Below are 72089 nucleotides of genomic sequence, written 5' to 3'. Positions count from 1 at the left end.
CACTTAGGAGAAAGAAAACCTGACTTTCCCGGCCTGAAAACCCAAGGTGCTCATTCTGGGTGAGAATTAATTGTTTACTTGGGAATTCTTGCCCTGCATCTGTCTAAGCAGTTTCTAACAGGCCTTTATCATTTTTACCTCATTCTTTTTAAAAAATACAGTCGAATACCAAATAACTTAACCTACTAGAATATTGTGTGGAATTCTGAGATTTAATGAAGCCACAATGGTGGCTTAAATGTAATGTCGTTAGGGTCGTGGGCCAGTGAGTTGGCTCAATGGGTTAAGTTGCTTACTGTGACCTGAGTTCTGTATCTGGGACCCACGTGGTGGAAGGAAAGACTCAATTCCTGAACGTTGTCCTCAGACCTCCACACACAAGCACAGAGACATACACACAAAATAAGCAAATATAAAAGAGAGTGAAGTCTTGCATTCTTTTAATGTTGAGAATATTTTAGTTAATTCCAGAGTTCTTACAACTCTTCTTGTTTAATTGCATTGTCTGAAGAATCTATTATGACTGAATTGTACATTAGCTACAGAATTTTCCAGGTGTTTTCATCTAAATATTTGGATATTTTTGTAAACTATTCTGTGCTTTTCTCCTTTTTTTTGAATGAAATGATTTTTTTTTGATAGTTTTGTTTGTTTAAATTAGAAACAAGCTTGTTTACATGCCAGTCCCAGTTCCTGCTCCCTCCCATCCTCCCCTGTCCCCCTCCCCCAGCTTTTCTCCTTTAGGTAACAACAAGGGGACAATTCTGAATCCTGGTTTCAAGTTCTTTCTGCCTGTTGAGTATTTTGGTAGGTAAATGTAGCCTTATGTTCTTTAGAATTACTGAACCAAATACAATCTTCTTGCTTGCATTTGCTAGGCTTACATTAAAAAAAATAGGGTCGTCCTTCACTAGCGTTTCTTTCAGATGTCAGCTGTCCATCAGTGTCACCTGTTACCTGCACCCGAGGCACTCACGTTCTTTGGCCACGATTGATTGCTTCGGTACACTGAGGTTTAGCTCTGCAGACTCGGATGGGTTGGGGAGCTAGGGATGAAAACGCCTGCCTTTTTGTTTTCCTCTCTAAGTAGTTTTAATGTTTTGTCTTCAAATACTTTAAAAATATGGCTTTCTTTGGGAGAGGAATAAGGAGATTTCCAGACACAAGGAAAGTTCAATTTTTGTTTTTCACTCCTATTCCATTCAGAGGCTGGGGTGAGGTGGGTTACAGGCAGAGAAGGCATTTTGGTAATCTTGGAGAAAGCAGGCCATGTTACTCCTCTCTAGAGATGCTTGTTCTTTATTTTGGAAGGGCTCAGGCTTAATATAGCACAGCTGTTGAACTCTGCCCTTCGGAGTTTTAAGAAGAAAGTGTCTTATCCTTTATAACGGGAATGTGCTTTTTAGGGAGGTGGTCTTTGGCTGGATATAGTTTTTAAGGAAGTTCCTTGCTTTTCTAGAATTCTTTTGTTTCAGTGGTTTCTTAGAATTGTTTCAGCTGAGGGAAGTGTGCTCTTACTTCTTTTGTATATGTATTGCTGTGTCCTTAACAAAGCCAGGTGAAGAATTACTTCTTGCTGTTTTCTAAGGTCCTTGCTTGACAGAGACCTGGTTCTAGATGACTCTCCCCAACCCCATGCCCCTCCTGGGAATGCCTCTGTGTGATGAGCTTTCACGTGGGTGCTGTGCTCGGAGTCTTTCAGGGCACTGCTCTTTGAATGGAAGGAGGACTCACTTTTCAAGGGATTTCTTCACTGTACTTAAAGGTGAAGTTTATACCCTTTGTTTTAATAGTTTGAAATTCATTTCAATATCCTTATTACACATAAGGTTTTCAGAAATAAAATATATCTCAATATACTGAATTGATTAAGATCTTGTATTTGTTGAAACTTTAAAAATATGAAACTTATTTGGGTAGTGAAAAGTATGAGTTTTTAATTGAAAGAGCAGCATCTACCTTCATAGGTTAACGTTAGTATAGTTCATAGATCTTGTCACACTTGAGCTGGAAGAAGATTCTTCTGTTGTCAGCACCTACCCTGGAACTTCTGCTGGCTCTGGAAAAGTTTTCTTCACTGTGACGAAAATCGCCCTCTAGAAATACCAAGGTGGGGGGGGGGAGAGTGTGTTGAACGGTTTCAGTTCATGATGTGCTTCCTCTCGTCTCATGGACCTATGATGAGGCAGAGTATCTTAGCTGCAGAAGGGTGAGGCAGGACACTTGCTCACCTCATGGCAGGCAGGACTCACAGCCTGGAAGGGGCCCTAGCTAGATCCAGTCCCTGAGGGCATCTCCTCTCCCAGCTACACCCTACCTCCCAAGTTACTAGTACTTTCCAAAATCCTGCCATTAGCTGGAAACCAAGCCCTCAAGACATTAGGGGTGTGGGACACATTTCATCTTTAAACCACAACACACACACACACTGTTCTTTTATTCTCATCGACAGAGTAACTCTTTCCCCTGTGTGCTTGCCATCCCTTCCCATGACCAGGCTTAGCGTGTTCAGTTTGTTTATTCTGTTAAGATGGCCAGACTTCTTGAGGCTTTCCTGCCTCTATGTACTCCTTAGGATGCTGTAATGTTAATTTTGATGAGCAGCTTGGTGCCTACATGATTAGTGAAGCACAGTTTTTGGTATGTCTGTGAGAGCGATGGGCTTGGATGATTAGAGCATTAGGATTCTGGCAGGAAGCATGGATTAATCCTTGGATGGATTCGTCTTATTAATGCATGACTAGACGTGTTGAAAGGAGGAGGTGTGGGCCTTAGGGGAAGTAAGTCTGGGGTCTGTCCTGGGGTCTGTACCTCAGTTAGCACCTTCTTTCTGTACTACCTCTTTGTCTGCTTCCGGAAGTGCTGCAAAGGAAGCGGACAGCTCTGCCACATACTAAACTCATGGGGCTATGTGACTCGAGACTCTGGGTCGAAACAGTTCTGCTTTTAACCTGCTCTTAGGCAGTTTGGTCATAGCTAGGCAAAAGAAATGACAATAGAGGTTTTCTATTTTGCTAGTGCCTGTGTTTGAACTATGTGTTATAGTTCTGATTAAATGTGAGTATCAGAGGTTACGTTCAGTGAGCTAATCCGTCCTCTTTGCCCTCCCTTCCTCCCTCCTTCCCTCCCTCCCTTCCTCACAGAAACCAGGCTTATTTAGTGGTATACCACAAAGAATTTTCTTTTAATTTGGTTTTAGATTTTTTAAATTTCATATGTATGAAGGGTTTTGGTTGCATAGATATGTGTACCACATTCGTGCCTGATGCCCACGCAGGCCAGAAGAGGGAGTTTGATTCCCTAGACTATCCCCAGCTGCTGTGTGGGTGCTGGGCTGCACCTGAGTCCTCAGCCAGAGACACAAGTGTTCTTTAGCACCAGGCCAGTTCTCCAGGCCACTCTTCATTTTTGTTTGTTGGTTCGTTTTTTTTTTTTTTTCCGAGACAGGGCTTCTCTGTGTAGCCCTGGTAGTCCTGGAACTCACTTTATAGACCAGGCTAGCCCACCTGCTCTCTTCATTTCTTAACTGTACCTTATACAAAATGAAAGTTCTTATAAGTTTACCCCACCTCGTGCTTGCCAGTCTTAGTTCAGCTTGACACAAACCAGAGTTATCTGAGTGGATGGAACCTTAATTGAGAAAATGCCTCCTTAAGATTCAGCTGTAAGGCATTTTCTTAGTGATTGATGGAGGAGCACCCAGCCCATTATGGGTGGGGCCATCCTTGGGCTTGTAGTCTTGAGGTCTTTAAGAAAATAGGTTGAGCAAGCCATGAGGAGTGAGCTAGTAAGCAAGCAAGCAAGGCCTCTGCTTCAGCTCCTGCCTCCAGGATCCTGCCCTGCTTGAGTTCCTGTCCAGACTCCTTCAATGACGAACAGTGATGTGAAAGGGTAAGCGGAATAAACCCTTTCCTCCCCAAGTGTATTTTTGGTCACGGAGTTTGGTCACAGCAATAGAAACCCTGAGGTAAGGTACCCTCCTGTGTGGATGTGTATCTGCTGCATCTGAGAGCCCCTTCTCACCCACAGGCCCCTTTTCTATAGCCCTAGTGCCTGGGAGGGAACCCAGGGCCTCAGAATGCCAGAAACACTTTCTGCTGAGCCACCCACCCAGCCCAGGTTTCCTTTCTGTGACGACTTTTGTTTGGTTAGACTTGTATCACGATCATTCTAAACTCGAAAGAGCTAGGCGTTGTTTCTCTTCCTTTTTCTTTTGAGTTACTGTAATTTTATTTCACAGACATTTATATGCTGTATTTTATTTTGCTTAAAATACCATTTAATTTTATTTTTCGAGTTTCATGCCTGAGTGCTGTCCTTACATATTTCCATCTCTTCCTCAAACTTCTTATTTCCCCTGAGACTCTCTTGACCCTTGGATTACTGAGTGTGTTGGGCTGAGCATGAAGCATGCAGAGCATTTGCTGCCAGGTGTGTGAGTCCCTGGCCTCCACCCCCAGCACTGCAACACAAACGCAAGCAAGTAAAGTAGAAGTGAGAAGTTCCCTACAACTCCCTTCTTCAGTGTCTGTCCGTCCTAAAACTTGTGGCTCTGCGGGCCTGGCTTTTGATTCCCTCCCACTGCTGACTGGAATCAGTCAGGGCTAAGGATCCTAGAACAAAAAGGAGCAAACTAAAAGAGGGGGTGGTGCATGAGCCCACTTCCTTAGAACCATCACTCTACTGAGTGCAGATAAAGAATGTTTTGCTGGATGGTGGTGGTGCATGCCTTATTCTCAGCACACAGGAGACAGAGCCACATGGATCTCTGAGTTCGAGACCAGCCTGGTTTATAGAGAGTTCCAGGATGGTCAGGTCTACACAGAGAAGCCCTGCCTCAAAAGAGAAAACAAAACAAGAAAACCACACTCTTTCCCCAGTTTTTGCTCTTTCAGATCTTCATTGTTTTCCCTCTAGTGTGGTTACAGGGTTGTCCAAGATTGGTGCCAGGCATATGAAAGGTAAACGGTGACTTCTGCAACTCCTTAGCATTGTTTTTTCTTGTTGTTCCTCGGGGCAAATGTCTACAGAAGTGCTTATTTCTGTTTTTAGCAATGTTAAGTTCAGGGTTGGGGCACTGGGGAGGAGAGTGCAGTGGATTCCGATTCCCAGCGTGTTAAATGGGTTCTTCTTGTTGCCTGCTGTATGTTATGCACCCTGTCCAGATTTTATTTATTACTGTTGCATTCAGTGGGGTGTGCTTGCTAGATGTTGCCTAGGACCAGCCATCCTAGGATGGACTTTTCTTAAAATCTAATTATAGTATTTCTTGTATTTTTAGAATATCTGAGTAGACTTAAGTGATCTAAATCAGCATAAAAAGTCATTATACCTTCAGATTCTACCAGCTTTTTCTCAACTCTAGTGGGCACATAGGGAAAAGTCACACATCAGAGTCTGGGAAGTGAAACGAAGTATTTCAGAGTACATGCTCCTGATTGGGAATGTGGACAGTTACTATAATGGCGGCTTTAAGTGGTATAGAGGCAGACAGATGCATTGACTTTAAACTATCTAGCAGCAATCTTGGATCAAAGACGTTGTGTTTGTTAGTTTGTCACATCAACACAACCTAGAAGCACCTGAGTTTGTCTCGCAGAGACATTGTTTAGACAGTTTGGTCTGTGGTCTCTCTGGGGCATTGCTTTCATTGACTTAGTTGATGCGGGGACGAAGCCTTAAAGTAGACAGGACCGTTCTCTGGTTTTGGACTCTGGACTGTGCACAAGCATATGCTTTGGCCTTCAGATAAGGGCTTCTCAGCCCTGCCCATTTGACGAGGGAAGTACTGATCATTCACCCACAGGTGCTTGTTCCCCTGGACTGGAGAGTGTACTCCAGCCCTGGCTGAAATGATAAACTGGCCAATGCTATCAGTTAGGTTTCTTTGTAACCTGGGAGACTCTTAACTTCCTGCTTTTATGTGGTAATGGGGGTTCTAATAGCTATCATTTTTGAGTACTTAGACACTAAGGTAATTGTATCTTATTTCATCTCAGTAAAGTAAATGATCTTATTTTAGATGAGATGATGCGTTGGCAATTAACATTATAGTTTTATATATTCCTAGGATTATAAACTATCTTATATGCCTTAGAATTTATTTGCCTTTCGTCTAGGACATGACAAAGGATCTAGAAGTTGAGATCTTATAATGTATTTAACTATAAATCATAGTAGAAGTTTGCTTTTAAAAATTTGCTTTTAATCTGTGTGGGAAGGTGGGGGTTATGGGCACATGGGAGCAGGTGCTCTCAAGGTCAGAGACATCAGATCTCGCTGGAGTGTGAGTTAGAGGCAGGTGTGAGCCACCTGACCTGGGGCTGGTGATTGAACTAGGGGCCTACGAGAGCAGTTAGCGATCTTAACCAAGGGGCCATCTCTCCAGGCTTAACTTTGTTTTTTAAGACATAACTGCCTATGGTGGCCTTGAATTCCTAATCTTTCTGCCTCTGCCCCTCCCCGCTCCAGTGCTGGGATTGCAGGTGTGTGTCATATCCAGCTATGTTTTGCAGGTTTTTAAAAGAAAACTGACTAACATTTTGTGCTTGTGTAAGTGTTGGTATGCACTTGGCCACAGAGTACATATTCCAGGAGTGGGTCAGTTTTTTCTCTCCACCTTGCTGAGGCATGGAAAGGTCCAGATGCCCGAGGCTTCATGCCCTAGGTTTGGCCCTCGAGCTTCTGCCATCTTGTCAGGCCTGCCCCTCTCATCTGCACAGGCGTGCTGCCACACTGCATATGCTGTGTGTTGTCTGTTGGGTTTCTGAGACAGTGTCTCAGTGTGTAACCCTGGCTGGCCTGGAGCTCACGGAGATCTGCCGGTCTCTTCCTCCCAAGTGCTGGAATCACAGGTGTACACCACCATCCATACTTACAAATGAGTGGTTTTGTTTTCATTGTTTGCTTGTTTTAAGACAGCTCTGAGGAGTTTGATTAAAGAAAAACCATTGGGTTTACTCTTCAGCCGTCTTCTGGCATGCTTGTAATGATATTAAAATCACTGGGGTCAATTCGAGTACTCCCTAGTATTGAATGCTGATTTCCATTTCATGTCATTGCCACTGTAGGGATGGACATCAGTTTTGGTCAGTGTGGCATAAATTTCATTCAGCTTTTCTCAAAACTGGCAGCTGTTGGTGAGGGTAACCAGGTTTTCTGTGCTGCCTGACCATGTCCTGTGCTGCCTGACCGATTTCCCACTTCCCATCGCAAGTCACCTTCTGTGTGGGCACCACCTCCCCCGTCTCAGGTGTAGGACAGCCTCCAACCAGCAGCAGTAAGAGAAGACAAATGTGGGTTGGGATTGAATTCAGCCCATCAGGCTTACTCCTAACCCCAGTGTATTTCATCACGTGGATATTTGTCAACGTGACTAAGGTTTTTTGTTTTTGTTTTGTTTTTTTTTTTTTTAACGGTATTTATTACGTTTACAGTGTTCTGCCTGTATGTATGCCTGCAGGCCAGAAGAGGGCACCAGATCTCATTATAGGTGGTTGTGAGCCACCTTGTGGTTGCTGGGAATCAAACTCAGGACCTCTGGAAGAGCAGTCAGGGCTGTTGTATCTCTGAGCCATCTCTCCAGCCCCAGCTTAAAAGTTTAAAAACAGCCTTTTAAAGTAAACATTTTTTTTAAAAAAATGATATAATATGAAAAATCAATGGAAAAAGAACTGTTTTTATGTTAAGAATGATTTGTATTATACAGTTCTGGCTGTTCTTATTAAAAAGTTATTGGCTTAGGCTTTTAGTGAAGTAGCTTACTGAGCAAGTCAGTGGGCGTTTTAATGACTCCATTCAAGTCTTTTGGTGTGTGGTTTATGGCCTGGATATGGATGTATCTTACTGTGATTACAGGCACTAAAGCCTGTAAAACTGTAAATTGAATAATAGGCAGGTGATTTTCTTCATTAAGCTAACCACTATGAACTTTTGTAGTTTGTATTGTAATTTATTTTTATATGGCCATTAGTTTTTTATGCATATATATTTGGTTGTCTTACATTACTGAGGCCATAAAGTATAGATTACATTGTGTACTTCTTGTTTTAAGATTCTATTGACTTACCTGGCATTGGTGATGCACACCTTTAGTTCCAGCACTCGGGAGGCAGAGGCAGGTGGAACTCTGAGTCCAGCCTGGTCTATAGAGCTAGTTCCAGGACAGGCTCCAAAGCAATACAGAGAAACCCTGTCTCAAAAAAAACAAAACAACAACAACAAAAAGATTCTGTTGACTTTTAAGTTTAACACACTGTATTCCACCGAGTTTATCAACTGCATTACTAAAATACAATTCCAAAATGGAGCTGCTTTGCCACTTAGTACAGAATATTATCAGTGTTTATCACCTGCTTACCTCTAGTTATATAAATTATTTCTTAGTCCTTGATTTTTTAATATGAACTTACAAAAATGAACTCATGACTTAGAGTTAGCATTAACTTTGGGGGTTAAGGTCATAAAACATTTAAACCTCTTAAGTGGAATTTGTCAGTCTGTCAGCTTTTGTTTTTCAAATAGTCATAAAATAATTATTGCTTGTGATTTTGGTTAGAATATGTCAACAATTGTTCTAATTTCTTGTTACTTACATTACCTTCTCGGTGGCTCAAGGGCTCTGTGATACTGTGGCTCAGGACGGTAGCACTCTGATGACCTGATGACCGGAGTGGTGGCCCAGCCATGTGAGGTGGGAGAGACCCTAGTGAGGTGGCTAAGAAGGCAGGTCAGGGACTGATAGAACCGTGTCTTCCCCAAAGGAGAACCTAAGCATTGCCAGACATAGGCTGTGGAGCTTGCTAAATTGTAAAACTTTGCTTATACACCTGGGTTAGTTTTTCTAGTCAACAATATGTATTTCAAGTCTTGATTTACACCAGTGAAAAAAACCTTCTAGTGTGTTTTGATGAATGGTATTTAAAGTTCATAGCTATGGATAGTTACTTCTGAAGATGGTAAATATCCATTGTTAGAGTATAGTTTAAAATTAACTTGTATTAGATGGCACTGTTAATACTAAAGAATTTTGTGTGTGTGTGTGTGTGTGTGTGTGTGTGTGTGTGTGTGCTACAGCTGAACTAGCTAACACACACATACACACACACACCACTTAGTAAGGGTTTATGAACATGGTCTCATTTAATTCTCTTGGTAGGTAAAAACACAGCCAATACTGTTTTTTTTCTATCCCAGTTCCCCCTCCCTCCCTCCCCCCTCCCTCCCTCCCCAGTAGTCTTTTCAGTGAAATATTGTAAATGGGTAACAGAGTTCTATATTGTAAAACAAATTCTGTACAATTCCCTCATACCTGTGCGCCCCCCCCCCCGTTCTAATTTACTATTGCTGTTTGTATCGTTTAACTGTCAAGTCACTGTTAGTAGTTGCTTTAAATTCTTTTTTTTTTTTTTTTAAGTTTTTGTTTTATGTGTAAGAGTGCTTTGTGTGGACTTATGTCCATGCATGTAAGCCTGATGCCCATGGAGGCCAGAAGGGGCCATCAGATCCCTTGAAACTAAGTTGAGTTCCAGATATGAGCCACTATATGGATGCTGAGAATTGCCCTGAGTCCTCTGAAGAGGCAGCCAGTGCTCTTAATCAATGAGTCATCTCTCCAGGTCCTGTTAGGAATTTCTTAATGCTTGGAGCTTACTTACACATTTTAAAGAAAGTACTTTATTCTTTCCCCTTTTTCTGAAGATGAGGCATATAATTCTAATTTTCATTTTGCTTTCAGTGTTACTGCTATTAAAATTTTATACAAGTTTTGATAAAATGTATCTACAAATACTCTATATTTAAATTTAATAACATTAATATTTTGCTATTGTCTCCCCTACCCCATCTTTTTTTTCCTTTTGAGACAGGGTTTCCCACATTTAGCCCTGAAACCCAACTTCTGTAGACCAGGCTTTCCTGGAACTCACAGACTCTGCCTTGAGTCCTGGGATTAAGGCAGAGCCACCATACCTGCCCCTTCCACCCTTCCTTATTTTACCCACATGCATATATGTAAGCAGTAAGGTTTTTCTGCCCGCTGCTGGTCTTGTCCCGCTGCCGCGCCAGCCCCAATTAATACACCGAGACTCTGTATTTGATATAATTCTGTTGGCAAGTTATTTGTTTCTTATCGGCTAGCTCTGTCTTAAGTATTAGCCCATTTCTGTTGATCTATGTATTTCCACGTGGTTTCTTCTTACCGGGGAGTGAGGCAGTCATCTGGTCTCCCCGGTCTCTCCATGCTGACTCCTCCCTACCACTTCCTCTTTCCTCCTCATCTCCTAGTCCCTCCTGTCTTGCTTTCCTATTGGCCAACAGTGCTTTATTCATTAACCAGTATGAGAAACATATTTACAGAATGACCTCTCCCATCATCTCCTCTTTTCTGTCTAAATAAAAAGAAAGGTTTTAACTTTAACATAGCAAAATATATCACTCAACAGTTATCGAATAAGATTCACAGTTAACAGTATTTAGTTCATTAATATTTAGCAAGATTTGAAGAAACTATTTTATCATCTATCCTATATTTGTGAGTCTAAAGTCCTATATGTAACTTATCTTTAAACTTAAATAAGGAAAACTATAACCATAACTATCTGTCTTCAACTCCCTCAAAGACCACAGAAGGATAATATATAAACTCTAGAAATGACAGAGACATCTTGCCTTGTCAGGCACCTGAAGTTCTTCTGTAATCTTCCATCTTCAGCCCATTAGGCCATAGTGTGTCTGACAGACTCTTCAGCAGACTGTCTGGCAGACTCTTTCTTGAAGCAGGAACTCTGTAGCAATGTCCGTCTTGTATCAGAAGTCACTTTTCTGTGGGTCCTGCATGTCCAGTTTATACAGCATAAAGTCAAACAGTCCAGACAAGAGCAGTATCTTGTCCATATGGCTAGTCTTGCCATATTGGAAGTAAATTCCATAACGAGTTTCTTCAATGTCCATCTTTCTTTCTGATGCAGGTGGTGTTGCCAGGAGCAATTGTGCCTCATAGTCAACAAAAACCCTAAACCATTTTAAATGCCATATTCTGTAGGTCTTTGAAAGGTTTGAAGAATACCTATCCATCTCAAGTACATCTTGAAAACTTAACTAACTTAATTCTAAGTTTTGACTATCATAGGTAACTATCTATAATCAGTACTAAATTATGCATTACATTCCTAAAAATGAGCTATATAAACGTAATACCTAAACAAGAGAAATATAGACATCACAAAATTTACCTTAAATTGTATCAATAAATGAAAATCCATTCCAAAACAAAGTATTCATATCTATACCACAATCCCCTTTTTTAACCTTTAAAAAGAGATTGGTTGTGGTCGTTAACCATTTATAACCAACCCCATTTAAATGAAAACAAACATTTATAAACAATATTTGGGAATTGGGGCGTCGTTCTTTCCAAACTATTTCCTGCTGACAGGGGGCGCTGTCATGGGGGAATCCTAAGAAGACGCAGATATCCTGGCTGTAGTCTGCAAGGCTGCGTTGTTCAAGCTGTTTTGAATGTAGGATCACCTGGTACTCTGTTTCAGGGGGTCTGGCTTGATCAAACCACATTAGTCCGGAAAGAATCCACAGCTTTTCGTTTTCTGTGGAAACAAAAATAGAAATCCTTTTCCCCAGTAACTTATCCTTAGACTTAAATTTTGGAGTCAAAGCATTTTTAAAATATATAAATTGATTTAATCCAACATTATTTCCTTTAACAGTTGTTTCCTCAGCAGTCAAACGGTATAAAGACAATATAATGCCATACAGTATACAGATTTTCTCTGAGCTTTTCATTTTTACATGGCTTTATTAGTACTCTGTTTATTTTGTTTTTCATTTTTTGAGACAGAGTTTCTCTGTGTAACTTTTATCTGTCCTTGAATTCACTCTGCATACCAGGTTTACTTTAAAATCACAAGAGATCTGCTTGCCTCTGTCTCTGGAGTGCTGGGATTAAAGGCTTGTGCCACCATATGATGGGAGATGCCATTATGTAGATATGTTTCTCATACTAGTTAATGAATAAAGCACTGTTGGCCAATAGGAAAGCAAGATAGGAGGGACTAGGCGACAAGGAGGAAAGAGGAAGGAGGAAGGAGATGGATGGAGAGCCTGGAGAGAACAGAACCGCCATTCCTCCGCTCTAGGTAAGACCACGTGGAAATACATAGAAATGGGTTAATAATTAAGACAGAGCTAGCGGATAAGAAACAAGTAACCGGGCCAACAACCATACCCAACTCCTAACTGTATTTTTAAAACCATTTTATTCCTTTTCTCTCCCAAGCCTACATACATTTTAGAACACACTGTAAACCTTTACCGATTATTATTATTTTTTTTAATGTGAATCTATCTTTACTGTAAATCTTTATCTTTTTCTGGCCACGAGTCTTTTATCTGGTAAACAACAACATTGGTAAAATGAAAGTCATAGCTGTGTCAGCCACGGTTTATCAAAGGTGGAGGCGGGTACTTTTACCGCCAGCACTGAAAGCTGTGCTCACTGCCTTGGTCTATGCTGCCATCTAGCAGCATGCTTCCGGCTTGGAGAGGTGGTCACTGCCATTGCCAGCTCTCATACACACCAATAAATTGTTAGCAGTGCTTTTTAAAAACCCTGCGGTTTTTTGCCGCTTAATGCTGAGTCAGGAAACTTTTCTTAAAGGAGCTGCGCAATTATTTGCTTTTCTCTCGCAGAGTCCAACCAAGAAAAATGCTGCTACCAAGAAACCTTGCTTGTCTCTGTTCTTTTGTTTCTAAAACCCTTTTTTAAGCTTTTGTTAAATTTTAAGTGGAAGTTCTTATTAGCCACGTGGGCGCCATTTGTAAGGAGTAAGGTTTTACCGCCAGCTGCTGGTCTTGTCCTGCTGCCGCACCAGCCCCAAATAACACACTGAAATATAATGCTGTTGGCCAGTTACTTGTTTCTCATTGGCTAGCTCTGTCTTAAGTATTAGCCCATTTCTGTTAATCTAATATTTCCACATGCTTTCATCTTACCGGGGAATGGGCAGTCGTCTGTTCTCTCCCGACTCTCCATCTTGACTCCTCCCTACTACTTCCTCTCTCCTCCTCATCTCCTAGTCCCTCCTATCTTGCTTTCCTGTTGGCCAACAGTGCTTTAATCATTAACCAGTATGAGAAACATATACAGAATGACATCTCCCATCAAAACGTTTATAAACTAAACCAGTGGTGGCAACACACATGTGTGCTCTAGCTGTGAGAAGGGAAGGGATAAAGGCTGTAAGTTTGAGCTTAGCCAGGCTCCATATCCACTTAGCAAGACTGTGTCAAACAATCCAGCAGCCTCCCCACTCTTACTCAACCCTTTGAAGTCATTAGGAATGTCTTGCTACTCCTTCTCTACTTAAATTAAAAAAAAAAAAAAAAAAAAAAAAAGGACAAATTATAAGCCTGAGGCCCTGGCTCACTTGGTTCAGAGCTTGCTAGGATGCAGGGTTCTGGGCTTCATCCCCAGCAACACTGCATATAATTGGCTGCACCACTGTAATCCCATGGAGTGGGGGGTGTACTGGTAGGAGGGGGGAATGGTAAATTAGTGATGTAATTGAGTATAATTGCTTGGTTAGAAGGGAAGATGCTTTGACAGGTTAGAGAGGAGAGGTGGACCTGAGAGATTGTTGTGGAAGGAAGAAGGCCAGGGCAGTGGACTTGGTCATACTAGCCGCTGGCCGCTGACGGAGGACGCACAGAAAAGTGTCGTCCTCATTTATTTAAGCAGAGTCAGGAGAAGATACTTGCTGTGTAGGGGTCGCTATCCTTTTTGGTTGGTCCTGCTTGTTTCTAGAAAGAAAGGAAGGAGTATTTGTTTCTCTCTACCTGGCATTACACGCATTATTTAAAATGCTTTTTAATTCTGAAAGTGACTCTGAGCTCTTATTAACCTATTTTTACAGAGGAGAAAACGGAAGTAATCTTTTTCAGGATCAATTGTTGCTAAGTAGCAGATCAGGGACTCTAGCCCGGGTCTGACTAATTCTTAGCTCATAGTTACCACAAGATTGTTTTCCAGTTTGTTTGACAAAGAGGAAAATTAATGGTGTTTTTTTAAAAAATAAATTAATTTTAATTGTGATCATCAAATTTTAAAAAATGGTTTGTTCAAAATGCAAGATTTGCTGATCAACAGAACTTTATCTTTGATCTGAAGAGTAAATAAACAGCACCTACTAACTAGCTTTATCTTTGATGTAATACTGCTGATAATGTAATGTTGCCCCAAAAGATAATGTAATGTGTTCAAAAAATATTTCTTGTCATTCAGCATATTGGCTGTGGTCTGTTTGCTGTAAATATATTTATGGTCCCCATGGTTTTTATTGCAGATGGAGAGATGTTATAAAGATTTACTAACTGAAGAAGGAAAAATGCAGCAAGTGGGAATATTTAAATGCAGATAAATGCATAGGCTTAGGTAGCTCTTCACTTAGCTGGTAAATTCTGCAAGCTGTAACAGTAGCTTTAGAGATTTCCTGAAGCAACATGAATGGCTTTTGGTGTCTTTGAGCCTGAGAAAATTGTGTGCTAGGCAACCCAGCACTTGTGAGGCAGAGGCAGGTGGATCTCAGTGAGTTCAAGGCCAGCTTGGTATACAGAGCGAGTTCCACGACAGCCAGGACTGTTACACAGAGAAACCCTGTCTCAAAGAAAAAAGAAAAAGAAGAAAGAAAAAATAAATTATGCTGCCCTTAAGACCAAAATGTAGTTTTGTAAAATGTGACATCTTGATTCACTTGAAAATAGTAAACTCTCAAAATACCACACTGAACTTCAAACAGTCAGTGTATCGCAGATACCATGCAACTTGAGTTTTCATGTGGAGTTCCTTAGAGAGGTTTATCAACAGACAATTGCTTATCAGCTAATAGGTGTCAGGATCTGTGACGTAAAATCAATAAAGATTCATTTCTTTTTCATGCTATGTGGCTCTTATGGGGTAGCTAGGGACTTTGTTCTGTATGTGTAACCACCTTTGATTACTGTGACAGGAAAATGAGCTGAGGTGTCATGGGTCTACTTAAACTCGTGGATATTATAACTTTCTCTTATATTCATTCCCCTGACTAACATAAGTCACATGCACTAACTAACGTTGAAGATGGTAAGATAGTACAATCTCACCAGATGCTTTGGAGAAATGTAGTATTATTGCACAGCTCTAAGGACTAAGCCTTTATGAGGAATACACAGAATCATTGAGAGTTGATTAGTGTATTTTGGTAAAAGATGTTAAGTAGCTCTTAAATAATCATGTTTAGACTGAATTAAAGGTATGCTCCCAACCCCCAACTTTTAGAGATCAAGTCCAGGGTGGTGTTCCAGCACCCATGTACAGCCCATCCCTTTTCACATGTGGCTGTAACCCAGGCTGAGGGTGGAGACAAGAAGACCCTGAGGCATTGCACAGTCTTCTATAACTGCTAAGCTGCAAGAGCCAAGCCAGGGACCCTGTCTCAAAATGTAACGTGAGAATAGCACCTGGCAATCTCTGTCTGGCCCTACACACACACACACACACACACACACACACACACACACACACACACACACACACACACACACAGGGCTAGCACACCTGCACACATACACACACACACACACACACACACAGGGCTAGCACAGCCATACACACACACACACACAAACACACACACACACACACAAACACACGGCTAGCGCACACACACACACACACACACACACACACACGCAGGGCTAGCACACTGGCACACATACACACACCCTTTCCCACACAAATAAAAAGTAGTGTCAAAGCTGTATCCGCTGTAATTCCCTGAAAAATCAGATTTTACTGCTTACAGCATGCAACCTTCATATGGGGAAGCTGAGGGTTTGATTATTGAACAAGGTGTCTATGTGATTATTGTAATATCAAAGACTGTTCCATTTACTGGATCCTGAAAGGGGTTGTAAAATGGGTTCTTTGGTATTAAAAAAAAAAGCACAAAAAGAATCTTAAGGTACTTTACAATAAAATTTAAGTTTGTAAAAATTCTTCATAAAAGCCCAAACTTCTTAGTATTTGAAGAGGAGAACTAAATAGTAATCTACTTGTGGTTGGAGGGTAAAAGAAAATTTCAGTTTTATGGCAAAGGAAGTTCATGAAATTTTACTTAGTCTTAAATACACATCTGTTTATCATAGCATTCAGACATGCTTTACCAAATTTATATCAGTTATGATATCAGTTTGTGGAGTCTGTTACCTGTTCTGTCTTTGTCACTGTAAACCTTTTCCCAGTGTCTCTGTCCTTGCAGAAAGTCTCCTGTGAAGTCTTGCTTTCCCTATTTTTGAAGTGTGTTTAGAGTATTTTAAAGTATACTGTTTCTCTATTTTTATGTGGCACTGAAAATACACAATTTGGTTAAATTGTTTCTGTTATGAATAAAATTTTTATGTTTAATAATAAAATCTTTATTTATTTTGATGCCGAAAAGTGAAGTAGGTGACTTCAAATGTCCAGTAGTTACTGATCTGACTGGAGGAGTCACTGTCTCCCCTAGGCCTACTTTCCTTTCTGTTTTGTTGATACAGTTTTTGGTAAGTGTATTGCAAGAATAATTGCTCTCATGTGTTTGCTTATGATATAAATCTATTAAGAAAGATGCAACATTAACAGCTATTTCTGTGCAAAATATGTGCTGAACAATGGTGCTAGCCCAAGGTCTAAAAAATAGTAAGGGTGGCAATTGGAGGGACATATGGTCACAAAAAGCATGACCATATTTTGTTACACAGACACTAGAAGTTTCTAAAATGTATATTTTTTTTCAAAAGTGTATAATTTTGGAAAATTTGCTACATAATGCAGTACAAATGAATAATTATTGTGAAGTTCAGCAGCTCAATCTGGACTACTAAGCTTTTAGAGCTGAGTGGTTAATATATACAGACATAGTATTTGTACATGCATATGTGAAGAGACTTTCACAAGGCAACATTACAAGTCTACAGCTTTGGAACCCTCTCGTGAGCCTTCCTCTTTCTTTATCAGGATAAGCTGGGGCTCAGCAGCTCTCACAGGCTGTACTTTCTTCTGGACTGGGTTTACCTATGCAGCTCCAGCTGCCTTTAATACACCATTCTCTTTCCTTAGCCTTCCAAGTGCTGGGGCTTCGGAAATATGCCACTGTGGCTAGTCTCTCAGGGTTCCATTGTGAAAAAAGGTTCATATATAAAACAAACATTTGTTTGTTTCAAGGTGTGAGTTAGCATCCTGTATGTTTACAGTATTTTGACAAAAGGCTACCCCTGGCAACACTATCCTCTTCTGAACTTTTCATTATCCCAGTAGAAACTGATCCATTATCTGATGTTTCTTCTGCCTCCCGGCCTCTGGCAGCCTCCCTATAGCCTATGGGCTTTGAGGCTTCTTGAAACATACCTGTTTCCTTTGCATCTGCATTATTTCATTTCCCACACTGTCTTCAAGGCTCATCAGTTTTGTGTTATGTGTCAGAATCAGCTTCCTTGGAGTAAATATTGTGTTGTGTGTGTATTCACCACATCATGTTTATCCCCTTCCCTGTGAATAGATTCTGGAATTGTCTCCACCTTTTGGTGATTTGTGATCAATGCTGTTACAATTATTGAGTGTGCAAGCATGTCCTTGAATTCCTGTTTTCAGTGTCGTCGGTCGGTTGTTGGGTACTGCAGAATCTTCCATTTTAACATTTTGAGGGGCGGCTGCACTCTTAAATAGTGCTACAGTGAACAAACGTCTCCACACCCTTTGCCAATCATGGCTGCTTTCTCTTTGTTTTGGTAATAACTTCTATAGTGGGCACAGAGTAGGAGTTTTTTGTTTTCTGTGGTTTTAATTGAGAGATGTGCTCTCACTGTTTAGCATACTTGTCTTGGCATTCGATGTGTAGACCTGCTGACCTCAAACTCGCTGAGATCTGCCTGCCTCTGCCTCCGGAATGCTGGGTTAAAGCTGTGCATCTCCAGACCCAGCCTTGACTGCCATATCTTATTTTTGTTTGTTTGCTTGTTTACTTTTGTTTTCCTGAATAGTTTTGCATGTATTTGTGTAGTCATTAAGCTTTAAGTCATAGTTGAAATTTAGCTGTTTTTTTTTTTTTTTTTGTTTTGTTTTGTATTGTTTTTTGTTTTTTTTTTTGAGACAGGATCTCTGTATATAGCCCTGAATGACTTGGAACTCATTATGTAGACCAGGTTGGTGAAACTTAGCTATTCTAGTAGATCTGTGGTTCCATCTGTCTCACTATTGTTTTAATTTTGATTTGTGACTGCCAAATGACACATGATGTGGGACACCTTTTCATATGTGTTGATTATCATTTGGTTGTTTTATTGTTTGAGACTATAGGATCCTACTGATCTGCAACTGGGTATACAGATCATCCTGGTTTGAACTCCTAGCATTGTTCCTGCCTCTGCCTCCTAAGATCTGGGGATTAGAACATGCACCACGTCTCTCCATTGTGTGTCTGCTTTGATGAGGGGTGATAACATCTTTTGCCTACTTCTTAATTAGGTTGTTTTCTTAGTGAAATTTATGAAATGCTTGTGTATGATAGATTTTTTTTCAGTTGAGATAGATGTTTTGCAAATGCAGTCTCTTAGTGTGTAGCTTTTCTTTTGATTTTTAAATCAGTATATTTTTATAGCATAATAGCTTTCATTTTTAATGAAATACACTTGACCAATTTTTGTATGTCATGGATCATATTTTTGGTAGCTACAAACTCAGTGCCTACAACAAGAGCACCTAGAATCTTGGAAGTTTTTGCTTCTTAATATTAGACCTTTAGTCTATTTTGGATAATTTTGTTGAATGGCTTGAGGTCAGTTTATGGAGCATAGGAAGAAGGCTCAGTGGGTACAGTACTTGCTGCACAAATACAAGGACCTGAGTTCATATCCCCAGGACTCATATGAAAAAGGTCAGAGATGACAGAATGAGCTTCTAACTGTGGTTCTGGGGAGGCACAGACAGCAGATTCCCCAGAGATTGCTGACCTGCTAGTCTCGCTGATTTGTGAACTTCAGGTTCAGGGCACTACCTTTCTCAAGGAATGGAGTGGGGAGTGATAGAGGAGGACGCCCAGGGCCCAGCCTCTGGCTGCTACTTGCCCACACAGACACGACAGACCAACAGATGCAGTATTAAAGTCATTATCTAATTTTCCCGTTTTATCACATTGCCTTGGCTCCTTCCCCAACCGTCAGTTGATTATATGTTAGTTGTATTATGTTGATTCACTTACTTCTTGTGTATCCGTTGCCACTTGCAGACATGTTTTTTAAGTTCCACAATCAGGAATTATCAGTCTTCTGATTTTGTTGATTTTCTTTCAGCATTGTATTGGCAGTTTGGATCTCTTGTCTTTGAATATGAAAGTCGGGGTTAGTTTACTAATGTCTGAAGTGACTTAGTAGGGTATGACTGTTACATCTATAGAATAATTTGGGAAGAATTGATGCTTTAACAATGCCATGTATCTTTGCTCATGAATATAAAACATATCTTCATTATTTAGATATCTTACATTTTCCTTCACTAGAGTTTTCTAGTTTTGCTTATAAAGATCTTTTACACAGTTAGGTCTTCATCTAAATATTTAAATTGTATATTACTTAACTGTGGGAATAAATTCTGAGAACTGCACTGGTGATTTCCTTATTAAACAAACATCATAGAATATACTTTGGTGAACTGAGATACCTGTGATGTTACTGGAGGCTGTGATCCTGTGGAAACTTCATGACTTGCTGATGAAATGCTATATTATAGCATGACTGTATTGTTGGGTTGACTTGTGCAATTGTGTTTTTAATATCACACCCCAGTTGCTTATTAATGGTAACTAGGAAAGCAGTTGTATTATGTAACATCACTCATAATCATTAACTACTTCTAGGAGATTGTTCATAGATTTCTTGTGTTTGGGCTCAGACTATGATGTGACTGGCAAACAAAGACCATTTATTCATGACTAATATACTTAGTTTTTTTTCCCTTCTTTCCCTCTTCTTTCTTGGTTGGTTGGTTGGTTGGTTGGTGGTTGGTTGGTTGGTTGGTTGTTGGTTGTTGGTTGGTTGGTTGGTGGTTGGCTGGTTGGTTGGTTGGTGGTTGGTTGGTTGGTTGTTGGTTGGTTGGTTGTTGGTTGGCTGGTTGGTTGGTTGGTGGTTGGTTGGCTGGTGGTTGGTTGGTTGGTTGGTGGTTGGTTGGTGGTTGTTTGGTGGTTGGTTGGTTGGTGGTTGGTTGGTTGGTGGTTGGTTGGTTGGTGGTTGGCTGGTTGGTTGGTTGGTGGTTGGTTGGTTGGTTGGTGGTTGGTGGTTGGTTGGTTGGTGGTTGGTTGGTTGGCTGGTGGTTGGTTGGCTGGTGGTTGGTTGGCTGGTGGTTGGCTGGTTGGTTGGTTGGCTGGTTGGTTGGCTGGTGGTTGGTTGGCTGGTGGTTGGTTGGCTGGTGGTTGGTTGGCTGGTGGTTGGTTGGCTGGTGGTTGGTTGGCTGGTGGTTGGTTGGCTGGTGGTTGGTTGGCTGGTGGTTGGTTGGCTGGTGGTTGGTTGGCTGGTGGTTGGTTGGCTGGTGGTTGGTTGGTGGTTGGTTGGTTGGTGGTTGGTTGGCTGGTGGTTGGTTGGCTGGTGGTTGGTTGGCTGGTGGTTGGCTGGTTGGTGGTTGGTTGGTGGTTGGTTGGCTGGTGGTTGGCTGGTGGTTGGTTGGCTGGTGGTTGGTTGGCTGGTGGTTGGTTGGCTGGTGGTTGGTTGGTTGGTGGTTGGCTGGTTGGTGGTTGGTTGGTGGTTGGCTGGTTGGTTGGTTGGTGGTTGGTTGGTTGGTTGGTGGTTAGTTGGTTGGTGGTTGGTTGGTGGTTGGTTGGTTGGTTGGTGGTTGGCTGGTTGGTTGGTTGGTGGTTGGTTGGTTGGTGGTTGGCTGGTTGGTTGGTTGGTTGGTGGTTGGTTGGTTGGTGGTTGGCTGGTTGGCTGGTTGGTTGGTGGTTGGTTGGCTGGTGGTTGGTTGGTTGGTTGATTGGTTAGTTGGTTGGTTGGTGGTTGGTTGGTGGTTGGTTGGTTGGTTGGTGGTTGGTTGGTTGGTGGTTGCTTGGTGGTTGGTGGTTGCTTGGTGGTTGGTTGGTTGGTTGGTTGGTTGCTTGGGGTGGATGGCCTGGAGTTCCCTGTGTAGATCAGACTGGCCTGGGTCTGCCTGCCTCTGCCTCCCAATTTGTGTAATTAAAGGTGTGTGCCACCAGTCTCAGTGATTTTCTTCTCCTGTATATCGTGCATTAGCTTGAACTTGCAGAGTGTTACTGATTACCTATGGCTAGAGAAAATAGTCTCATCTGTTCTTCTGGTTTTAGAGGGAAAGCGTGTAGTTACTTACCTTTAGGAGTGATCTGAGTTGTAGTACTTTTGTATTTGTTTTGCTAACTGATGTTCCAGGAAAAAAGCTATAACTGTGTTAAAGACTATACAAAGGGTAACATGTACTGCTTTTCCAAAGAACCATGTGGTTTTATTATCCCTGAGGGCAGAAGAGGAAGTCAGATGTCCTCAAACTAAGTTATAACCCTGTGAGTATTAGAACCACACCTGAGTCCCCTGAAAGAACAGCTCTTAACTGCGGAATCATCTCTCCACCCTGTTACCCCTTTTCTTTTTTTAATGTCAGGTTTATATGCTTTTTTTCCCCCCTCTGGTTTTCTCTGATAGATGCTTAGATTGTTGAATTTAGATCTTGTGATATCCTTTGTATTGTATTATATAATATCAGAGGAATATGAGAAAGGACACATGTGAGCAGAAGACATTTACATTTTATTGATTTGACCAGCTAACAGTTTTTAGTTAGTATTAAATACTCAACTATAGAAACTTTTGTAATCTGAGTTATAAAGGTAAATTAGTTTTGATGAAGAGATTACAAGTACTTGTAGGTTCTTTATTTTTCCTTTTATTTTCTGTATGTTTTCAAAGAATATTAAAATGTTCTCTTGATAATTTGACACAGACATACATGTACAAGCTAAGGCGGACAAATGAAGGTCAGGGGACAATTTGTGGTTTCTCTCCTTTTATGTGGGCCCCAGGGATTGAGCAGTTTTACCTATTGAGCCATTTTGCTGTCCTCTTTAATCCTATTATTCTGAATTTTCTCATGAACAATTAGTTATTGCTTCTTTCTAAAAAATATACTACACTGTAGACAATTTAAAACCTCTACATTGATTCAAATTCTTAAGGAAATTTAAGATCATTAATTGAGGGTGATTAACATATTTCAGGTCTAAGATAATTACCATGATGGGGAGAACATATATTATTACTTTATTACTTACATTAGAATCTCAGTAATATTTTTCCATGGTTTAACATAGAACCAAACACTTTTTGATTTAATATGAATTTGGGTTAATTCAATTTGTAAGAAGTTGGAAACAAACACAATGGGTTCTAATAAATAGGCTAAGGATTAATTAATTCCCTAGACATTGTGTAAGATTAGGAATTTTATTCCATACACAATGGATTATTTCTGACCTTGAAATTACTAGCCTAGCTTTAAAGTGATACTCGTTATTTGCAGAAAAAATTTAAAAAGTGCTGAGGATTCCTCACCAAAGGTGATACATGCATGTGTGCAAACACACGAACACACAAGAGACAGGACATAGAGACTGTTATCTCTCAGATCCTGCCTTGGAAATACTCATAGCTGGAAATACTGGTAGCACCAAGCTCACTGAGGAGGGACATGACCTCCAGCAGCTAGTGGCAAAGTAGAACCACGTTTTTGAACTATCACAGCAGATAAGGGGATACTGACCAAATTATTTTTAGTTCGTAAGATTATTTAGTTGGTAAGGTTATTTGCTTCAAAGTAGGGGTATTATTTGTACTTTGGGTCAAGAAGTTTATTCTTATTCAGATTATTTTTTGGTACAATTTGAGCAAAATTGTTTTAGTCATTTAAAACATTTAAAACAAGCACAATGGGTTCTAATCAAAAGGCTGAGGATTTTTTAAAGGTTCCTATAGGATTAGCAATTTTATTACATACACAAGACCAACAAACAAGTAAGTTCTGGTCTTGAAATTACTAGCTTAGTTTTAATGTTTATAAAGCTGTATTCAATTACTTGTCGAAATAAAAAAATATTGATAACTTACCAAAGGAGACACACACACACACAGAGTATATAGACCATTTCAGTATTAAGTTGTTTAGTTCTAGTGGTGCTCTTCTTTCTTTTTTCTCCCTCCCTCCCCTCCCCTCCCCTTTCCTTTTTTTTTCTGCTCACAAATCTGCAATTCGAGTAGATTTTGGAAGGGAAGTTTGTCTGCTCTGTTGTATATGCTCTGTGTGCTTTGAAACATTAAAATGAGTATTTGTAAGCTGGGTGTGTGGCATGTACCTGTATTCTCAACTACTTGAGAGCTTGAGGTAGGAAGATCAACTGAAATCAGGACTTGAGTTCTGCTCCAGTAAGTTGCTATGGCAAAACAATTGAGCAGCCCAGTATTTAGAAAATCTAAATGAAGAAAACTAAGAACCACAGATGAAGGAAGTCAAGTAGATCCACAAATATGTATGCATGGTATGCTATTAGGAAGGCACAAAACTCATGATCCACGAAAGAAAAGCATACAAGTTACACTTCATTGGTTTTGTACGCCTTTAATCCTAGCACTCCAGAGGCAGAGGCAGGTGGATCTCTGTGAGTTCAAGTAAGACCTACATAGTGAGAGCTTGTCTTAAAAAGTAAAATAAGAAGTTTTTCGGTCTTGTGAAGTATACTCCAAAGAGAATGAAAAGCAAACTACAGTACAAAAGAAATGTTTTCAGTACACTCATCTTTGAAAGATAGCTGTCTGCAGTGCACAAAGAATTTGGAAGACAATGAGGTGTGGTGGCACAGGCCTCTAATCCCACCTCTAGGAAGGCTGAGACAGGAGCATGACAATTTTGAAGCCATCCTGGGTTGGTAACAAGACCCTGCCCTGAAGGAAGTGGTGGTGGTGGTGGAAAAGACACTTGTCCCATAAAGGTAGGAGATGGCCAAGTCCACAGAGCTGTCCTGACTTTATGTGTGCCTTGGTCCGTGCACTGTCCTACACATACACAGTAATACTACATTAAAAAGTAGAAATAGCTCATCTAGAATGTGGGGCAAGTGCTAATAGCTAGAACAATGACCATAGTCAAATACTAGCAAGAATAGAAAAAAAAAAGGGCCTCACTTATTGTTGGTGGGAATAAATGGTGGTCCAGCCATGTTAGAAAGCAGTGTGGAATTTTATTAAAAAGCAGTATAATCATAAGATTAGCAAGTCTTTACATAGGTATTTTCCCAAGTGAACTAAAATTCTATGTCCGCACAAAAGCATTTATATTCGTGCTTTTTTTTTTATTAATAATGCAAGGTTCATCCATGAAGATATGAATTAGGAAATTTATAGTTGTAACTGTAGATTTTTTAAAGAAAATGTTATTTCGTGATTTATTTATTCGAGACTTACACAGAGAATTCTTAAAGCAAAGTAGAAGTATACACATTTGTACTTATTGGAATCATAGACTGTCATTATTAGTGGTGTTAAAGAAGTCAACTTCTCAGCTTAAAAACAGAAAGAATGGCATCTGGAAATGGAAGAGTTGAATGCTTTGCTCACAGGGAGCTAGTAAAATGTAAAGCGAGGGTTAGAAATAGGTCCTCTCAATATCCAGTCTCTCTCACACACACATGAGTTGTATACTTTAATAATGGTAGCTGATAATTACAAACATAGCTGACGGAGGTTTATCCTTTGGGCAAAGAATTAAGATAAATACTTCAGATATCTGGAAATGTGATCAGTCCAATTACAAACAAGTGAGTGGTTATGATTCTCGATGCTGTCTGTTAGCTTTTGACCATGTAGCACTGTTGGAATCACTGCTGTGTAAAGATCTTCTCAAGACACCACTGTCATTCTTGGGGCATATACTTAGTCATGGGATGCCACATCAAATGATAATTCAGGGCTTAATTTTTTGAAGATCACATTACTTTGCACAGTTGTGTACCATCTTATATTCCACAGAGAGTCCACTTTCTCTATGTCCCTGTCAATGAGTATGGTCTGTTTGTACATAACTAATCTAGTGGATATGAAGTAGTATGTCACTGATTGTATTTTGACTTGTATTTTTCTAATTCTTAGTAACCTTGAACATTTTTCATTTACTAATTAGTCATTTATAACTAGATAAATGCTAACATGTTCCTTCCCTGCTTTTATTTTATTTTTTGCTGCTAAATCTGTGAAACCTTGGGAATTAATCCCTATTCAGTATATTAGTTTTGGCTATTTGGAAATTAAGAAAGAAAAAAAAAAAAAAACCCAGAAAAAGTTAGAAGCCTTTGATCTCATTACAATATAGCAAATCTTAAAAGTTTTTCTTATAAAAAAATTTGAATTGTGGGCCTGGGGTCTCTAGCTCAGTTGTCTGTAGGATGCCTGCCAAGTATGCAGAGACTCTGCTTCAGCCCCACCAGCATATAAACTGGCTTGGTGGCAAGAATGCCCAAAGGAAGTTGAAGGCTAGCTAGAGTATGTGAGACCTGTGTCAGAGGAAAAAGAAGTCATGAAAGGGATTGGGTTTTGTGCCTAACTTACTCCCAACTTAATGATTCTGTTTCAGTATTCAGGCCTTTTTTTCAGTTTTGTGAACAAGACAGTAGACGGTACTAACAACACTAAAGTAATACAGATAATTTCTATTTAATTGCTTCTACATTGAGAGTGAGATGAAGAAGCTTGTTCTAGCTGAGGACCCCCCTTCCCTGATGCCATCATTTAGGAATTGGCATTGCAGAATAGTTGATAGTGTTTTGCATGTTTTTGCCTAGTCGTGACAAACCAACCACTGTCCCTCACAGAGAGCAGTCCAGTACTTGTCATCGGTGGCCTCTTTGTGAGTGCTGTAGACTGACATAAAGTGCCGCCTGTTGTCAACTGTCAAGTGAGAGTTTGCCAAAAACTCAGCAGACAGAACTAATTGGGGAGAAAAAGGGCTTTTGTGCTGTCTTCTCTTTCTTTCCTTTTATGTTATTTTTAAGAAGAGAGATACTGTTAAAGTAGCATGTTTATGTAAGTCTGTCTGCTTCTCGCTCTCGATGGCAGAGATCATTCTTTAACTCCAAGTCTTGCCCTGCAGGTTGTTGAGCACATCCACATGGAAGCTGGCACAGGACCAAACTCAAGACACACAGCTTATAACAGTTGATGAAAAAGTGGTAAGGATTCCTACAACAGCCTGTTGTGAGTCTGCCATTGGGGTTGTTCTGTACAATAGATTATTCAGTATCGTGTTCTGAGTTCTCCTAGGAAAGTTCTATACAAACCTTAAGATTTTCACAACATAAAAAATTGACTATTAGATGCAAACTATCATATACAAATACTAAGAAATTAAAGGAAGGTTTCTATTTTTGAAATGCTTATGAATAGTAATTGGAAGCCTTATTTTGAAATAAGTACATTGTTTTTAAATTTTCTAAGTTACATTTCTATTTGAGTTATATGGTGTTTACAAGTGCTCTCCAAATTAGATATATTAGGTTTTTCTAGAACTGTGCAGTGTTAATGTCACTGTTTGTTTTTATGTGTGTCCATAAACATCATTTCTACATACTGATGAGTTAAATTACAGCTAACAACAAATGAATAACATTTTTAATGATTCCATCATCAGTCAATAAAATTTGGTAGCTGTCATTTTAAAATAGCCTCAAGTGTTTAGATGCAGCTTGACATAAAGGTTTATATTATACAACAGCACAACTTTTGTAAGGCTTTTGAGACACTGGCACAAATATGTAGTAGTAGAATAAGTATGCATTTCATTTATTATGTGGATTATGATTAAATTCAAGTGTCTTATAATTAACCTTCCTATGCAAGCTCTCAACACTGAGCTTTACCCCAGCACCACCAATCTCTTTCTAATAATATAATCTTTTATTAGTGACTTTGGACCTATAAGCATGATCCAAACAAGCCATTCTGAGATTCCTATTCATACTACTAAAGATAATAGATGGATAAATAAATAGAAATATTAGCAGACAGTTTGGAAAATTCCTGTCTTAGACCCCAGGCTAACTGGTTTTTATTCATATTGTCTGTCTGCTGACAGGGCCATCATCTTGTTCATAGACAGTGTCATGTAGATTACTTCAGTAATGTCATAATTGCCCATAACTGCCCCCCCCCAGTGTATTTTAATCTCCTATCTCCTTCTGACTCATTTTCTCCTCGGTAGTCAGAGTAGATTTTTGTTTTGTGTTTTTGAGACAGGGTTTTTTTTTTCTGTGTAACAGCATTGGCTGTCCTAGAACTCTTTGTAGACAGCGCTGGCCTTACAGGGCCTTACAGAGATCCTCCTGCCTCTGCTTCCTGAGTGCCAGAACATAAGTCATGCACTACCACACGCAGTGATTTTTTTTTTTTTTTAATGTTGGTTTTGCTACTTCTTGTGTATAAAATCCTGATGACCTTTAAGGCCTTACATGATTTAATTCCTTCTTTCTGTCTAGGTTTGTTTGTACCATTTGTTTATAGAGTAGTCTGTAGACGTGGGACTTGCTATTCTCCCCCCACCCCCATTCAGAGTTCTTGCTCTCCTATCCAGATGCTTTGTACTAACCCCAGGTCTTTATTCAGTCACCATCTATTCATTTTAGAAATATAATCAAATATACTTGTTAAGAACAAATAAGTCAGTTGTGTGTAAGAGGGACAAGTCTTTCCTGTGACATGTGTCCTAATCATTAATGATAGCTCTGGTGTTTTAATTTCTCTCTCATTGAAACACAGAGATTAGCTTATTGTTACAGTATTACTGTTTATTCAAATTTTACACTTTATTAATAGTATTTCGTGGTTGTTTCTTTTTTAAAGAATCAACCAATTTACATATTACTCTAAAGCAGCAGGTCTCAACCTGTGGGTCAAGACCCTTTGGGAGGGTTGAATAAGCCTTTTTCATAGGCATTGCATATTAGATATCCTGCATATCAGGTATTTCCATTATGATTCATAACAGTAGCAAAACTACAGTTATGAAATAGCAATGAAAGTCATTTTATGGCTGGAGGTCAGCACAACATGAGGAACTGTGTTAAAAGGTCTCAGCATTAGGAAGATTGAGAGCCACTGCTCTAAACAAACCTTTGAGATGTGTAGATGTTTAGTGTGATGCTTTTGAGTAACATGCCACAAAATCAGTTGTATATGCTGATGGATTTTGCTCTATGTACTTTCCTCCCCAGCACTGTTTCTTTTCTGGAAGTATGTCAGTCAGATGCCATGGCAGTGTCCTAGCAGACACCAGCTCAGTCCTTGGCACATAGTCACAGCTGGAATAATATTTAATATGGGAGACCGAACCCCTAAGTTAGACTTTTAGCTATTTTTCTGTTCAAGTTATAGCACTTAGCGATCTAATAGGTAAATAGGTAAATACTGCTAGAGTTTTATACTTTGTTCCTATACAGCTTTTGAAGAAGGGCTAAATATGTAGCATAATGAAATGATGAACTCCGAAGAGCATTTATAAACACAGAGAGGGTATTTGGAATCCGTTATGTTTTCATTTCAAGCAAAAGAAGATTGTGATACATATATACTATATGTATGTATCAACATTAATGATAAAAGTATTTCAGAATGTAAAGTCAACCCTGTGAATATTTTAAAAAAGACTGTGAAACTATCACTTTAATGTTGCTATTATAAATAATATAAAGTAATGTAAAGAATATAATTAATATAAAGTAATATAAAACAATTTATTATGCCAGGTGCAACCATTGCCTTTAATCCCAGCAGTCAGGAGCAGAGGTAGATGGGTCTCTGAATTAAAGTCAGCCTAGTGTACAAAGTGAGCCTCAGGACAACCAGGACTATACAGAAGAACCCTGTCTTGAAAAACCAAAAGCCAATTTATTAGATTGCTATACATTTTTCTCTGTCTGTTTAGTTATTAATTTTCTATGTGTGTACATGTGTGTACATGCTTGTACCATGTATGGGAGGGTATCCACAGAGGCCAGATCCAACGTGGGTACTGGGATCTGGACTAAGTCCTCTGCACAGGCAGCAAGCACCCTTCACTGCTGGGTCATCTCTCTCCAGCGCCTTGGCATCCTCTGGGCTGCTGTCATTAACCATCCCACTGGGCAACATAGCTACACTTGCACCTTAAGTTAAAGGAAAGCCAGAGTCTTAACTGAAATCAACACAGTTGGCCCTTATCATGGTTTATTTCCGTTATTCATTGTAATGTAAGGTTTAAAATAATACAGATGATGACTGAGAACTCAGGGCATGAACTTAGTTCAGATCCATTTTAGGGGGCTATTTCTAGTTTCTGAAAATGAATTCTAGGAATTCAACATCAGAGGATAACTTTAAATATCACCTACTGATTCTATAGAATCTGTTTATTTTTCAGTTTAAAAACATTTTTTTAACATCCCCTCCCCCGAAAGAAATCTTACAGGAAAATCCAGTAAGTAGAATAGACAGAAGCTGAACTGTCAGGGTCCAGGGTTGTAGGGCAGACCTGAAGGAGAGCTGCTGAGTCTCTGCACACGTCTTGGGAGTCTATTGGAGAGAACAGGGAGATAAGTCTGTCGTTTACCTTTCAGTGAACTAAGCAGTTGCTTCTCTGACTTAAAACGTTCCAGGTAATTGATCCTCATTTCCTTGTTAGCCTTCTGTTCATATGACTGATGAGCCATAGTTCTTAGAAAGTTGTCTCTTTAGTGGGTTGGTTGCACATGCCTACAGGTTCAGCGTTTAGGAGTGTGGAGTCAGGAGGATCTGGATTTCAAGATCATCCTTGACTATATAGTAAGATTGAGGCCAGACTGGGCTACGTGAGACCCTGCCTCAGGAATCAAACAAAAATTCAAGCCAACCAAAAAGCTCTTTCTTAAGCAGAAAGTACAGTCTTTTCTGATGAGAAAATTCTATCCTTCTATGCAAAATTAAAACAAACAAAACAAAAACCTCTTCATACCTATGCCATACCCAAGTGTAACTCCCAAGTTCTAAATGTAAACTTCTGGTCTTAAATTTCAAACAAAAGAATATAAAATTCCTAAAAGAAAATGAAGGAAGAGATCTTTGTAGCTTTGGGTAAGACAAATAATTTTTAGATGTAATAGCAATAGTGTTCAATTCATAGTTTTTAAAAGTTATAACACTATACTTTCTCACAACTAAAAAGACTAGTAAGATGCCTGCCACCAAGCCTCAACTTGATCCCCAGAACCTACATGTTGGAAGGAGACAAGCAATACCTACAAATTGTCCTATGAGCATCACCTGAGACTGTGGCCTGCCTGTATGTTCACAAACACATACAAACATACAAAAATACCCACAGAATAAATGAATTATAATGTAACAGAAATGTTTAAAGAGGTACGGGCTTTAAGGGAAAAAAGGAAAATGATAAGACACAGATAAAATGTATATGTTAAATGTATTTAATGGAAATTCTATCCAGAAAATATGTATATCACTTATGTGAGCCTCAAAGGCTGTATGCTATGTAATTCCACTTATTTGATAGCCTAGATATTGGAAAAAATCTAGGAATAAGAAATTAATTAATGGTTATCAGGGCTGGATGTGGATTAGAAAGAATTAAATCTAAAAGAAATGAGGAAATTTATGTTGTTTTCTTGATTGAGAGGATGATCCTCTTGTAAAAATTCATATTTCTATTGATTTCTGAAATAAATAAGAATCCACAGAACTGTACAATAACAGTAGCTCATTTTTCTGTTTCTAAACTATCAGTTTCCAAAAAGGGTATGAAGGTCACCTCTTAAGTTTTAAATAAAAAATAACATTGTGTCAGTAGTTCAGAGGTCTTTCCAAATCATATGTAGGGCATGCCATATTCTATAGGTCAGCCCTCTGTATACTGAATTCTGACAACTTTTGGGTCTGTTAAATTAAGAACTTCTTAAAGGATGGTTGTAGGTGTGCCTAAAACATCTTTAGGAGTGAATTATTTTCATAATTTTCACCACTTTTAATTGCCTTTCTCATTATGTTAACGGTCTACAAAAGGAAAAAGAAAATTATGGGGGTGGGTATCACTGGTCCTTAGAGTTTTCTGTTCTTTGCAGTCACTGAAATACAAGAACTAATTTACGTGAGGAAAAAGTGAAAAATTTGTAAGGATTTAAATTTTAACCCCATGTACACATCTTTTTATGCAATAGAGTAGCAGTTAAAGCTGTTGCTATAAATTGTTGCTATTTATGACACCAGCAGCAAGCTTAGCTGATGAGATTTTAATATTTCTGTTTTAGACGTGTGTAAGCAGCAACATAGCTGTAGAAACTTTTTGTTGCTGTGTTTTAGTTACTCTCATGACTTCAGCTTGGTCTAATAAATCTTAATTGCATAATCTTTTTGCAAACCTTCAAAAGTCAAACAAGTAGATAGGCTATACAAGTGTGTTGTGTTGTTTTTTTCCTCTTACATGCTGTAAGTTCGTGAGTGAAATTATAAACTTAGATGTAAATTGACCAGTAACGGTGACCTGCGCAGAGAGATAAAGCTCAGCTGAAGCTCCCCTCTCCTCGACTGTGTGCCCCCTTCCCCCAGCATGCTCAGTTGACTCTCCTTCGGAGATGGCGACACTATCTCCGCCAGATTGTAAGCAGTGTCTGCAGTGGGCTGTGCAGACTTCTCGCATCTCAAGTGTCTGCTTTGTCTGCACTTTAGCACACACATTCTTTTGCAACATTTCAAGGCTTTAGTCTTGAGCACTGGGTCAAAGGATGTGTCTCTTTGAAGGGTGGACAGGGTTTTGTTTTTTAATGTTTTATTCACGTTTAAAGAATAGCAGTCTCTGTGAGCCTACCATGGTGGCAGTTTAGCATGTGGGTTTTCTCTTTCTTTCAGTAAATTCAGATAATGTTACTTCAAGTAAATAGGACCGTTAAATTTAAAATGTAAAGAAAAGGCATTGGCTGACTGTAAATGTTACTTCGCAATATCATTTATATTTTAAAAAGAACGGTAGTATTTTAGACTGTATTTCCCTATGAACTGTTACCTTAGCTACGGAAATCAATAACGAGTAGCCATGATGACTGCAGAGGTAGTGATAATTCTACAGAAGTCAGGTAGCTACCCTCAGTCTGCTTCTAGTATTATAGATGTATGGCCATAGTTTGGAAGAATATCAAAGATGCAAGCAATGAGACATATTTTTAGGTTTAAACTAGAAGAAAAGTTTCTTTCTGTGTGGTTTGTATGGGTTAATTGGCGACGTAATAAATGTAGAATGTGATTGTTTATATGTTTATAAGATTATTGCATTTCATATTTGAATCATGATGTATGTACACACTTAAGCATAGGAATTAATATGAAAAGTTTTTCTGTTTGTAAAACATAGTGAAATTTATTGAAATTTTGTCTAGAGTTAAGTAGAAATATTTCTACAGTCTTAAAGCAAGTTCAGATAACATTTAACAATAATGATCATTAAGTCTGAATGCTTATATGTAATTTTTGTAGATATAATTCTGTATATAAATGCAGAACTTTATTTCCAAAATACATTTCCAAAAATGTTATTCTAACATATCATTAGGCTGTATGAAACTTACACTTTTAAAGGGTTACAAAGGAAATAAATGTTAAAAATACTAGATTTTATATATAGACAAGAACCATTAAAACTTAAGAGACTAACTCTATTAAATTGCTGGAAGAACAAAAGGTCTCTCGTCTACAGTATTCAGCCACCTCTATTATCTGTGATTCTTCAGCAATTAAAGCAGATTATTTTCTTCTTTGTTCCTACTTAGAACACTTGAACAGTACTGAAGAATTGAACTGACTGGAATGTTTTATCTTAACAAAAGCTTTAAAGTTCTATGCACCAATTAGCAAAATACAGTAAAGGTTGAAACTGTTAATAGCCACAACACCGTGAATGCATAGGGCTGGAGTGTGCGAGGCCTGTGCAATGGCTCCCATTGTGGCCTCTCCAGGAGAGTAACTGTGTCTGCTCATTTCTTACCTTACTACCTGCTGTGTGTGGAGATTGTGAATAGTACTGGACACTTGCTTTTAGGACTTTCAAATTCTTGCATGTTATTATATTGTCACTTTGGCTCTCATTAAAATAGAGTTGATAACATTTTATTTATTTGGATTTATTTTGAAGACAGTTCAATTGTGAAAATGTGTATCAGTCTGTTAGTAACAAATTCAAATTGTGCTGTGTATTATCTCCTTGCAGCAAACTGCTTACCCAGGAGTTTTCATTTAACTGAATATAGCCAGCCATTCTGTATTTGTACTATCTTTAAGTGTTTATTTTGGTTTGAGGTTTTTATTTTTGTTCTTGTCCATGGTAGGAAATATTTTGTTTTTAGTATAGCTTTTTTAGTTGGTCAACTTGCCAGATTGAAGAGTTTATCTAGATCGTCACTAACTTGTTAAACAATTTGTGCCCATCATTTTGTAGTGGTTTTCAGTAAAATTAGGGGTGGCAGGAGGTAAAACTTTGGTTGTATCACATTTTGGTTAAAATTTTTTCCTTTCCTATGTTATATAACCCAGGTATTAAAATGTAGAATTAGAGCAAAGTAAGAGGAATATAGACAGCCTCAGGGTTTGAGGCTGGCAAACTTGGTTTCTTTGTTTAGGGTTTGTAATTTTATATGATCTATTCTTTGCTTTAATTCTGCTCTCAAAAATAGTGCCTACAAGATTAGAGAGATTCATGTTTTTACTGTGGGTAAAATTTTAAAATTAGCAGTGATCTGGAAGCTACCTTCACTCTATGAAATGTGCTGTCTACACAACTCTGCCTCTTTCTAGAAATGTGTGAATGGGTTTGTTCAGTTGCTGTTTTATGTTAACACGTCCAAAGGCTTTCAGTTTATTGAATGTTCATTAATAAAGGCTTCAATATTTTTTTTCATTCTTCCTTAGACATAAATAATTTCAGATTTTTTTTTTTTTTTTAAAGCAACACATGGGATACAGATTTACTGAAATGCTAGGCTGTGATTACTAATTTAATATGAAAACCCAGGGGCCTGAATAGTGTGGTCATTCACATGTATTACATAGTGACCATTGAGTATACCTCATGTATATTAAAAAAAAATCTATCCATGGAAATAGTGTAACTCAATTGAACAGTACCTGTTATTTTCCATTTTTGATCCTTAGCCATTTTCTATATCTGAAATGCTCTTCTCAAAGTAGATTTCCTGACTGCCTATTTAAATAACCCTCACCCCTCCCAAACCCAGCTACTTTGGGGTTAAATCCCAGTTGAATTAATATTTGATTTCCAAAGAGTAAAAACCAAGTTTCTAGTTCAGTATATTGAGTAGCATAGACATATTAGTCTGACCTGTGCTAGGATATGCAGAGATTATGACTCCTGGTGTTTTCAAGAAACACAGTTCATAATTGTTTGCGAATATGCATTGAGCAGTTTCTAAGGAAATTAATCTCTCAGAAACATCATGTGTTTTTACATGCGTCTGTATGTACTCAAGTGATTGTAAACTTACTATATACCATACTCTAGGCCCTGAGGCTACAGTAAGAAAAGAACATCCCTCTGCCTTAGCGCTAATCTTCCCAGTTGTAAGCATACGACAACTTGGTAATAGTCAAGGTGAGTTTCATAGATTAAGCAATAACTGGATGGCAGGGTAGAAAGCAGCCTGGATTGGGAGCTGTAAGGTTTATTTAAATAGACAGTCAAGGAATATGCTTTGAGATTATTCCATAAAGAACCATCTAGAGAAGTTCTAAAGTAAGAGCATGTCAGATGTAAGAAATAGCCAGATAAGGGTCAGAATGTAAACCAGCTAGTACCAGTCAGAGAACAGAAGGAAAACTCATACACACACCTCCCACAAAAGGAAGTTGCTTAATAAAATTTTGTCAATAATGAGTCAAGGAAAATAAGCTGCTGTCTACCAAGGAGGCGCTGACAAGCCCTAATGCATTTTTTGAGACTTGCTCGGCCAGTGGCATGGCTGGTGAGTAGTTGTAGTTACTTTTTTCTCAACTGCACTTCTTTCTGTGTGTGTCTTGGGATTTGTCTCTCGATACCTGTCTGTGTGTGGCTGTCCCCCCCCCCCCTTTTGTTACTGTCCCTCTTGTGAAATTAATTGACAGCCATTTATCCCGTTTGGGCTGTTGTCTTTATTTTCTCCTCTCCTTCTCTCCTGTTGAGCAGCTGTAAGTCCAACTAGACAGCTGTTGGTTGTCCCCAAGATGTAAATGCCACTGTTGCACCCTTGGGGTATCACATACTGCCAGGCTGGTCGTTGCTGTTGCCTGCAGGCTCTACAGTGGAGCTGGTAGGTCTGTTGATGGCTTTTCTGCATGGCAGCTTGCATAGCACTTTGAGATACTATGAGAGCTAGTCCTCAGAGAGGGGCTTCCAGGTTAGTTAAGCGCAGTTCCTCCAAGTTCCATGTGCAAAGTATGTGGTATCGTCAGCAGTGGGGTGGCCTACCACCCAGCTCCCAAGTAAATCATACACAAGGCTTATTCTTAGTTATGAATGCCCGGCCTCAGCTTGGTTTGTTTCTTGCCAGCTTTTCTTAACTTTAATTATCCCAGCTACCTTTTCCTCTGGGCTTTTAGCTTTCTCCATTTCTGTTCACCTTACTTTCACTCTTACTCTGTGGCCGGGTGGCCGGATGGCCGGGTGGCCGGGCGGCGGGGCGGCGGGGCGGCGGGGCGGCGGGGCGGCGGGGCGGCCGGGTGGCCGGGTGGCCGGGTGGCCGGGTGGCCGGGTGGCCGGGTGGCCGGGTGGCCGGGTGGCCGGGTGGCCGGGTGGCCGGGTGGCGGGGTGGCGGGGTGGCGGGGTGGCGGGGTGGCGGGGTGGCTGGTCCCTGGTCCCTGGTGTCCTCCTCTCCTTATTCTTTTTCTTCCTTCTCGTTTCTCCTGTTTATTCTCTCTGCCTGCCATCCCTACCTATCCTTGCTCCTACCTAGCTATTGGCTGTTCAGCTCTTTATTAGGACCACAGGTGTTTTAGACAAAGTAACACAACTTCAGAGTTAAACAAATGCAGCATAAACAAAAGTCACACACCTGAAAGTAACATTCCCCAACAAGTTATACTATTCCCTTTAAGTTATGGGAGGCAACCAAGGGCAATGACAGTAGGCTGTGGTTTTGGGAGTCTTCTTGATTTTCCTGACCAACATCTCAAAAGGAGGTTTCTCATGCTGGGTGCAGGGGCTTTGTTAGATAACCTGTGGACATTTAATACCTATAATGGTTTGAGTAAGAATGACCTTCATTGGCTTATTTACATGAATGTTTGGTTCCCAGTTGATGAATTATTTAGGAAGGATTAAGAGACGTGTTCTTGTTGGAGGAGGTTTCATGTAGTCTAAGTCATCTTTGATGTTACTATGCTGCTGAGGTTAATCTTGTACTTTTGATCCTTCTAGTTCCCTCAGATTACAGGCATGAGGTCCCATGCTCAGTTTATCCATTGCTGGAGATTGAACCCTGGGCTTTCAGGCATTCTAGGCACACATTGGGTCTACTGAGGTGCATCCGGTACCTGGTGATGATTCCTTTTGATTTTAGTGCATTTTATCACCTGTCAGAATAGACCTGTATATGGCTGCTCTTCACTGATAAATGAACTTTCATCCTTTGACTCTTAGTCTATGGGTATCTATATCAATGTCTGTTTTTTTTTTTTTTTTTTTTGGAAACAACAGATAGTTGGATATAACTTTTTAGCACAGCCAGCAAGTCTTCATCTGTTTATTGATGTGTTGAATCCATTTATATTTAAGATTGTTAATTTCTGTCATTTTATTGGTCGATTTCTGGCTGGTTAGATTTTTTTTTTTTTTCACCTTAATATGCTGTTTCAGTGTATTGGGCATGATGGATTTCTTCCCAGCTATCCTTTGTTCGGCTATTTCTTTTATAAAATTCCTGTTTTTGAGAGTTGGGGCTAATTTGATTTATTTTTTACAATTATTAATGGGGGGGGGCGGGCATAGCTTGAGTGTCAGAATAGGTGGGGGACTTGATTCTCTCCTTCTACCCTGTGGGTCCTGGGATCAAACTCAGGTCCTGAGACATGGGAACACATGTTTTCTCCACTGAGCCATCTCATTACTTCTAGAAAATTCTTCCCTCAATTATCCTGATTGAGACTTGTCCTTTTTCTGTGTATAGTATTTCTTAACACTTGTCTTCAGTGTTGACTTGATGGTTATGAGTAGCTGTAATTTGCAGTTGTCTTGAAATGTCCTTATTTCTGTCAGTTTTAATAAGCTAAGTCTTTGGGATTTAGCAGTCTTGGTGGGCACTCACTTTCTTTCATGGTATGAAGTCATTATTTTGAGCCTCTCCTTCCTTTTAGGGTTTCTGATGAGAAATTACAGTGTTCACCTTTGTTATTGAGTTGGCATTTTTTTTTCCTTATAGCTTTTATTTTTTTTTCTTTCCTTGTATTTTTGACATCTTGATTATATCATTGATAAGTTTTCTAGTTGTGTCTGTTGGAATTGTTCAGTGCCTTTTGTACTTGGATGTCCATTTCTTCCCCTAGATTTGGGGAATGTTCTGCTCTAATTTCATTGAATTAGATGTTTATCTTAACTCTGCCTGGGCTATGGATCTTGTGATTGTATTCTAGAGTTCTTTGAGTGTCCCACTGAATGTAGTCTGTCTTCGGGGATCCTTCACGCTGATGCACGACCCTATGGCCATGCTTTCCACTGTTTGCATTTCACTCACTGAGTTTTCTGTTTCCAGGGTTTTGTTTTACAGTTTTTCTTAATCTGTCTTACTGTTGCAGGTGTTCTTTTTTTTTTTCTTTTTTGCTGATTTTCTCATCTGTTTTCCTGACTGTCTCATCTGTTGCTAGCTTTCCTTTCTTGACCCTGTATTGAACTCATCTGTTTGTTTGTACCCTTTGAGCTTTTTACTAGTGAACTTTTGAAATTTTTATCTCCTATTATGTCTGCTTCAATATCTTTGGGTTCATTAGTTGGTGAGTTAGTCTTATAGTAACTCTGTTGCTTTGCTATTTGGTATTCCCATCTTGTCATTTTGCTATCTTTTTGGATGTCTCTTCTATTTTTATTCTTGGTTCTTCTGATTGAACAGCCAACTCTTGTGGACTTAATCCCCAGCACATGTCAGAGAGTAGAAAACAAACTGCTACACTGCAGCATCCTATCAGCCGAGAAATGCTCTTACATTTGGTCAAAAGCCACCTAGTGGGTCATTAATGAACATAAAGCAGAAAATGGCAAAACTGATACAGAATGCTTTATGAAACAAAAGGTGTTTAGGGAAAGGAGGAGGCCAGCAAAGTGGGAAAACAGAAGCAAGATTAAATAAATGATAGGAAAAGGAAGGAAGGAGTCACAGGGAGTTCGAGAGAAAGGACCCAGTGAGTTATCAGTGAGGACATTTGAAAACAAAATTAGGTAACTGTAAGAAGTAGAATTAAAAAAAATAATACACAAGTTATAAAAATGCCACAAAAAGTAGAGAGGGAGAAGAAAGCGGGGGTGGGGGGGGTGGGGAATCCAGAAAACCAAAGGTTGTTGTATAATGTAAAAAAGAAAATGAACACATTTCAGGGAATATATGAAAAGAAAAAATGAAAACAACAGATTGAAAATAAATAAGTAATAAAGTCAGGTGAATGCTCCTAAAAGTATAGTAAAAAGGAAGAAGGGAGGCAAGGGGGATGGAAGGGAGGGAGGACTGGAGCAGCCTTCCCGTGCTCTGGGTGATGGAGACTGCTGCTTGTGTGTGCAGGCTAGCCTGGGGTTGCTTCAACTTGTAGCTCTTGGCTTTCCTGTGGTTGAGCTTGTGCGCCACAAGCGCCCGTTGTCCAACAGAGTTGTATTCACTGTAGTACGTAGTAGATACTTTTCCAGATGCTGTGGTCAAACACCTAACAAAGCAGTGTAAGGATGGAAAGGTTCATTTTGGCTCACAGTTGGAGGGTGTAGTCCATTGTTTCAGGAAGTCATGACAGCAGAGCTTGAGTCAGCTTGTCCCATTGCATGTGATGTCAGGAAGCAGAGGGACAGAGAGGGAGAGAGAGACGAGAGAGAGGGAGGAAGGGGGGGGGAGGGAGGAGAGGGGGAGAGATGAATTGCTGGTACTTAGCTAGCTGTCCCTTTTGTAGTTAGAGCCAAGTCCTAATGAACGGTGTCCCCTACTTTTAGAGTGGATCTTCATACCTCAACCTAATCAAGACATGAGTCACTTGATAGATTATCCAACCCTAAAAGGTCAGTCCTAAACACAGTTTCATAAAACAGTACTAAATAGATTTCAACGGGATGTTTTTATATTTTTAAAGGAAGATAATTCCTCACAGACATGGCCAGATTACTAACCTAATCTAACTAAATAATCACTTAATGCAATTCACGGAGGCTTCTAGGTGGTTCTCAGACTTGTCAAATTGATACTATTAAATACAAGTAACTTTCTTTCTTTGTATATTGGGAACCTCTGCTGGCCACACTTAGGTGGCCAGAGTGTGTGTGTGTGTGTGTGTGTGTGTGTGTATATATATATATATATATATGTATGTATGTATGTATGTATATGTTCTGGGCAGAATCTTTTGCTCATCCAAAACTCTCCAATGAAATGACTACTATTCTGGTTAGGAGTGACTCCCAAGTGTGTTGGTAGTATGGATAGCAGTTACAGCACTGATATCTGTACAAGCATATTTGTAAGGTCTCCAGTGTTTAACTGCTCTGCGGGAGGTGTGTTCTCCAGAGCTCTAGGGCTCCACAGCAGTAAGAGGCAGACTTGTTTCATTTGTAGTACTAGGGATTTAATTAAGGCCCTTGTGAATACTAAGCAAGTGCCCTACCACTGAGTTACATCCTCATCCATGCATTTATCTTGACTAATGTTTTATATACATTTCTAAAGAATGTGTTCTCCAGTGTGGGAGCAATCTATAAATTGACACAGTTCAGAGCTTAATGACCTGTTCTGATGGGACTTTGGAAGACCAGAACACCAAGAGACATTGGACAGTAGAGGCCCTACCTTAAGAGGTTTCAGAGGGGAGCAAGGATGTAGGAACTGGACTAGAAGCCATTCATGTTATAATTGGGCAAAGAATCTACTTTCAGTGGTTGGAGAGATGGCTCAATAGATAAGAGCAATTCCTGCTTTCCCAGGAGACCCAAGTTCAGTTCCCAGCATCCATGTTGGGTGCTGACAACCACATGTAACTCCAGCTCCAGCTCCAGGTGGTTCAGTGTCCTTTTGTTCTTCATGGACACCTACACACACACACACACACAGAGAGAGAGAGAGAGAGAGAGAGAGAGAGAGAGAGAGAGAGAGAGAGAGAGAGAGAGAGAGAGAGAGAGGAACAGAAAGATTGAAAATGTGTGGTTTGGTGAGGGAGGTTGTAGGAGTTTGAAGTTGCAAAGGGTCTGGAGAGTGGCTCAGAGGGAGGAGCTCTTGCAGAGGACCTGGGTTTAGTTCTTGGCACCCATTTGGTAGCTCATAATCTTCCTTAAAAGAGAAACATCATTAAAGAGAAAAAGTGTTTGGAAGGTACAACAGCTCCTCCTTCCCCCCAACGTTAAAGGGCATGAACTTGTGAAAATGTGAATTCATTTGTAAGGAGGATGTTCCTGAAAGAATCGCCTTGTTTTGTTTAATTTTCGTTTTTCAAGAAAAGGTTTCTCTGGGTAGCCCTGGCTGTTCTGGAACTAATTTTATAGACTTGAATGCACAGAATGCCTCTTCCTCCTGAGTGCTGGGATTAAAGGTGTGTGCCACCACCACTTGGCAAGGGTTGTCTTCTTCTAAACAAGTGCCTGGCATCATGATTTCTCAGGTCAAGTTGTACAGACATCATTACAGCTGTGAGAAAAGGAAGACAAACTACATCTTGAGCTAGCAGCAAAACTTGTCAGCATTGTCTACATGATACTGCGTCTGTAGGTTTGCAAAGCACAAGAGATGTTGGGTCATGGATGCATGCCAGTACAAGCTGCTGAGGCCAGGCTATCTTGGCCCATCAGATTCCCCCAAGAAACCTCTGGAAAGCGATTGCAAGAAGCTGTGAGGTTTAAGGCTGAACTGGAAAAGAGTTCACCTTATATTGGAGATGCCAGGACCATTCAGTATTTGCCAGGGAAGCTGCAGTCATGGAGTAGAACCAAGACACCAACAAGAGGGTGAATGCAGTAAATCATAGAGCTGGAGCAGGGCGGTTCAGGCCCGCGTGACTCTTCTGCCAGCCAAGATGTCAGGCACACATATGCAGGCCTTGCTGTTGATCCCTCCCACTAGCTGACAATCTTGCTTTGCTCTGGTCTTCCCTTGCTGTGCCTCATCCCTCCCTTTTAGAATAGAAATATTTATTGTCTATCATTGTTTATTGGAAACAAGTAACTTGTCTTTTGAGTTTATAGGTATTCACAGTTGTGTGTCTCAGAGCTAGAGAGATGGCCCAGTCATTAAAACCTCTTGGTATGTATGTTGTGATTCACAATGATGAGTTTGTTGTCTTTGTTTTAATCTAGTCGACCTACAGGATTATAGTCACCTGGAGGTGTGTGTGAGTGTGTGTGTGAGTGTGTGTGTGTGTGTGTGAGTGTGTGAGTGTGTGTGTGAGTGTGTGAGTGTGTGTGTGTGTGTGAGTGTGTGTGTGTGTGTGAGTGTGTGTGTGAGTGTGTGTGTGTGTGTGTGTGTGTGTGTGTGTGGAGGGCGGGGTTGTTCAGAGAGGGTTATCTGGGAGGAGAAAATGGACAGAGTGCCAGCATCTATCTCCGTGCGGTGTGTGTAGACACATGTGGCCTCCTCACACACTTGCCTCAACTCTTCCCTGCTGTAATGCACCACATGCCCTCCTAAACTGTGAGCCTGCAGAGACGCTTCCTCTAGTGAGGTGCCGTGTCACAGCGGCACGAAAAGTAATACACATACAAGATGAGGATCTTAAATTACTCTTCATATGTGTCTTCACATGTGTTACAAACCTTTAGTGCTGATTTGCTTTCAAGTCGCCTTCTAAGTTCATCAACACGGGAGAGAGGCAGGGATGGGCGACAGCTCAGTTGGCACAGTGCTCGCTTGCCAGCATTAGGGCTTGAGTCTGGTCTCTAAGATCCACATGGAAAAGCTGGGCAGCGCGTACATGCTTGTGGTCTCAGTTCTGGGGATACACTGACAGGACAGCCAGCTAACCCCTGTAAGGAGTAAGTTTTTCCTCCCGCCGCTGGTCTTGTCCTGCCGCCACGCCAGCCCCAAATAACGCACTGAGACTCTGTATTTGATATAATGCTGTCGGCCAGGTACTAGTTTCTTATCGGCTAGCTCTGTCTTAATAACCCATTTCTGTTAATCTATGTATTTGCACATGGTCTTATCTTACCGGAGAGCCGAATGTCGTCCTGCTCTCTACAGACTCTCCATCTTGACTCCTCCTTACTACTTCCTCTTTATTCCTTGTCTCCTAGTCCTGCCTATCTTGCTTTCCTATTGGCCAACAGTGCTTTATTCATTAACCAGTATGAGAAACATTTTTACAGAATGACATCTCCCATCAAACCCCAAATTTGGGTGGCCTCCCAAGTGCTGAGATTAAAGGCATGCACCACCACAGCTGGCCGTCATTGACATTTTGATGGAGTTTCATTGAATCTTTGATTACTTTGGGTAGCAATATCATTTTGATAGTACTAGGATTTTTATTAACATTCTATTTTACATCTTTAATTTCTTTAAAAATGTCATATTGAGTATGCAAACATTTCATCTTTTTTTGTTGTTAAAATTGGCGTTATTTTACTCATTAAGATATTATGATGAGGTTGTTTATATACTTTTCTTTTCAGATTGTTCATTGTTAGTGTATAAAACACAGCTGAGCCAGACTGAGGAGGCAGAGGCAGGTGGATCTCTGTGAGTTTGAGTCCAGCGTAGTCAGCAAAGCAAGTTCCAGCACAGCCAGAGCTGTTATATAGAGAAACTATGTCTGGGAAAAACAAACAAACAAACAAACAAACAAAAAAAACCAAAACAAAAAAACCCAAACAGCTGATTTTTGTGTGTTGATTTTGTACTCATCCAGTTTGCTAAGTGACAATCTTGTAAGGTTTTTTGCACAGTACATCATGTGATCTGGGAACAGAGATAAGTGTGCATTTTAAGTTACTTTTCTTGCCTCTGTTGAGAAGTAGCACATGTGGGCTCTGGTGTTTGCTTCTTCACCATAGAGGAAAACGTTTTCAGTTCAATCTTTGGTTGTTGTTTTCACACAGGTAATGTGCAAAGCCTTCCTAAGACCACAGTTAAGAGTAGACTCTTCACTTTTAAATTTTGGCAATTTGATTAAGCTATGCTCATGTGTAGCTGGGATTTTACTCAGGATTCATGGTTCTTTTGGTTGATAGTTTTCTTATTTAGAAATCTTCTAGTTTTTAAACTTGTGCCTCAGCTTTTCTTCGCTGTGTACGGGTGTGTTTGGTTTGCCCGTGTCTGTCTCAACGCTGCGTCTGTGCATTGTGTTTGCAGGAACCAGACTCTGCGAGACCGAAATTGGAGTTGTACGCAGTCATGCGCCTCCATGCTGCAGACTGAGCCCAGGCTCTCTGGAGGAAGAGTCAGCGCTCGCAACCCTGAGCCATCTCTCCAGCTGCTGTCTCAGCTCTTAAACCCTTATTATACACATTGCTTGGTATTTTTTCTTTCCAGTATTTTTCTGTCAGATCATCCAATGTGTTTCGTTTCTGTTGTTTTGTCTTTGATCTTCATGGGTTTGTCTTTAGTGACCAATTTTTGTTAATTTAGAATAGTAAATTTTAAATATTTCTGGGTACAATTTCTATCTGGTTCTTTTCTGTAGTTTTGTGACTGAAATTCCCTATCTGTTCAATCATTTTGTTCATTTTTCTTTTAAATCTTTAAACATACTATAGCAGCTAATTTCAGTAGGTAATTGTTGATTATTTCTAACAGCTTATAAGCCAGATTTTTCAATTTATGTGCAGGCTTAGTGATTTTTGAGTGTAATTGATGTCCTGACTGTTAAGGTTTGGAGAGTCTGGGTCTTGTTGTCTTCTTATGTACAAAGAACACTCACTTCATTGTTGCAGGCAGTTCCTGGCGATGAGTTGCCCTCAGTTCAACAGCATCTGAATGTGTTACTTCGCTGCGGCAACAGACTGACTGGCCCCGCGGAGTGATGGGTGGGGTAGGGTCGCCTCGCTTCTGCGTTCTCGTGGTGTCAGTTGGATTCTGAGTCTGGCAGCATGCCCTCACCTTGGCTTTCAGGACTGCACATTCCCGTCCTGTCAATCTTTATCTCTTCACAGTTGTCAGTTGCCTCATCAGCTCCAAACTCCAGGTTCCTAACCCGCCATGCTCAGGGAGACAGACCTCTGTACCCTGTCCTAGGTCTCCATCAACTCCCATGCCTACAGTCAGTATGCTGCTGAGCAGAGAGCTGAGAGAGACTAGGACTGTACTGTGCGTTTGTCTCTGCTCAGGGATCACTAATGGCCCATTACTGAGAGTGGCAGTTGTGTCTGGCGGGAGCAGGAGCCTGGCCCCATGGCCCCAGCCATTGCTAGTGCTGCTGCAGGGCTCCATGGCCACACACTGACCGCTCTGCGGTGATGCCTTTGTTCATGGATTTTTACCTTTTAAACAAACCGTTAGCAGTTTGCGCAGAGACTGGCGATGTCAACTGCCTATATGACATATTACATACACAGATTTATTTACGCCTCTTTTTCATATACTGCCAGACTCAGCTCAGTAATTGAGCCGTATGCTCTGCCAAGATTCGGTTGTGCTGTGTCCCTTATCTTTCTCTGCCCTTTACACCTAATTCTGTAACTGCACGGTTCAGTAGAATAGTATTTCATTTATGGGAGAAACGATATTTGGGGATTATCTCAGTTAGGCTTACTATTGTTGTGATAGAACACTTGACCAAAGCAACTTTGTGAGGAAAAGGTTTTTATCACTCACAGCTCCATATAACAGTTCATCTACAGAAGCAGTGAGGGCAGGAACTCAAGCAGGGCAGGAACCTGGAGTCTGGAGCTGATGGGGAGGACCATGGAGGGTGCTGTATGGCTTGCTCATCATGGCTTTCAGCCTGGTGTTTTCTTTTTAGAAAACTACTACTTCTTCTCCTTATTATTATTATTATCATCATTATTATTTTGGTTTTTCAAAACATGGTTTCTCTGTCCTGACTGTCTTGAAACTTGCTCTGTAGACCAGGCTGGCCTTCAACTCACAGTAATCCTCCTGCCTCTGCCTCCCGAGTGCCATGATTAAAGGCTTGTGCCACCATTGTCCAGCCAGTCTGTTTTCTTATAGAACTCAGGACCACCACCCCAGGGGCAACAGCACTCAAAATAGTTGGGCCCTCCCCCACTAAGCACTAATTAAGAAAATGCCCCATAGTCTTGCCTATTGGCTCATCTTATGGAGACAGTTTCTCAATTGAGGCTTCGTCTGCACCCTTTAGATTGTGTCAAGTTAACGTAAAACTAGTTAGCATAGGAATCAAATTACTGTCCTCAAAGAAAAGGCATTGTTCTTATCAGGTTATTAAAAATGTGCCTGTATACTTTCTGTGTTCTTTTCCCTTGCACACCTTGAAAAGACAAAGGTAATTTTTAAATGATGAGTGTAGTTGGTTCAGTCCCCAAATATGACAAGTGTATTTATTTATTGATTTATAAAAATGTCGGAAACAGGAAAGTCGCCCTGGTCTTCCTTCCATGACTCTTGGTAGGGTCGGAAAATAGAGATTTCCTAACCTTCACCCGATACAGATCTTAGGCCTTTTACGTGAGAGCTGCCTTCTGTTAGGCTTAGAGTACAGGGGCACCCTTGTTTCCAAAGATGAAGGGTCTTGGAGAAGAATCTGAATGGACAGCTGATTGCCAGATCGTATGCCCTTTGTTCTGTTACACTACTCCACAGCCATGAGAGGATTGTACGTGATTTACTTTATCTGTTGCCAAACCGCATTTTTTTTTCCTTACTAAAGGCCACGGCTCTCAGTAGAGGGAAAGATTTTTTTCTTCCATTGTAACAGTTCCTACACATAGTAGGTAAGGTCCAGACAATTGTGAAAGATTGAAATGTAAAAGAAAATTGTAAGATTATAGCCAGATTTTAGATTGATTATTTTGCAGATATCTTTATAATCTTACTTCACATTAAAAAAACAAAAAACAAAAACAAAAACAACAACAACAAAAAAAACAACCTCCCACCAAGTTGCAGAGGATGTATTTTTTGATAGTTTCAGAAGAAACAACACTTGGGAATTAAATTACTAACCTAAAAGAAGGCATTGTTCTGTATGAACAGGTTATGAAAAGAATGTCCCTGCACAATCTGTGTCATAATACAGTGTTTAGGGTGTGAGTGTGGGTGCATATGGACAGCTGCATAGTACTTCATGGTTCCCTGTTCCCACTAACTGGCTCAGTTAGCTGTCTAGATACAAGTTCTGATAACAGAACGGAATTCTTCTTAAGACAATTAGAAATGCAGCCTAGATTTTTAAAAAGTGACTTCCTGATACCTATTTTCAGTTGTATACTGTGTGTCATATGTGTTTGTGTACGGATGTATACATATCACATTTGCATATGTGTTCATCTGTGTGTGGAAGCCAGAAAGCTGTCTGAGATGTCATTGCGTGGTGTTAGCTCGTACTGACCTTGACCTTGTTAGCTGGCTAAGCTGGCCCCACAGTGAACCCCAGGGATCTACCTGTCTTTGCTTCCCCAACTCTAAAATTACAGTGTGTGCCACCATACCCTGCTTATTTCACATGAGTTCTGGGTTGTATTTGGGTTCTCATGGCTACATTCAAGCATTTAACCAACTGAGCTGTCTCCCCATCCCCAACCCGTGTGTGTGTGTGTGTGTGTGTGTGTGTGTGTGTGTGTGAGAGAGAGAGAGAGAGAGAGAGAGAGAGAGAGAGAGAGAAAGAGAAAGAGAGAGAGAGAGAGACAGACAGGCAGGCAGGCAGACATGTGAGACATTACTAAGCTGCCTGGGCTAACCTGTGAACTAATGGGCTCATGGGATCGTCCTGCCTCTGCCTGGCTGGACTCTTACTCAGTATTTATGTCATTTGTAGTTTTTTTTTTAACTGCCATTTCTGCTTTAATATCTCTTGGTATATATTGTGTACATGCCTGCGTCTTATTACCAGGGAATAGAAAACATACTATTAGACTAAGAAATAACAGATTGTTTTTTAACTGTAATGTTGTTATATAATTCCAAAGCTCTTGCAGCCAAATTTTAAATTTGCTATTATTATTATTATAATAGTTCTGAAAATATTACAAGGTACCTTGAGATAGTTGACTGACTTCCAGAACATTGAAATTAAAAACAGCAAATATAAAATTTTAGCTATTAAAATTTTATTGTTATTAAATGTTACCTCTTTGTGGGTATTAAAATCACATTTATGGGGCTAGGGGACTGTCTGAGTTCAGATCACTTGTTAATTTTGTAAAGTACCCAGGTTTGGTTGTCAGCACCTGCATGGTGGCTCACAACTGCCTGTGAGTTCAAAGGATCTACAAGCTGTCCTGGCCCCACAGGCTCTAGGATGCACACATACACACGCAGGCAAACCCACACATAAACAAAAAGAAGTTTTTTTTTGTAAAGAAAAGCTAAGCAAGATGGTATGTATCTTTAATCCCAGCATTTAGAAGGCAGAGGCAGGCACCTCTGCGAGTTTGAGGCTACCTTGGTCTGTGTAGCAAGTTCCAGGCCAAGGATACCCCCACTCCCCCAAAATAAAAATACCCACAAAACAAAAAAGATTTAAAAAAAAAAAAGAATCATATTCATTAATTTTAAAAGTAAGTTGTTACGCATTCTGATTTTCAATTATTTGTTAGTTTGTTTTTGTTTTTGTTTGTTTTGAGACATGGTCTCATTATGTAGACCAGGCTGCCCTCAAACTCAGATCTGCCTGCCTCCTGAGTGCTAGAATTAAAGGTGTGTGATTGGACCACCATACCTTGAAGCATGATATTTTTTAACAACTTTACTTTCCTTTTTTCCTAAATTAATAGAAAACAAATATTATTTTAAGTATATTTGAATCTTCTAGTAGATTTTTTTCTGATTTACAGGGGAAAAGCTTTTATATTGCAGCATTTGGTTATAAAATAACTTGTTGGTAGACTTAATTTGTGCTATGTCTAATTACTACTACAGAGAAAAAGCAGCAATTTGATTCATCATAAGGTTCATGGCTTACATCCAGTAACAAGACAGATGGACAAAGAGAAAAACATAGTACGTTATTTAGCCAGATTTTTACGTGACACAGGAGGCTTCAGAAATAACCAAAGATTGGGGTTTTTTTCTTAGGCTTCTCCTTTGGTCCCTAAATGTTCAGTTGTGTAGATGTGTGATTGGACAAAAAGGTAAGGATGTAACAAACATGCATTAGCTGAAGACAATCACCATTTGTTTGTATAGATCCTTCATAGTTTCTGGGTTGGTTTAGGACAGGGTGTCTGCAGTGAGAGTCTTGCATCTTAGATGAGGTAGGGCAGGAATTTCCCCAGGAGATTAGGAAATGGCTTCTAACTACTGTTATTTCCAGGTGCTATGTTCTGAGCCACGGCTTTATAATATGTGAGTCCACAAAGTAAAAATCTGTTCGTGATTCCCACAGCAAGGGAGCCATTGTATAGATGTATGAGACTCCAGAATTACAGTTTTCAGCAGCTCGGTAATTTCTAATGAGGTTTTTTTTTTTTTTTTGGCATTCATGCTTCTTATAGTATCTCTTTACAAAGGAATTTTCAGTTGGTGCTTGTATGTTTGTGACAGGGTCACACTCTGTGGCCCTGGCTGGCCCGGAATTCACTAAGTAGACCAGGCTGGTTGACCTTGAACTCCTCATAGAGCTCTGACTGCCTTTTGTTAATTTTTTCTTCTTGGGTATATCAATAATTAAACTCAGAGCTGGTCGTGTGGGACACGTTTGTGATTTCTGCACTCAGGGTTAAAGAAAGCACAACAGCATGTAAGCGTGAAGAAATCAAGCTCCTCTCTCCTAAGCAGATGTAGAAGAGCGCACTAATGCAAGCTAACTGATGTGCCGGTGTCTGCCTCACGAGTATAAAGGGCTGCAGGCATGGTTGGCCAATGTCCTTAATCCCAGCACTGCAAGGCGAGGCAGAAGATCTTCAAGCGAGTTTCAGACTCTCGGGGCTACATAGTGAGGCTGCCTTAGGCCAAAAAAAGTATAAATGAAAATTGATCTGCTTTTACATTGTTGACCAACAGTATGTGATTTTATCTCCTGTTTGCAAACTAATTAGACAATATGTCAGACTATAGACATTTTGATAGTTTTTGTTACAGCTAAATGTATTCTTTGTGGCCAACCTTACAGTTACTGCCAGGCAGTGGTGGCACTCGCCTTTAATCCCAGCACTTGGGAGGCAGAAGCATCCAGGGCTTCACAGAGAAGCCCTGTCTTGAAAAACCAAACCAAGTAAAACAAAGTCTGGAGAGATGGGCTGACAGTTAAGAAAGCACTTACTGCTTTTACACAAGACCCCAGGTTCAGGTCCCAGTGCCCATTTTGGTAGTTCACAACCATCTGTAACTGAGTTTTTCAGGGATAACTCTGATCCCTCTAGTCTCTCAGGGTACCCATACTCATTTGCACAGACACACACACACACACACACACACACACACAAATTAAAAATAAATCTTGGGGAAAATAAATTTGTTACTGAGATTTTCATTATGGTATAATGTAGCCTTAAAAGGCATAATCAACAACTTTTATTACATTAAGAAGTTATGCCATATCAACTGAATAAATTGCTTTGAGGATATTAAAACAGAAAGAATGAAGACTTAAGTATCTATGTGGAGAAATAATGCTATGTTACTTGGAAGTAATCGATGTAAAACTTTATTAGTAGTAAAATAAACAAACATATGGGTACTTATTGGTAGGTAACAAAAATAAAAAGGTAGTTGGTAGGGCTTTAGGCATATTGATACATTGTTTAAATTTTGTTTAATATTATTGATGTTTTGGTAATTTTATTTATTTGACAAGTCTCACTAAGTAGCTCTCGATGTTCTCCTTTAGCTCTGTAGACCAGGCTGGCCTCTGACTCACAGAGGGCCACCTGCTTCTGCCTCGCAAATGCAGGTATTAAAGGCGTGTGCCACTCAGCCCAGCTAGGAGTATCTTTTAAAAATGAATATCCCAAAAGAATTATCTCCTACCTTCTCCTTGGTCTGGCATTTTATGGCACCTTTCTACCTTTAAATTCAAGTAGGAGCTTACTTTTAGGTAGCTTGATCGGCTTAGCAGTTAAGAGCACTTGTTGCTCTTGTAGAGAATACGGATTTGATCTCCAGCACCCGGACGGTGACTCGCAGCCATCCCTAACTCCAGTTCTAAGTGCTCTCATTCCCTTCAAATCTCAAATGTTAGGGTTGGGTTCCTCTAAATTTGTCATTAAAATTCTTACTCTTAATAGCATTCTGAAGTATATTTATTTTATTGTCCCTACTCCTTGTCATCCTATGTGGTAGATAGATTTCTTACACTTAGGAATGAAGTCTTATTATATCCTTTGACGCCCTTAAGATAGTTAACTTTGCAGAGAAGCATCTTTGAGTTGAAATATAGGTAAAGTATACATTATTCCTTCATTTTAATGGATGTCATAGGCTTTTCCACATACTTAACTTTACTTAACATACATGGTATTCGGGTATTCGGAATTGTTTTCAGTTTTGTATGTGAGTGTGAGAGTGTGCAAGTGTGTGTGTGTGAGAGACAGAGAGAGAGAGAGAGAGAGAGAGAGAGAGAGAGAGAGGAAATGGCAATCAAATGCCCTGCTCTATCATTCTCTACCTATTCCTTGAGGCAGTCGCTCCCTCAACCTGGGACTCAAATTTTTCAGCTAGGCTGGCTGCCAGCAAGCCTCAGGTACCCCTCCTGGGTTGGAGCTGGGCCTCTGTGCACAGAGTATCTTGCTTGTTGTGTATATGCTGGTAACTAAACTCTTCTAACTGCTGAGATGATTTTCTGGGAGGGAGGAGGTGGGGAGAGGTAGGGAAAGAGAGGATACAGAGAGAGAATGAATATGAATTATTATATATCCCTGTTTTAGGGCCGGTCAGTTTGAAGAAAGACAGGGTGGCTGATTGGTTCAACTCTTACAAAGTCCAGTATCCAACCCTTACAAAGAGAAAGTATTTTGGCAAAAATCTAGGTATTTCTCTTTTTCAGACTTGAAGCAAAACTACTGACTAGATAAAGAATTACCAATTGTCAAGGAAGATTGGATATTTCTGTATCTTGACACCAGCTTCTCATTATATTGGTTCATCCTTCTCAAAAATGTCCAGTAGTTTCCTTGAGAATTGAGTTGATGTTTACTTTGGAGCATTGTGTCCAGTATGTAACATATAGGTGCTGAGCAGCAACTTTTGTTCTTGTTCAAGTTAAGCACAGTATGTAGTTTATAAGAATGTTGATTTATGGATATGCAACCAGAGGTTTGCCCATGGTTGAAAGTTGGGACTCAGACCAACTTTGGCATACCTTGTTACTATGGCAATAGCTCTTGATTCCTGGGAGGAATCTAAGAATAACAGCATTTTCAAAGCTTCTCTAGCTCTTGTTTTGCTCTGTTGTGATCTGTAGCATGGTTTGCCTCATGTCTCCCTGAAATTGTCATGACACTTGACAGGCAGCTGTAGCTTCAGTGCTGAGATAGCTTTGCCCAGCATGGGAAAGAGAGTGGTGTCGCATCCAGCATGTGATGGCCTGCGGGAATTCCTTCACCAGTCTGTTGGTGAGCAGGCAAACAAGAATGGCATTTACTTTCACAACTCATATTTACTTCAACACTGGTGTTCACTTCTGAATTCCTTTGACCATTGATTTTTTTTAAAAATTCTTCCAAAGTAACTATGTGGGAACTGAGTATCCTGTAGATTCTTATTTTGTAATTGCTCATTAAACCTGTAATGAGTTTTTTGGTCTAAGTATCTGTTGGTTACTTAAAAGCAAAGGGTTTTGGTCTGTCTATTTGTCTTTTGGAGACTTTCCTGCTCTGTGGCTCAATCTGGCCTAGAATTCACAATCCTCTTGCCTCTGCCTCCCTAGTGTTGAAATTACAGATGGGTATTATACAAGGCAGTTATTATTACAAATCTAAATTTTTTAATCTTTCATGATTGATGGAAAGTATTAAGAGTCATCAAAATTTAGATCAGTTTTAACTCTACTATAATTTAAACATAATTGGTCTTTAATATCCTGCAATAGAGCAAGTCTCTAGAAGTATTGTCACTGATGTTTTAATGGATACTCTTATTAAATTTCTAGCTTTAACCCATACTAATACTGTTAGTGAATCAATTACCAAAGAGCCCGGTAAACATTGTGACTTCTTTGGATGCAGCAAGATTTCTAGTAAAGCTTCATCCAGGACTGTAAAAGCAGTTAATTATTTCTCCACAATAAGTGTGAACTGATGAGGGTAAGTGGGTGGGGCAGCCGGAAGTAATTAGGAGGCTGGTGGCTTTTTCTTTTTCTTTCTTTTTTTTTTTTTTGTGGTTTAATAAAGCAGAAGCTAACTGTCCCTTTTTCATTTGAGTGAGAGCTGCCAGAAAGGCGGCTCCTGCAGAGCAGCTGCACTTCCTCAGGGCCACCCTAGTTTTCCAGACACAACTGTCACAAACACAACTTTTAAACGTGATATACAGCCACAGAAGTAAGGAGGCTTTTGTTTGGAGTGCATGCTGGAGAACTTCTTTATACAAATCAGCAGGCAGATGACGGACAATGATGAAAATTTGATTCTTTGAAGTCATAATAGTCATTGAAATGTGTGAAATTCTGGTATTGAAAGAGCTCAGCCAGCAAGACTCTAAATGCTGGGTGGTTGCAGGAAGCTTGCTGGGAGGTTTTTCTGCATTGTGACACCAACTTCCCATTGCTTGTTTCTTACTTCCTTTGTTAAAAAAGAAAAAAGTTGGATTCACATGAGATAAGCGGGGACAGACGATAACCGAATACGTTTTTATGGAAAACTAATATTTTATCATTTAATGTTATTAGGACAGTTACATTCTTTAATAATAGAAATAGATTTCAGTTTTTAACTCAACTGTTTAAAAGTAAGAAGCTTTAAAATTGAGCAAATCTGTGTATTGTCTATGTAATATGATTTATTAGAACTTAACAGATACTCTTAACTAGTGACTTGAGATTCTTTGGTGCCAACTTGATGGTTTCTTATACCTTACATGACTTTTTCCTGATTTCTACAAAATTTGAAAAAAGAAATTAATAAAATATTGACATATTTGGGTCATTTCTTATATAAAAATAGTATTTTAGAAAGAGCATAGGTGATCAATATTTTAGAAAAAAGTTCAGCATTTAATTTACAGGTGTTTTGTTTGTTTGCAAAATATGCATTACAGGTAGCTCAGTGTGAATTGAGAGAAAAAGGAAATCATTGAAGACATACAACATAGGGTTTATAGGTCTTTCCAAGGGTTACTGATTTGAACGGAATCTTGGAGTGGGAGCATTAGCCCATTGCAGTGCGTGCCTGAGAAGAGGCTCTTATTAATAGCTGACACTGTTTGCATTTTACTAGTGTGAGAAATAAGGTTGTCTACGCTGAGAGTGCATTTGCAGGGCCTTGGAAATACAGAGCTTCTATGACCATCAGGTATCTCAAGTATGTGAGCTGCCAAGTCTTTGTACTGTGTGTCCTGCAGCAGCTCACATCTTCTGCAGCATAAACAGTGAGTCTGCCAGGACGACTTGCAAGGGCTTCAAAATTCAGAAACTCCTTGCTTGGATATCAGATTAAAATTAGGGGCATGTGTTAATAAAAAAAAAGTGCCAGAATTTGAGGAGATATGAAATATCATTAGTTATGAGTTCAGATATAAAGTATAAGCTTTATTGAATTATTTTGTCAGGCATGCATCACAGGGTAGAAGTATGGAAAATAAATATTTCCTATAATCTCATTTTCTGGAGGTAAAAATCAATTGAACGTTCCCTTTCGTACAGTTGAGGAACAGCCATGTAGCATAGTTTCATTAGAAACTTGGTGCAGAATAGAGGCATTGATGTGGAATTTGGAGAAGATCCCTGCCCATTAATTTTATAGGATGCTTATAATGAGTGTTTATACCTGATCTTAATCTGGGGCTAGAAAGATGGCTCAGAAGAGTGAGACTATTCTTCCAGAGGAGCTGAGTTCACTTCCCAGCATCACATGTAGCTCACAACTTCCTGTAATTCCAGCTCCAGGAGACCTGACAGCTTCTTCTGCACTCTTGAGGCACCTGCCCTCATATCACACATGGTTATAAATATTTTTAGGAAACATATTAGCACAAAATAGAGAATATTAATAAAGTAAATGGCAGTTGCAAAGGGAGAAATAGACATTGAGAACCTCACATAGAGAGTCATGTCACTTCAAGCTCTAAGTAGGCGACTATGCTTTAGAAAGTCACTTCTCCATACATTATTAATACATGTTTTCTCTATACTAATTATAGTCATGTCATTTTCTTGTCTCCTAGATACAGAGCACTTTGTTGCTTTTTATACTAGCTGCAAGAAAACTTTGAAAACAAAATCTAATGTCAGTGTACACTAGATGTCCATATCTCTCTGGCTGAGGAAATGGCTTAAGCGATAAAGTGTTTGTAGCACAGATGAGAGAACCAGAGTTCAGATCCCTGCCACACACACAAAGCTCCCTGGGTGTGAGTGCTGGAGTATGATCCAGGGCTTGAGAGTGGGGACGCAAGACCCCAGAGCCCCCACAGCAAGCAAGCTAGCTTAAATAGCCAAGTCAGGGAGTTTCCGTTTTCGTGAGAGACCATCTCAGCAAATCCAGTGGAGAGCAACTGAGAAAGATAGCTAACATGCACACAGGCACTCCACACAGTGCCCACAAGGAAGTCTGTTACGATGCAAACATGTTTCTTCATAGAGATAACCATGCCTCATGGTACAGGAAGATAGACACTGTGCTAAGTAGAGAATTGGGTGCTCACTGAAGTAACAAGGAATTGTTCTTTTGATCTTGACACATACATGAGCTCAGTGTTTCCCTAGTACCTATTTTAGCGCTGTGGTTCAGAGCATTAAGAGACAAACTACAAGTCAGCAGCCTTCATTAGAAGCTGTATATGGCATTGAAACAAAAACTAACAAAACAGGCTGCGTTTTCTGGTCTTACAAGTTTGATATAACCATTTCATTCTCTTTCTCAATTTTAAGCAGTAATTCAAAAGTTTCTATGTCAACTTTCCCTTTCCTTTAGTAGTACTGGGAATGGAATTTAGAGCCTCCTACATGGGATGGATGCAAGTGTTCCATCCCTGTCCCTAATGATTCGAAATACTTTATTTTAAAAAGAATGCTCTATAATGGTTGAGGGATGGGATGCTAAGTTGGTAACACAAGCTCCTGAGCTGCTGGCACACATGCATGAGGACTTGAGTTCAGATCCCCAGGAGCCATAGAAAAGCCAGGCACAGCAGCATAACCCTATAATCCCAGCTCTGGGGATCTGGGGAGGCAGAGGAAGAAGGACCCTTGGGCTTGCTGGCTAGCCACTCTAGCCAACAGGTGAACTTCCAGTTCAGTGAGAGACCCTGTCTCAAAAATAAGATGAAGATGCAATTGAGAATGTCACATGAAATCATCTCTGACTTCCACATAACCACCCCACCCCCAAATAGGGGGTAGGAATTCTGGGAAGGAAAATCTACCCCCCTACTTCCCCAGGGATGGTCCCTTGACCATGAGATTAACTATTAAGGGAGGAGACAGTGGCACCTCTCCGCCTAGAGGCCGACTCTATTCTTTTGGCTAGGTGGTAACAACTTCCCTTAGTGGGCCTTTTATGTTTGTATAACATCAGCTGTCCCCTGTCACAGAGTAAGGACTACTGACTGCTGGCTCCAGAGCAGTCCGAGGTTGTCCTTAGCTATTGGATGCACTAGAGTCTCTGTAGAGACGACAGCGAGGGCGGGACAGCATGACGGACTGTTCGTAGCTCAGTGGTGGGCACGTGCTCGGCCTGCACAAGGCCTGGGGTTCGATCTCTACGAAGGAGAGCGGAATTTTGGTAGTCCCTCTTTCACTGTGCCCCAGTACCAGTTCTCAAATCCAGAATTTACAGGTGGTGCAATGGCAACTTCTAAAGTGAAGCATAGGGTAGCAGTGAGGTAAGCCAGAAGGATTATCCTAATTTATAAACAAGCACACAGAGACGGGGACTGGGACAGGCATGTCAGCTGACGTGCAAGCCATCCAAGATGTTTGTTCTTTTCTTCCTCAGGACATCACTACCTTAACTGGTGTTCCAGAAGAGCACACCAAAACCAGAAAGGTCAGGATCTTTGTTCCTGCTCGCAATAACATGCAGTCTGGAGTAAACAACACAAAGAAATGGAAGCTGGAGTTTGATACCAGAGAGAGATGGGAAAATCCTTTGATGGGTTGGGCATCAACGTGAGTACTTTGAATATTGTTTTCAGATTTTTTATTGAAAATAATTGATTTTTCCCCCTCTAAACACTTCCTTTTCTTAGAGCTAATATGATTGTTAAAAATCCCTTTTAGTACAGCTAGGTTTCACCACAACTGAAAAAAATGGAATTATATATATATTTCTTTATAAATTTACAGACATGTTCATGTGTGCTTGGCTCATAACAGTAAATTGCAGAAGAGCTATTTCTGGGTACTGTTGATGAGATAGCATTAGTAAATACCATGAATCTTAGTTAAAAATACTCTGGGAGTGGTATCAATAATTTAGTGACACTAGTTGTTTTTGGTTCAGTTTGGTTTTTAGTTTGTTGAAACAAGCTTTTACTGTGTAGCTCTGGCCAGCTCAGAACTTGCTGTATAGACCAGATGAGCCTCGGTGTTGTGGGCATCATACCCTACATTGCCTTGGTGCACCATCATGCCCAGCTTCAACTTACTTTAGATTCAAATAGCATGCCTATGTAACACTTACTTTGTTTGTTCAGAGTATGGGAACCTAAGATGTTACAGTTAAGATTATAAATAGTTATAAATTAAATTTAGAAAGACATCTGTTTTTGTTGATGGATCCAGGAGACCTTTGGTTAGATATTCTTCCATGTTGAAATTTCAATAGAAATAGTTTCTAAGAATTTTGATATCTTAAATCCTATTTCTTGTACTATATGGAGTCTTGTGTAAATCATATATTTCCAGAGACCTAAGGAAATGTCTTCGTCCATACCTAGTGTTTAGAATGTGATGATCATCCTTTTGTATTACATGAGATCTTAGTCTATCCATCTGTCCCTGGGTTTCACATAGCAATGCTTCACCAGCTGTAACAGACCCTTGCGTCAGTATTGATACCTCTTATATTCTAGCTTGTTTCTGGGGTAAACACTTTCGATAAGAATATAAGGTTAGTCAACATGGTAGCCAATACATATCATCAGTACATTTGAAGATGGAGCAAGAAGACAAGGAGTTGGGGTGAGGGAGGAAAATAAAATATTGAATAGTGAAGTTTGTACACCGATACACACACACACACACACACACACACACACACACACACACACACACACGTGGAATGTAGGAAAAGTGTGCAGATGTGGTACTGGGGTCAACTCTAGAGCTTTGTGAATGAATGCCAGGCAGATATTCTACATCTGATTCATGTCTTCAGCTTGCACTTTTCTTTTTAATGAGAGAACTTCTTTATTTAACAGGCAGAAGAAAATATCTGTTCAATTAATTTTTAATACTGACAGACCATTCTTGAATATATTCAAAATGAAATTGGTCTCATACCCAAAATACATCTTTTTTTTAAAGACCCTAAATTTCCTCTTGTAGGTGATCTAGACGTGATGATTTTTCCTCTAGTAGATTACCAGTAGTCTGAATCTACCTTATGGGCGTAGTAACATGGAAGATTTAGCAGAGACATAGACCCAATAGCAAAGAAGTTTCACTGTTAAAAGTGCAAGAAACATGACATACAGCACCTAGAAAGACAATCTTTATATGTGTTTGGGAGTTCTTTTCCTGACTTGTAATTAATACACAAATAGGAAAGACAATAATTCCCAGAACAGATCAGCGCCACATTGTTTATGCATGTTTCAGTGGAGGCAGATAAGGAGGTTGCTCTGTGGAAGTTCACTTTATGACCAATAAGTTTCATTTTAAATGTAGTGAATAAATTTCATTGTTACCTATTTGTACATTTAAAAATAATTTCTGAAAGGCCATTTTCTAAATATAAGCGTGCCTTTGTTTTTAAGATTTTAAAATTCACATTTTTAAATACTGTATTGACATTTTGTATCTCAAGTACAAGCTTCTTATGCTCTTTTAATTACCTGAGTCTTTTAAATGTTAGAGCTCAAAGGTAAAAGGTTTATCTTTATGTAAACTTGAAAAATATTATAAGATGCAAAAATCATCACAAGTTTGGCCCAAGGTATAAATCTCCTTAATCCAATAGGGTGGCACAGAGGTGCCAGAATAAAGCATTCCTGGTCGTTTATTAGTGCAGCTAGTTGGTTTCTCATCTACTTTTGTCTGTTTTGTTAAGAGTTTACAATCACTTTGCATGCATTTGTTAGTCAGGTACACTTCCTAAGATATAAATTTCTTTGGAACCTCAGTAGTTGAGAATTGAGCAAATACAAAGATAGAAAGTCATAGAGCTGGAGAGAATAGGGTATGAGAGATTTCATGGAATAGATTGGTACTCATAGTGAGCCATGAGAAATGACTGTGGTGGATCTCCATATGTAGAGATGAGAGGATTCTCAATGGGAGGAACAACTGAACCGATAGGAAAGTACAGGCTGTGTTTTCATGGAAGCAATTCTGACTTGCCTACTTCCAAGGGATAGTTAAAATGTCTGAAAAAGCATACTGACCATACTATACAAGAGCTCACACGGTAATGAAGTGGACAGTAGAAACTGCTAGAAGGTTTGGGAAATAAGTAATAGGAAGATAAATGTTGTGACATGATAAACTGGTGGAATAAAAATAAACAAATAAATAAAAATAAAAGGGAGACAGAAAGATTAAGACCTTGGCAGCAAGATTAAGACCTTGGCAGCAACATAACCTAGAAAGAATTATAAAATATAAGAGAGGAGAATGTCAAACCAACTGGAAGAATGATCACTTGTTAACAGTTTTTATATGTAACTCTTCATAAAGCAGATAATTAAAAAGCTCTATCACCTTTGCAGAAAATGGATCTGTTTTCTTGACTTTCTAGGTCTGTCTGTCTGTCTTGTCTCTCTCTCATACACACACACACTATTGTTGCTCTGAACTAATCAGCATGCCTGTCAAAATTCTTCATATTTATATTGGCACTTCTGATTATAACTAGTTTATTTAACTGTCAACTGAGTAACTATATGTGCCTTGAAAAAGAGCACTAATACAAAGTTATTTTTAGTTTTTGGTACTAATATAGCCAGTCAATAGAAGGGTTTTCTCTGGTCAGCGTGGGAATCTTCTGGATTCAAAACTTTGTCCTTTTTAATAGAGTTTAATAAACCTTAGTAAAGAGAACTTGAATGTTTTTGCCATTATGCTTTTTATTATTAGATAATGCATACTAGAAAGATCAGATTTAACATAAAGTACTGTTTTTCAGAGACTATTATAAATAAAATATTGTCATTTTTTTTGATATTATAATACCAGATGTTTATTTTCTAAACAGTGTATTTAGAATGTTGATTGTCTTGCAGTCAAAGCTTAATATTAAGTCATGGGCATTCTTTCTTCTAGGGCTGATCCCCTCTCCAACATGGTTCTAACCTTTAGTACGAAAGAAGACGCAGTTGCTTTCGCAGAAAAAAATGGTAGGATTGAGCTAACTTCCTTTCTCTCTAAATCAAGATAAGACTTTGTGTTCTTAACCTTGAAACCATCTAAGAATTTGGACTGATAACTTAGCTGGTCAGTCACTCATCACCAAGCCAGAGTTTGATCCTTGACACCCACAGGACACACAGCATGAATAAATGTGAAGAAAACATACTTTAAAGCATATGAAAAAAAAAATCTGTATCTAACCCAATGGTGTTTAGGTTTGTTTCTACATAAAAATTTCTTCCTGCCCCAACATAAAATCTAAAATGGAATGTCAAATGTTACATGGAAAACCAAACTTAAAATAGAGGCAGAGAGTTCACTGGCTCACATTTGCCTTGTTTGTGAATCTTCCTACAAAAGTTCCTAACATTTAGTTACTTAAGCTCTAATCGCATACCTCGTGAGGTGCTCTATTCCATTTTTGACGTTTCGCTGGGAAATTCTTTCTTCTTTTGACCTAAAATCTAAGGACTGTTATTCTACCTTTTAGTTACTTGAAAGGAGTTACCTTATTCACTCTAAACTTTCCTTTAAGCTTAAACATTACATTTGCTGCCTTAGTAGATGTGACAGGTCTAATAGTAAACAGAATCGCAATAGTACATTGCACTTATGCAAGCATAATATGTAGAAGTTTTTGTAACAGTAAACACATAACTAGTTTATGGTGATCTTGTAAATAATTTTCTGCTATTAAGCCAATATACTGTAGTGAAAAGGAGGCATTGGGGCCAGAGCAATTTATATACTACTCCATCTTTGAAATTATATGTTTAATTTCATAGTGGATTTAATGTTTTGCTTTGTTTTTTTCCCCCCACAATTAAGAATACTTGGAATGGGCTGGAGAGTGGCTTAGTGGTTAGGAATACTGACCGCTGTCCCAGAGAACCTAGCTTCAATTCCCAGCACCTACATGTTGACTCACAGGTGTTTGTAACTCATGTATGTAGTGTTCACACACAGACAGTAAACATAAAATAAATTTTAAAATAGTGCATATGGAATGGGAATGAATGTCAGGTGTTTACTTGAAATATTGTAGGTAACTGGTAATGTTTGTCTCCGATTCACACTACCTGCATCTGGCTTCCTTGCAGTTTGATTCTTGCACTTAAATGCATTACTGTATATTTGTACCTAATGCATCGTATTTGACAGTGCATGTGTTGTGTGACTTGTCCTGAGGAAAACGTCAGCCAATGACTATTCCCCCAGATAAGGCACCGACAACAGACCGAAGCTTCTATTCCACACAAGTCTACCTTAGCAGTGACTTGATTGGATGGGTGGCTCAGAGCTAGCTGTATCACCAGGCAGCCCACCCATCCTGGATGATGCCCCACAAGAGCTGTTTCCCTGGTGTTGTGCCTGGTTTGTAGGCAGCTCCACTCTCCAGTAACTGTTTGCTGCCTTTATGACCTCAATAAGCCGGTGCAACTTTCTGAGTTTACTAAGTAAGTTCCCTTAGTTTCCTGAGCCTCTTTTCCTCCATCAGGGTAGAACAGTTGCATTTAAAGGAAGTAGCTAGACAACATGTTAGGAAATCTCCTAAGCTTAATACAGAAAAGGAACTAAAGTTCTACCTGGGCCATTTGGATTTCAATCTCTATTGGTTATATATTGTAATTTAGATAACATACAGGTTTTATATGTGAAAAATGTGTGTTATCTAGTCCATTTAGTATTACATATTAGGATTAAAAGTCTAAAGTCAGGCTCTGGGGGTATACGGGATCATGGCAGAGCATTATAATATGCTGAGCATACCCTGGGTTTAGAGTCAAACTAAGTGTATTTGAAACCATGGCTAGTCGTGACTTTGTACTTCTGTTTCCATATGTATAATGAGAATTGTTGTGAGGATTAAATGAGTTAATGGCAAGCGACTAGATGGGATCTGACATATTTATTATGCATAAAAGTACACAAATATCTTATGTTAGTAATAGACCAAAACTTTTTCTTCAAAAAGAGTGCTTAGGTGCACTCTCTCCTTGGACACTTTTTTGACCGGGTTTTACATTTCTTTGAAATTGTAGGGTCATACAGTTACTGTATGACTACTTTGATTCAAGATAGCATTTCTGTATCTTAATTAAACAGTTCTATTAATGTGTTCCATCCTTTCAGCCTTCCATACTTCATGTCTCACACCTTGCAGATTACTCATCTGCGGTTTGTATCATGAGTTCAATAACAGGAAATCTAATTAACTGTTAAATCCCTAGCTAGCCTTTCTCTAAGTGGTCACAAGGCATGTCTATCTGCCTACGGTTGCTATGTGACTTGCAGGTGTGAAGTAGACACGGCTGCTGTTGAAATCAGGTCATTCTCTAATTTGATTTACCTCCCCAGGAAAGAGTCAGGTAGTCAGCGTCAGTGGGAAGTGACTTAGAAAACTGCACTCAGTGGTCAGAGTCCATCTGCGGCACTGCCCTTTTCACAGGTCTGGCTCACTTACACCAGCACCCAGTGAAATTCCGGCTCTGTAGGCTCAAGAGTGTAAAGCTACACTGATTTCCAGGGTAATGCCCTGCTTTGTGTTCACCGTGGTGTGTTTGTGACCTGCTCTGTGTTTTTAACATTTAGCGGTATCATCTTTTAGTATGTAAGTCCTACTTTAAGGTATAGTAGAAGCAAGGTGTCTTAGTCACTTTCTGTTGCTGTGAAGAGACACCATGACCAACACACTTACAAAGAAAGCCTTTACTTGGGGGATTACTCAGTTTCAGAGATTTCGTCTATTGTCATGGCAGCAGGCAGGCATGGTGCAGGAGAAATAACAGAGCTACATCCTGATCTGCAGGCAGAGAGAGAGAGAGAGCGAGCCTGGGTCTGGCATGAGCTTTTGAAACCTCAAAGCCCACCCCCAGTGACACATGTCCACACCTCCTAGCCCTCCTATCAGGAAAGGTCTACTCCTTGGTGACTAAGCATTCCGCTCTAAGAGCCTGTGGCTGCCCCTCTTATTCATACCACCATACAAGTTCTCAGCAAATAGCTTTGAATGTTAAAGGCCTCATCGTTTGAAGGATCTTCCCTGAATTCCCTCCCCAGCAACCTTCTCTATTATGATTTGCTTCTCTTGTAAGGGACATAGCTATCTATGTAGATGGAATTTTCTGTCCCACCCAGATCCACAGCTGTTTAGTCCCAAATAAACACACAGAGGCTAGTATTGATTATAAACAGGTTGGCGGATGGCTTGGGCTTCTTACTGCCTAGCTCTCTTAATCTGTGTATCTCCACATGGTCCTGGCTTACCTGTGATGCCCTGGTCTCTTTGCTCTCTCAGCAGCTACAAGGCATCTCTCTGACTCTGACTGCTACCTTTCTCTATCCCTGTTTACATTTCCTGCCTGGCGAAATCCTTGCCTGTCCCTTAACCGAAACAGCTTTATTCATCAACCACTAAGAGAAACATATATTCATGGCGTACAGAAGGATATTCCCCCACCAGACACATAAACGAAACTTCCTTTCTCCTATACCTAACGTGATTTTATTGTGAGCTAATGCTATTGAAAGTTAGGTGAACCAGTGTCTAAAACACCAAATGCAGGACATTGAAATGCTTCAAGCAGGTGTGTGCTCACACAGAGGTAGTGATTTCTGCCCATACGAGCTTGAGGCCGGAAGATCGGGAACTCAAGGTTATCCATCTTGGGGACGGGGAGGGTTCAGAAGCACCAATGTATAAAGACCGCTGGAAGAAGGGGCCCACTAGCAACTAGGATTCCAATTCCACCTCGTTGCCACACAGGATAGCTTGGCCAGTCATGCATCACTACACTTAGTCTTTAATACACATTTGTTTTCCATCTTTGAAATGAGATGGGGGTTGAATAATTCTCAGAACTTTTTATGTTAAGGATGAACCAGCCCTGACCTCATTTTCTCTGTAGGAGAAAATATATTTGTGTTGGTAAAGGTGGTCTGTTGAAGTAAAATCTTCAAAAGTTCTTCATTTATGGTTAGTAAATACTTACTTTTCAGTAGTATCCAGAAGTCAGAGGCCAAAGTAAAACTGTCATGAAAGAAAAAGATAATTTATATATTCAGAATATTTTGAAAACATGTATTTTCTTAGTTTTTCCCTTTCCTCGACATCTAAATATTAAAATTTAAAAAGAGAAGCCATGGTTATCACTTCCTCGCATAAAGTTATTTGAGAGATAAGAGCTATAGATCTGCTTACTTTCCAGGTTTGTTTATTGACCTTTATTGTATTTTGAGAACTGAGGCAACAAATGCCCTCGTGACAAAGGTTAATATTTAGAAAATAGACATAATCTTCACTAGGACTCCAGAAAGCATGAACAGTCATTATCTTACTCAAGGAAACTAAGTAATATTAAGTAACAAGGTCACATATTTACAATTAGGGAAAAAAATTTATTTAAAAGGTCATGGGCCAGTGAAATGGCCCAGCCAGTAAAAGCACCAGTAATCTAAGTAATCCTGGGGACCACATCGGTAGGAGGAGAGAACCGAGTCCCCCGAGTTGTATTCTGACACATACAGAGGTGGCACATGCACACAATATAAATGAGAAAAGTATATTTAAAAAGTCATTTATCCCTTAATACATAGTCTCTGATGGATTCTCTACAACAGTGGTAGAACTGAGTTGTTATAATAGTGACCATACGGTCTGAAGGACTGAAAAGAATAACTTCTTGTCCCATGACAGATAGTTAGAGGTACAGGGGATCACACCCAGGGTCTTAAACATACCACGCAAGTAGCCCACTCACTGAGCTCCGCTCCCAGATTCTGATAGTTCCCCTGTTCTTCCCCAACTATTTCTATTCCTACTGGGTAAGCCCTCTTCCTTCTAACAACGACGACAACAACAACAAAAATTTTTTAAAAATTAAAGTATAATTACATAATTTCCTTTTCTTTCCTCCAATCCTATGTATACCTTCTGTCTAATTTGTGGCCTCTGTCTTTTTCTGTAATAATTGTATTTACATATGTAAAAATGCACATACATGTATAGTCCATATAGTGTTACTTACATGATATGCTTCCAGGGCTGAGCACTTGGTATTGGATAACTAATTGGTGTTCTCTTCCCTGTGGAAGACTCTGTCTCCTGTTCTCAACATTCCTCAGTTGCCTATAGTTCTTTAAGGCTGGGGCCTGGAAAGATTTCTTCCTTCCCTGTCAGTATGTCTGTGGGTGTCATTCTCCTTCGGGTCTTGTTTAGGTGGCCGTGTTGTTAGAACTTCATGCATATAGCTTCCCTGATGTTACTAGGACACAGTCTCACTATGGACAGACATCCCCATTCTCTGTCCCCGTTTCTCAACGAGTCTGGAGGCTTGGGTGCAGGAGCTGTGTTGTAGATGGCTCATTTGGGACTAAGTACCATCTGTTCTCTGTATTTTGATCATTTTGTGGTCTCTGTGATGTTCTCCATCTGTTGCAAAGATAAATTTCATTGTTGAAGGGTGAGAACTACACTTATCTGAGGGTATAGGATAAATATTTAGAGTGTAGTTAGGAATGATGCTGGTTTAGTAAAGTGTCAGTTGTAGGTTCTCCTCCAAGATCATGACTTCACCAGCCTTGAGTAGCTGGCCAGGTTTCTAGTACAAGATATGATTTCCCTTTTATTGAGCAGGCCTTAAGTCCAATTAGAGAATGGTTGGTTACCCCCAAGCCCTTTGAACTTTTACTACGATCCCCTTACAACTCTTGCAGTACAGTTGTGTACCTCACTTTTTTGTATTGCAGTTGTTCAGAACACTGTGTTACATGTCAGTGATGTGTGGCAGGCTCTTTGGTTACATCGTTATGTAAGGCATGGATAGATAGTCCTGACACACTCAAGCAGTAATATTTTACCCGCCTACTAAGTTGTAAGTACATACCAGCACAATAATTTTATCCATTTTATCTTTAAAAATGTGTTCAATACATATTGGTGAATTTCAATTAGTATAGTTAGAATTATTTCAGATTCAGTTACTTTTCAGAAAACAGTAATTTATAAATTATTCTCCATGTCATTTAATTTTTTCTGAATTATTTTAATTTGCTATCTCTCTTTAAATCCTATTGATTAGAAATTTGATGAAAAAAACTATACAAATGATTAGCAAAGTTTTGTGTACATGCATGTCTGTGTACCAGGTGTGTGTCATGTGCTCTTGGAGGTCCTCATTCTGGTGGTTGTGAGCCACCATGTGAGGGCTGGGAATTGAACCCAAGTCCTCTGGAAGAGCAGCCAGTGAGGGCTCTTATTCACAGAGCCATTTTTCAAGCCCCCGTATTAGTTTCTGCATAAGAGCAAAAGTAATTTTCTCTTGAACTTTTTGATAGGTGAGTCACTGAAAATAAAAGCTATCAGAAAGATGCCAGATTTCATCTTGAATAAAAGTTTGGAGTTGGAACATGGGGACAGATCATAGAAGCATGAGAAAAGGAAACTCATGGTCAACAAAGATTATCTTATTACACATCTTTAAAATTTTCTTTTGTGCATGTGTGTGTGTGCGCGCTCACGAGTCCATTTTCTCCCCTCCCCCCCTCCTACTATGTGAATTCTGGAGATGACACTCAGGTCGACATGGTTGATGGCAAGCACCCTTAGCTGCTGAGACATCTCCCTGGCCCAGCTTGTTTTATGTTTTCAGGTAGCATCATCCCTTAGAACAATTAATGGTAGCCATGTAGAGTTGCAGTGAGCAAGGTGGGCAGCTGATCTGTTTTGTTTTGTTTTTTTCTCCTGTGATGAAAAGTTTGTTTTTGTTGTTGTTGTTTTTAATGATAGCTGCCTACTATTTTTTGAGCATTTATAGTCGAGTAGAGTAATTGTATATAGCTTTATGTTGCCATGCCAAAATATCTAATTTAAACAAATTAAAAGTGATAACAGGGCTGGACAAAAGTGGCACACTCCTTAAGTCATTGCATTGACGAGGCAGAGGCAGGCAGATCTGTGAGTTTGAGAAAGCCTGATCTATGGATTGAGATCCAGGACAATTAGGGCCATGTAGAGACTCTGTGCCAAACCTCATCCTTGCAACTCCCAAACGTAATACAGGAATATTTTGGGGTATTTTGAGAAGGATGGATCATTTATGGGGAGCCAAGGTCCAGAAACTCGACCACTACCCGCCACCAAAACTGCCCTGAGCCAGTGGCTTTAATGTTAATGCACAAATCCAAAGAATGAAACTTAGGAGCCACTAAGGTGAGTTTTAGAAGTTACAGATTAGACCTGCAGTGGTGGCCCACACCTTTAATCCCAGCATTCGGGAGGCAGAGGCAGGCGGATCTCTCTAAGTTCCAGGACAGCCAGAAACCCTGTCTCGGGAAGAAAAAAAAAAAAAAAAAGTTATAGATTTTACAGGTGGGGGCTTCAGACTAGAAAACAGTAGAGTGTGAGGAGGAGGAGGAGGAGAGCTCCTATAGGAGAGCAAGAGGGGTCCCAGGAAATATGCTACCATTACACTGCCTTAGATTAATAGGGCTTTCCCAAGGGGAGGAAGGGGAATAGGGGATAAATACCAGACCCCATTCCTAAGGACAGCTTCCAGCCTCTGACAGGAACGGTGCTGCCCACAGACTCAAGGACATTTCTAGCTTGTAGCCAAGAAGAAACGGGTCGCTTTTCTTGGTAGTCTTTTACCCTGAACAGTCCCCACTCCCATCAATAGCAGGAAAGAGAAGTCTCAGTCTGCAGTTGGTTGGCCCTGTTGCTTTGGGGCAGAGTGTGATGTGGGGGCAGCTGTGTATTCGACCGGCAGTACCTCAGAAGCAGAGGGGGAGGGACGACCTCCAGTCTACCACAGCTTCCTCCAAGCAGTGACACCCCTTTGTGACCAGGCCTTCACTCAAGCCTTTAGGGGACAGGGAACTTAAACCATAATGGTCAGTTACAGGGAATTCAGAGAAGGTTCCAGAAAGGAGAATGGGAAAAGGCCGGGAGACGTTGGCTCTGAGATTGCTCCTTGGGCTTCACTACTTGGCAGGCCTAAGTACCAGCCTTGGAGAGAGAACCTCCTTCAGAGCAAACCCCACAGACACCAAGGGTTTTCCTGTCAAGCTAATGTGGAGCTTATCCTGAGTTTTTAACCCTGAACACACCAAAGTATATTGCAGCATTCTTAAAAATCCTTTCCTACTGTTGGCATTGTTTTCAAACTGTATGCGATCCTTGTTCTAAAGGCTTACTTTGTAAGTGTTGGGAAATTTAAAGGCATTCAAGATAAAGCCTAGGATGGTCATGGTGTCTCTACTCTGTGGAGCCCATGTCTTCAAAGAGCATGTGTGGTGCTGTCTCTGACACACTGATGATGGGAGTTGAAAATCCATGTCATCTAGGTCCACATTAACCACGTGGGAGGGGCTCAGTGTCCTGCTTAGAGTCAAGGCGTGCTATTAATTTAAACAATCATTAATAGCTTTTATTATGTGTTAAAATAATATTTCAAATACTTTGAGCCAACTATATGATTCAGACTCATTTTTCTTTTCATGAATTTCTTTGGTGTAACTACTAAACTTTTAAACAATGAAATACGTGATCACACATTCCCCATTGGACAGCCCCGGCCTAGAGTCCTTGGCAGTACATGGGGTCTCTATATGCTAAATCTTTGATTGGCCCATGTCTGAGAACGTGTATGAGACAAGAGGGGAAATCACCCATTTTTAACCAAACACACACACACACACACACACACACACACACACACACACACACACACGTCTTTCTTTTCCCATGAGAATGCTCACTCCTGAGACTAGAAGGTTCCTTCCTGCAGCCATTTGCTAACTTGTTGGAGTGTCCCTAGCTTGCGTCTTCTCCTGTAGCCTTTCTCACACACCTCACTCTCTGTGGAAGGAGTTGGGAAGATGACTGAATGGCCTCGGTCCCTCTCCTCCCTTCTGGGCATCTTTCTCTCCTCTAACTCCTCCCTAATCCCGAATACTGAATCACAAAGTCAGGAGAACACAAAGATCCTGATTGTTTTGGGGGTTTAATGCCACATCCTAAACCTCCAGCCTGCCTGTATCCAGAGGAACTCTTCAAATACAACCTTTCTTTGTAAAAGGGGGAAGAATCTGAGGTCTCTGAAATGTAGATGAACCTTACTTCTGTTCTTTGTGACAGCAAAGGCCAACCTTTCTCACCCAGGCTTTTGTCTGTCCTTGGGGCTCTGTGAAAGCTGGGGAGGAAGAGGAAGCTACCTCAGAGAGAGAAGGTGGAGACAGATGTGGAAAATATGGATGGCAGAGGCCTAAAGTCTACCACCATTTACATGCTGATAAAAGCCAGAAATGGCTTTCTCCTGTTTGATCTGATTTGGAACTTTGTGACTTTCCTCTGGTGTGGCATTTTACCCCCCCCCCCCATGTTTTTCCCGTTGTTGTTAGCTGTAAAAGTCTTTGAAATTCTCAAAATGAGGAAGGTTTTCCTCGGGAAAAAGAACAGAACAAGCTGTGAGACTGCTCATGGTGGCTCTGTTGGTGGAGAAAATCTCCCTGTGCAGATAGGTAGCAGGGAAAATACCCAGCCTTGGGATTTGAACCTTCAAACAAAACAGTTTCACAGCAAAGGGAATTAAGAGATAAGTTTATTCTGAGCAGAATATGAGTGACAGGGATTCATATTGCCCCAAATAATACTTTCCATTATGGAAGTGATTACATGAACTTTTATGTTCATGGGACAAAAGGAAGGCATGATCACAGTCAAGCAAGGAAAAGAAACAGGGTTTCTTTTCTTTCTTTGTTTTGATTTTGTTTGAGTCAGGGTCTTATGTAGTCCAGGATGGCCTGCAGGCTTTTTGTGACCTGGGTTATACTGGAACTGGTGGTGATCCTCCTGGCTCAGGCATGACTCTACCCCACCCTAAAACGTGCAGAATTTGATGAAGTGACTCACAGTTGTGCTGTGGTTTGGGTGGACAGAGAATGGTGTGACTTAGAGTTTCTCTAGGCTTGTTCATTTAGTTTGTCCTCTCTCTGCAGCATTTCTCTCCTGCAGGTAAGATGCATGGGCGTGTGACATCCCTTCAAAAGAAGGGTGAGCGGTTCTTCCAGTTTCAGGGCTAAGAGCCTGAGACCAGAGTAGCCATTCTAAATATCCAAGTGTCATTCATATTTGCACTTATGTTCCCTGAATCTCGTCCTAATTACTGGGTCAGTAAAACCATTTCATTTACTACTGATCTAGATATCCATTCATGCCGTTTGAGTTTAAAAGCGCTTTGTTCCCTCTCCCCCCCCTCCCCCCTCTCTCCCCCTCTCTCCCCCCCCCCCCAGTTTTGGAAGTATGCATGAGACATCCAACAGATTAATCAACCAATGGTAGGCATGCATCGCCACCAAAGACACTTTGTACCTATGCTTCAGCCCATACCCCAAAGCACAAGAGAACAGTGCCAACTCCACTTTTCTGGTTTGAATTTTTCCACTAATTTTGTGACTCTTTTTTACAGTTTAGCCATTTGATGATCCTAATAAACAAATGAAAAATTTATAGAATTTGGTTAGTTAATCCTTGCTGTTTTGAGTTCAAATAAATTAAGAAGTTGGAGTTACTGAAAAGACAATAGCTCTTGGTATGCACTAGTAAAGCTTCTCAGTTGTGTGTGATAAACCCATCTGATGTTTTAGAAGTGTGGTCATAGTGCTCTACACTAGCTCCAGGAGCGTATCTCTATTTCAGAAAGGCCTTCCTCTCCTTCTGTTGTGTGTGGTGTGAATGAAGAACTGAACCTTCTTCTGATCAGAGAGTAGTAATGATGGTGTAAAAGAACAGTTTACAGGGCAGAGCTGAATTACAGTGCTTGGGCGGTCTTTCTCCCTTTAATAGTAATCATTTGACCACCTGGGCTGTCTTGTGCATTAAGAGACAACAGCATCGGAGGCTTCCTGTAACTAACGAGAGCCCTCTGCTTTAACCTGCCTACTTAATGTTCCCACCAATGTATTTCTTTTGTCTTTGTTTTTTTTGAGGTGGGGAAGGGGGGTTTCGAGACAGGGTTTCTCTGTGTAGCTTTGGAGCCTGTCCTGGAACTAGCTCTGTAGACCAGGCTGGCCTCGAACTCACAGAGATCTGCCTGCCTCTGCTCCACCAATGTATTTAAAAGGTGTATCAATCAAAAACTTTGTTCTGTCATTGTAAAGTTGCAGTTGGCAAACTGGGACATACATTTATTTAATCTGTGTTCCCTGGCCATGTCTACTCATATTTGACTTTGTTACAACAGCTCAGAAAGGCAAGTCAAGACTGTAAACAAGGGCACAGTAAAAACACTGCCAAAATGGCCACTTGGTGGTCAGAAGGGAGGTTTTTGTGGATAAGAGAGAGGATACTCAGGGGCATCTGAAAGAGAAAAAGAAACAGACTGGACATGTCCAGGGCTATCAGTGAGAGAAGAGTGACAGACTAGCAAAAGGGGAGAGCTGGGGCGGGGGAGAAACAGCGAGCGGGAAGAAGCTGCAGGCTGTAGGCTGGGGCAGCCTAGGAGGCTAACACACGCTTTGAGGTGCATCACACGTGTGTGTGTGTGTGTGTGTGTGCGCGCGCGCGCGCGCGTGAACAGGGATCTGCTCTGAAGGCTGCATTGGCTTTGGTTCACATTGTAGGCACATGCCAGTAGAAAGCCAGAGGAAGTGGCTCTTCCTGTCAGAAATAAGCCTGTCTCATAGGTTCCTGGGGAGTGCTGAAAGCATCCGATTGCAATCTTCCTATAGTACAGTTTGAGCTGAGCCAAGACTGCCATTGTGGACCACGTCAGTGGATTTGCCCCTTGGGAGGGTCCCTACTCTGTCTGTCTTTGACCTAACAAAGACATCATGAACTTACATGGGGTTAAGGAATGTTGAGGTCAATTTCAAATAGGTACAAAATGGGTAGTTTTAGAATAAGTTCATTGGGTCGGAGAGAGGACAGAGCTTTCGTGCCTGTCAGCTGTAGCCATCGCTTTCTGGAAGTAGTCATGCTCTCTGATGTCAGCAAAAACCCT

This window comes from Phodopus roborovskii, unplaced genomic scaffold (genome assembly GCF_943737965.1).
Source record: "Phodopus roborovskii unplaced genomic scaffold, PHOROB, whole genome shotgun sequence".
NCBI lineage: Eukaryota > Metazoa > Chordata > Mammalia > Rodentia > Cricetidae > Phodopus > Phodopus roborovskii.
This window is presented reverse-complemented; position numbering follows the sequence as displayed.